The following is a 72,089-nucleotide window of genomic DNA, read 5'->3' as shown; positions in this document are numbered from 1 at the left end:
CCCCTAATTATCTACCTGTCCCATATAAAAGGCATCAGACTAGGCATTTTCCTAAGCCGTTTTCCCCCTGAGCCATCCAGGCCAGTCACATTTTCCAGATTTTATGAATGGAGAAACTGAACCTTAAAGATAACAGTATCTTGTACAAGGTTTCATGCTAATTGGATAAGCCGAGACTTGACCTCAGCTTTCCCACCTCTCCAAGCTCTTAACTTCTTTTTTTTTTTTCCTTTTGTTTTTCTTTCTTTCTTACCCCCACATGCCTTGGGAAGCCAGCCCAGCCAAACAGACCCTGTGACAATGTAGAGAGATCAGAGTATGAAATGTATTTTTTCTGTGTCCCACTTCTCTCAAGCCACTGTTTGCAAATTATTGCACAAGGTGCCCTGATATTCCCCTGTGGCAGCAAAGGCAAAGGCTAGATGGATCCAGTTCCTGTAATAACAGCCGAGAATCAGAGAATGAGGGTCCTGGAGAATAAGTTGTTTGGGAACTGTGTGCTTTGGCAGAGTGCTGTAGCGTGTGCGAGCTGAATAGACTCGAGCGTTCTAAGTAAACATGGCCTCTTGTTGCAAAGGAGGAGGAAATAGATGCAGCCACGTTCCCTTCAGTGCATGACTTTAGAAAAGGAGTCTTTGTGGAATGCATGCTGAGCATTTGTTCTGAGGAGCAGCAGTGATGAGATGCTTCGGAGCCTCGGTCATTTTACATCTGGGGTTTTCTTTAGATAATAGGGATGTTTCATAAGTTATATGTCTCAGGCAAATTCCTCACATATAAAAGAAGTCAGTTGAAGTAGTCTGTGACAGGTCCTCCATCATAGCTGGGTTATGGCATGAGGTTGAATTTTACTGATACCATTCATGGGAGATCTCTGTAGGCTACAAGCTACCAAGGTGAAAATGGCAATTTTCATGCCAAAAGTTCATGAAAAAAAAAAATGAACAGGGGCTGGAAGAACGGCTCAGTGGTTAAGAGCACTTGATGCTCTTGCAGAGGACTGGAATTCCTTTCCCATCACACAGGTCTGGCAGTTCACAGCCACCTGCAACTCCAGATCCAGGGGATCTGACACCTTCTTTTAGCTTCAACAGCACCCATACTCATGTACACACACACACACACACACACACACACACACACACACACACACACACACACACATAGTTAAAACAAGTGTTTTATTGAAAATAGATTTTTTTTTCTCTCATACAATACATCCCAACCACAGTTTCCCCTCCCTTCACTGCTCCCAGTTTCTCCACACGTCCCTTTTACCCTGGATCTACTTCCCCTCCAACTTTCTTCAGAGCAGCTTCCAAGAGACAACAACCAAACATGACACAACAAAATACAGTAAAACAAAGCAAAAGCCCTCATACCAAGGCTGGACAGGCAATCAAAGATGAGGAAAAGAGCCCCAAGAGCAGACAAAAGAGTCAGACACACTCATGTCCACTGTTAGGAGTCCCACAAAACCACCAAGCTAACAGCCGTAATGTATATGCAAAGGACCTGGTGCAGACCCCTACAGGCCTCATGCTTACTGCTGCAGTCTCTGTGAGCCTACTTAGCTGATTCAGTCGCTATGTTCTCCTGGTGTTCTCCATCCTCTCTCACTCCCACAGTCTTTCCACCCCTTCTTCTGGGGGGTTCCCGAAGCTCTGAGGGAAGGGAATCAATGGAGATTTCTAATTTAGACTATCTTTCTGCATGTCTGGCTGTAGGTCTCTGCACCTGCCCCCATCTGCTGCCAGAAGAAGCCTCTCTAACGACAACTGGACAAGGCACTGATCTATGAGTACAGCAGAATATCATTAGGAGTCATTTCACTAATTTATTATTATTATCATCATCATTATCATTATTATTTGGCCAGTCACGTTTGTTTCTACCCTAGGTCTCTGGGCTATCAAGTCTTTGGGTCTGGCCATCTAGGCAGTGTAGGGCATGGGCTTCCTTTTGTGGAGTGGCCCTCAAGTTAGACCAGACATTGGTTGGTCATTCCTACAAGTTCAGTGCCACCACTGATTGCCCCAGCACATCTTGCAGGCAGGACAGAAGGTAGGGTTTGTAGTTGGTTTGGTGTCCACATTTCTCTTCCAGTAGCCTTCCAGTAGCCACACCAACAAGACTAGAACGTAGGGGTGAAGGCTGCACACAGACACCAGCTCAACCTCTCTATGTTCAATGAGCTGTATGGATATTGTCCTCAGGACTGGGGCCTGCTGTCAGTTTTCAGAGGACAATCCTCTGTCATCCTGACATCAGCCTGGGTTGTCTGAGGATCTCCATGGACACCCTCAGCCAACAACCCAATTGAATGCAACCTAGTCCCACCACTGGAAGGCTTGCCTGGCTACCAAAGATGGCCAGTTGAGAGTCCTTATTCTCCATTACTAGGAGTCCTCACTAGGGTCTCCCTCATAGGTTCCAGGAAGTTTCCACTGCTTCCAGACCACCTTGCAAATGCCCCCAATTCCTGTTATCTTTCCCTCCATCCCATCCCCCCCACACCTGACCCCTTCCTGTCTTCTTCCCACCCACCCACAGTCAAAATGCAAAATCTGTTCTACTTTCCCTTCCCCAGGAGATCCATGTGTCCCCTGTAGAACCCTCCTCTTTACCTAACCACTCTGTAACTATGGATTGTAGCTTGAATATCATTTACTTAACAGCTAATATCCACATATAAGTAAATATATACCATATTTGTGTCTCTGGATCTGGATTACCTCACTCATAATTTTTTTCCCTAGTTTCATCTACTTGCCCATAAATTTCGTGTCATTTTTTTAATGACAGTATTACTTCATTGTGTAAACGTACCATATTTTCTTCATTCATTCTTCAGTTGATGGACATCTAGGTTGTTTCTAGTTTCTGGCTATTATGAATAAAGCTGCAATGAACATAGTTGAGCAAATTCCTTGTGGTAGGACTGAGGGTCCTTAGGGTATATGCCCAGGAGTGATACAGCTAGGTCTTGATGTAGATCAATTCACAAATTTTTGAGGAACCACCATATTGATTTTAGTGTCTGTACAAGTTTGCACTCTCACCAGCAATGGAGGCATGTTCCCTTTGCTCCATATCCTCATCAGCATGAGCTATCACTTGTGTTATTAATTTTAGTCATTCTGACAGTTGTAAGATATAATCTCAGAGTCATTTTGTTTTGCATTTCCCTGATGGCTAAACATCTCCTTAAGTGTTTCTCAGCTATTTGAGATTCCTCTATTGAGAATTCCATGTTTAGATCTGTACCCCATTCTTAATTGGGTTATTTGGCTTTTTGATATCTAGTTTCTTGAGTTCTTTATATATTTTGCATATTAGTCCTCTATCAGATGTGGGGTTGGTGAAAATCTTTTCCCATTCTGTAGGCTTCTGTTTTGTCCTATTAATGGTGTCCTTTGCCTTACAGAAGCTTTTCAGTTTCAGGAGATCCCATTTATTAATTGTCAGTGTTAGTGCCTATGGTATCAGTGTTCTGTTCAGGAAGTTGTCTTCTGTGCCAGTGCATTCAAGGCTAGTCCCAACTTCCTCTTCCACCAGATCCAGTGTATCTGGCTTTATATTTAAGGTCTTTGATCCATTTGGAGTTGAGTTTCGTGCAGGGTGATGAATATGGATCTATTTATATTAGTCTACAGTTTGACCAGCAGCATTTGTTGAAGGCTGTCTTTTTTCCAGTGTGTATTTCTGACTTTATCAAAAACCAGGCTTCCATAGGTATGTGAATTTATGTCTGAATCTTCTGTTTGACTCCATTGATCAATGTGCCCGTTTTCCATGTGATTTTTATTATTACAGTTTAGTAGTAAAACTTAAAAACAAGGAAAGTGATACCCCAGCAGTTCTTTTATTGTTTAGAATTGTTTTAGCTATTCTGATTTTTTGTTGTTTGTTTTTCCATATGAAGTTGAGAATTGCCCTTTCAAAGTCTGGAAAGAATTGTGCTGGAATTTTGTTGAGGATTGCATTGAATCTGTAGATTGCTTTTGGTAAAAAGGTACCAAGTTTCACTCTGTTAATCCTACCAATCCATGGACATGGGTGATCTTTCCATCTTCTGATATCTTCTCCAATTTCTTTCTTCAAAGTCTTGAGGTTTTTATTATACAGGTCTTTCATTTGCTTAGGTAGAATTGCCCCCAAGATAATTTTTTATTCTTTGAGGCTATTGTGAAAGGTGTTGTTTCCCTGATTTCTTTCTCTGTCTATTTGCATTTGTAAATAGATAGGATGGTGATTTATTTATTTATTTTAACTTAAGGTTTTATCCAGCCACTTCGCTAAAAGTGTTTATCAGCTCTAGGAGTTCCCTGATCAAATTTTTAGGGTCACTTATATGCACTATATATCATTTGCAAATAAGGATACTTTAACTTCTCCCTTTCCAATTTGTATCCCCTCGATCTCCTTCAGTTGTCTTATTGCTCTAGCTAGAATTTCAAGTACTAGATTGAATAGATATGGAGAGAATGGACAACCTTGTTTTGTTCCTGATTTTAGTAGAATTCTTTTGAGTTTCTCAACATTTAATTTGATGTTGGCTATAGACTTTCTGTAAATTGCCTTTATTATGTTTAGGTATGTTCATCATATCTCTAATCTCTCCAGGACTTTTATCATGAAAGGGTGTTGGATTTTGTCAAGGCCTTTTCTTCATCTAACGAGATGAGCATGTGGGTTTTTTTCTTTCAGTTTGTTTTTATGGTGAATCACATTTAGTGATTTTTATATATTGAACCATCCTTGCATCTCCAGGATGAAGCCTACTTGATAATGGTGGATGATCTTTTTGATGTGTTCTTGGATTCAGTTTGCAAGTATTTTATTGTATTTTTTCCATTTATGTTCATAGGGAAAACTGGTATGTAATCCTCTCTCTTTGTTGAGTCTTTGTGTGGTTTGGGTATCAAGGTAACTGTGGCCTCATAAAATGAACTGGACAAAGTTCCTTCTGTTTCTATTTTGTGGAATAATTTGAGGATTATTGGCATTAGCTCTTCTTTGAAAGTCTGGTAGACTTCTGCCCTAAAATCATCTGGCCCTGGATTTTTTGGTGGAGGATTTTTAATGACTGCTTTTGCTAGGGGTTATAAGTCAATTTAAATTGTAAAACTAAATTTTTTAAAAGAAAAAAGTGAACCAGACAAATAACAGACATCAGAGGATCTCCCACTTTAGTCACTATGAATATCAGGTGTTAAAAATGCCACCTGTGAGGATGTGTTACCAAAAGAGTGAAGACAGAAGAGCAGACACCAGAGCTAAATATGACCAAAGTAAATTCGTAAGATTACAAAAGGATGTAAGAACACAACAAAGAAAACAAAGACTAGAAAGATTCAATCTGCTGATCAGAGTCCGTGAATTGCATTGATGCAAGCGGCACATATGTACGTAACACAGAGTATACTGACCTGCCACGCCCCAGCGTAAAGACGCCATATTCCTTCCCTTCTCCACGCACTGTCTCTCCACACCTGCACTTCTATTCTGTTTAATAAACTTATGATTCTGTCGTTTTGTGACTTCAGTAACACAAGCAGAAAAACATAAGAAAGAAAAACAGCTAGTCCCAAACTCCCTTCCATGCCCCCTGCCCCACCAGCCAACAGATGTAATTTACGTATGAAAAGATATGACATACAATTGTGTGTCTTTAGAAGTTCAAATGTACCTGCTTGAAAGATGTCAATAATAGTAACCTGCAGGGGGTGAGGCTGGGTGTGGTGGTTCATACCTTTAATTCCAGTACTGGGAGGCAGAGGTAAGAGGAGCTCCGTGCATTTGAGACCACTGCTTCCAACATCAACCACCACCACCACCAACAACAACAAACTTGTGGGGTGCAGCAGGTGTGCCCACTGTCTCGAGGAGTTCATAGGTACTTAGGGCTTTCTACTCTTTGATACTGCACCACCATATCACTACAAAGGCCCTATCTTACAGAAAGATAAAGTATACAAATGCACCTGAGTGGCCTGACCTGATGATACAGGTCTGTGATTCCAGCTACTTCAAGATCAAAATCTGCTGGGGCTACAGAGTGAGTTCAAGGCCTAGACCGGGCAACACAGTGAGCCCATGTTTTAAATAACGTTGAAGGACAGGATTGACATCCAATGTTGTGTTCTGACCTGCATAGATGTGCCTGCATTTATACACACAAACATATATACATAAACACATGCTTCACACACACAATGATTTACAAAATAAAACACTTCTTAGTACTGAAAAAAGAATATAGTGGGCTTATATATCCTATATACCCTAAGCTATATACCCTAAGCAATTACATTCATAACAGTACCCTCTAAAATTAATAGGATTTTGTTGTTGGAGGAGGAGTAATAAAGTTAGAGGCAAACTACTAAAACCGCTATAATTCAGCCGTTGGAAAAACAACAATTTCTCTAACGTTGTATTCTCACAGACGAATCTCCACAGACCTTTGCACCTAGGTTCCAAAGTTCAAGGCTGATTCTCGAATGTTTAGCTCCTGTCTATTGGATGTGAATACTGGGAGAAATTTTCTTGACACCCCATTTACTGAAACTAAAAATATTACCTAAAAGATAGATTTATATTTTAGACTGTTTAGTATATTTATTTTTTACAATTTCTACATTTATTTTTACTTCAGTTTGCTTTTAACTGATTCATAAAAAGTGTGCATACTCGTAGAATACAATATGATGTTCTGGTACATATTTAAAGCTTCTTAAACATCTCTATCTCCCTAAATATTTATTTCTTTAGCCAAAATCAGTCAAAATTATTTCTTCTAGCTTTGTGAAACACAGGACATTGACAGTATGGGTGAGCTAAGAGGCAGGTTTCAGGTTTGGTGGATTTTCTCAAGGCTGGAGAACACCTCCACCTCTTCTCTTCTGTGTTGGCTTCCACCAAGGACTTCCTGCCAGGAAATGCAGCTGTCCGGAAGCACTACAGAAGACATGCACTGTTTTCACAGAGAGCAGCCTTGGGAAAAGGCGATCCAGTCCCCACAGGAACTAAAGTACCTATGCTTTGTTTAAATCAACATTACTAGTGTGAGTTTAATACGCAGTGAGATGTTCCCAAGTCAATGAGATTTGCAAATCCACTGGAGGAATCGTCATCTTTCCAGGACTTCTAAAGCCCTCTGCTCAGGCCCTTTGTGCTCCAGCCCTGGGCTTTCTGAGATCACTACTGGTTCCATGTGGAGTCCTGCTGGGTGGTGGCTTCTGGTGTCAAGAGCGCTTCCTTGCCTTCATCCCCTTCTGCTGCATAAGCTCTCGTGATAAGCAGGGGAGATGGAGAGCTCTCCCCATTTGGAAGTCTTCCAACCCAGTTTTGTGTTCAGAAACCAGGGGACACCCAGCAGGTGTCTGTGTGTTGGGGAGGACCTGAACCAAATGTGAATTTCTTTATTCCTGGACACAGTCCTATCATGACAGAAGTGGGCAGCAGCTGGCTAGCAGTGCATAGACCCTGGATCCAACATGTGTGTACTCCAGGAAATGGTTACAGGTACCTTTCTGAAAGGACCAATGTGCCACCCCCATATACATGACACTATTGTGCTTGCTCCACTGCTGAACACATTTGTCATAGTGTCACCAAGAGTCCTTCCTCCTGCAGTGGGGAAGTCTAAGCACTGGCTCAGGCCTGAAGCTAGAGAATGAACTGTGGCTTTCCCACAGATGCAGGTGACCTCAGTACTCACCCACCCAGTCCATTCTATTTTCATTTCTTCAGCAGTGATAAAACACTCTAACCAAAAAGCAGCAGAGGGAAGAAGGCCTTTAGTTGACTTATGATTCCTGGTTGCAGACCATTATCTTGGGGAAGCCACATAGGAGCCCAGGCATCACAACCACAGGGAAGAATCTGGAGAGATTAAACATGTAAACATCTGCTGGCTTGCTTTTGCTTTTTCTACTGTCTAGAGGCCCTACCTAGGCAATGGTGACATCCACATTCAGAGTGTGTCTTCCCACCTGCATTAACCATCAAGAAAAACCCTACTTCCCATAAAACCAATGACTATTATCAGAAACAGGTTGAAAATAGTCATTGGATAATGAATAACATTAAATTCACTGGACATAGTCTGGCATCTTGAAAAGCATGTGCATATATATATATAAATTTTGATGCTGAGTCTCCAGTTCAGCTTCAGTGTACCCCCAGAAACATGTCTACATGATGTATCTTAAACTAGGAGGTTAAGCAAACAGCAAACAGGTTTCAAAAGGAGTGAAATGACTTCATTAGGAAATCGTTCTCTACATTTTAAGGAGGAATTAGAGAAACATATTATGACATCCCTGAACAAAAAGAAGGAAAGCGTGCTTCATTTCCCTAGAAGTGGGAAGGAATTCTCTTCCTAAAATTGAATGTGAGGCTAACGAGTGGGTCCCGCCACCGCCCCTGCTGTGTAGGTTTAAAGCACTGCCAGGTGGCTTTTTAATCAATCTCTGCAAAGCCAAAGCTTTTTGCTTCAATTAAAAGGTGCTTTTCCAAGCCTGTTTGTACATAGGATTTAGTCACCAAATCTCCTAAGTTGCACTAATAGGTGTGACAGGATTTCCATTTGCCAATTAAACATGCACCTTTTCATCTCCTGGGCTCTGGCTTACAGGGTTTGATCTTCCCTTAGTGCAGAGCGACTTTGAAAGGCCGACAAATGCACCGGTCAGTCAGTCTTCACTCACCACCTCCTGTTTGAAGTCCCCATGCCAACTCATGGTCAACCCAGGCCCCTTGAGACAGACATCACACCCCTTTGTGATTACCCAAATTGACCACTAAAGGTCACTCTTACTCCATTTTCTCAGCCCAATTTTGTAACCTGGGCTCAGGTATAAGAAAAATCAGGAAAACCTCCTCATTTACAGAGGCAGCCGAGGCACAAGGCTGTGGTTTGCACAGCAATCCCCACCCACCTGGGGCCTATGAGACCTAAAGTCTACATGACCTCTCTTCGCTAATGCTTTCCCAGCAAAGTTATCAAGATTCATAAAAACTTTATTTCCAAATGAATATAGTACAGATGTGAAAGGCAGCAGTTCTGTTCCGGACCCAGACTTTCAAAAGGAAAATAAGTCATTTTTAGGAAACACACTCAAACCTTTACTGAGTTCATAAATCATAACTGTCCCCATTTGCAGAGAGAGGAAGGAAGTTTGAAAATGGTACTTGCCAAGAATTCAGAGCCTAAATCATCTGTAAAGGACAGCTTGTATACAGGACCCACTTCCTTCCTGCTTAAAGGGAGGGCTCAGATTTGAACATCTTGAATTTTTAAGGAACAGAGCACATGTTTTTCTGCATAATTTGTGAGCAACTGAAGTCAAATGGTTGATGGACATGTTTAATATCACTGGTAATAAAAGTTAAAACACTTCAACAATTATCATTTCTTGTCCAAAAAATGACAAAAAAACTAAAATCAGCAAATGGAAATTCTTAAGAGTGCAGGAAAACAAAGCCATATTTTGCTGTACTGTAATCATGCAGAGACAGGAAGGTTAGCAAATGTCGCTTTGGGAACCTCTTTACCTACGAGGATTTACATTAAGGAAACATCCATTTGTTCCAGAAATACCTACAATGAAATCAAGGAAAATGAACAAACAGATGTGTCACAACCCAGAAGCTTTTATTGACAGGATAGATAAGTACTCTATACCTATTACTGTGGTCATTTATTTTCTAAACATGGCAAATTCAAATTCCATCTGGTAAGTACTCCTCGTCTTTCATACTTCTGCTCTCAAGTGTATTTCTATGCATTCTTCCACCACCAAAACAGGAAAGTCCATTTGAGAGTTAGGACTGGAAAAACAATTAGCCTTGTATCCTCTTTCTTAACTTGTTTCTATTGTTTGTATATTATGTGAATAACAGCATTAAACAGAAGCATCTTATGATTTCCCCTCAAAATGGAACATTTAAAATCCTCATTTGCCTGTGAAGTTCTTAAATTGACAGGGCACACAGCAAAAGACAGAACCCCACATACTCACATGCATGTTAACTATTTCTGCACACAAGCAGTAAGTGTAACGATTCCATCCTAATTTGTTGTGGCAAATTAATGAGGCTGACTAATCCAAACAACCAAGCAAAGCTCACATTCTACAGGACTTCCTAGAGTGAGTATGAGGAAAGTCTCGGGAATCCACCAAGTAGTCTTCCTCATCAAAAGAAATCAGTGGTGCTGGGAACACGGTTCAGTGGCTGAAGTGTGAGCTATGCATGCAAGGAGACCTGAGTGAGTTCAGATCCCTGGCACCCACATAAAAAGCTGCAACCCCAGAGGTTGAGAGGCAGAGAAAGGCAGACCCTGGTTGGGCAGCCTAGCCAACTGGCGAGCTCTAGGTTCTGTGAGAAATTCTATCTCAAAATGTGAGCTAGACCTGATCTCTCACACACACATTCCTCCAAGAACTAGAACTTGAAAGGTCAACAATAGATGGGTGACCATCCTCTGTATCTTAGAGCAGCATCTGTGATTGAGAACTTCCAGTTTCTATTTTTAATCTTTTTGCTATCTTCTTGGTTTTCACTCTGATTCTGCCTTCCTCTGTACATCTATCCATTTCACTGTGTGAATTCCAAAATGTATTGGGGGAAATATTTGGCAGGAGTGAAAGACAGCCTCCTGGATTAGACTGGATTGGATGTCAAAAGTGGACTTGTATGAATCTCTGACAAATTAGGAAGTATGACAACCCACCAATCATGAGGAACTGGAATTGATTCTTCCAGTCAGAACAATCTAGAAAACTCATACTTTCCTAAGTTGCCTATTGGTCAACAGACACACAGAGCTCTCCTACACTTCCTCCCCTTTCCCTCTTTAGTGAGGCTCTAAGTTCCTTCAAAGTCTTGAACACCTTGAATGTTTCTGCAATGAAGGTCTTGGGTTCATCTGCACTGTAATCCAGTTCTTTCCAATGTGCTGTGGTTTTTTGTTTGTTTGTTTGTTTGTTTGTTTGCTGTTTGTTTTTAAGCTTCTAGAATTTTCTTTTTGTCTTTGATATTGATAAATATTTGATATTGGTAAATATCACTATAATGTGTCTAGAAATGTTTGTCCCCATCCTTCCATTATTTGCCCTGGATCCTCTCAACCTGACATGTCTGTCCCTTTGTTAATTTGGGGACCGGAGCCTTTATTATTTATTCAAATTTTCCCTCTTGTCAATATTTACATATTATTCTTCCTGTTAATTAAATTAATGATTTTGTGATTTTCTTCTTCATATATCACTTTACTCTTCCTTCAGATTTCTGCTCATTTAGCCTTTTCTAGTTCTTTTCAGAGTGTTCCTCAGCTAATAGTCTGAGTCTGTATCTATGGGTTGCTTTCCCCACCTACTCTGTACTTGACTGATTGTGTTTCAGACACGATGCTCCTAGTTGGGTTTTTCATGGGTTGCATGCTTTATGCAGCTTATCTCAGCTTTATAAATTATTGTGCTTATTTTATAAAATTATTTGTTTCTTTGTTCTGTTCCCTCTATTTCAGTGAAATAGAAATTACAATTTAAACAGTCATAGTTTTTGACGACCTCTCCTCTGTCCTTGGTGTCTGTGGCCCATGTTCTCCAAAGTTACTGGACAGTGGGTGGAAACATGCTTCAGGGGTCCTGCACTCCCTGTTGGCTCAGGAACTTAATGGAAACTGTGATACAAGCCTCCTGTCTACTGTTTCTGCTTTATTTTTCAGATAGAGACCATATGCCTCAACCACAGAACAATAAATTTAGGATTTAATAATAAACAGATAAGTAAAATTATCTTATACTTGGAAATTAAAAGAAAACCTTTGCCAAATAATTCATGAGTTAGGATGAGACACAAATGGACCCTGGGAAAGAATTAGAAGTGTAAGATAACGCACTACATTTCAAAGCACATGGGGGCATGGAAGCCACCGCTTAAGGGATTTTTTTTCTTTTTGAGACAGGATCTCTGTATAGCCCTGGATGGCCTGGAACTCCCTTTGTAGACAGGGTGGCCTTGAACTCAGAGATCCTCAGGTCTCTGTCTCCCAAGTGCTGGAATTAAAGACATGCACTACTATGCTTGGCTTTTATTCTTTTTGTTTGTTTGTTTGTTTGTTTGTTTGTTTGTTTGTTTTTGTTTTTCGAGACAAGGTTTCTCTGTGTAGCTTTGCGCCTTTCCTGGATCTCGCTCTGTAGACCAGGCTGGCCTCAAACTCACAGAGATCCACCTGGCTCTGCCTCCCGAGTGCTGGGAACTACCACGGCTTTTATTCTTATAAGCACATCTGTCGGAAATTGAGATGAACATGTTTATGTTGTGTGTAATTTTAAAAATTTAGAAAATGTAAAGTAAAATATACCTAAATAAGGCATGAGGGAAGAGAAAACAAAAATGATAGCAGAAGTTATAAAATTTAAAAAGGAAAAAAATAAACAACAGAGTAACAAGAATATAGTAGATCAACAAACTCAAAACTTGGCTTTTTGAAACAGAACATGTAGTACTCAGCATGACTAATAAAGTAAAAGAAAAACATCATAAATAGAAAACATGAGACAACTGAAGGTAGAAAATAAAAAAAGGAAATGATCTCCACAAATATTTCAATCCTGAGAACTATAAATCGGAATCAAGAAGAAATGAAAAGCCTCAATAGTTCTGAAAAGCCCCAGAAGCACTGAGGGCTAGAAATTGTAGCTCAGCATAAACACGAGTAATCTGTTAGCTACATCTCATTGTGACATCTTTAACATCTGAAAGACAAATGACCTGCAACTTCTAAACCTGAAAGTCCACATGCTGAGAATTGATCTTTCACTGCCATTACAAAGAGGAAATGGGGTCATGTGATTAAGCTTACTCAGTAGATCAGTTGCAAGTCACTTCAGTTGACCCAGGTCCAAATGCTAACCAGTGACTTCCCTACACTTGGAGCATCACCACATTGGCAGCTGACTTACCACAAACCATGCCTAAAGATTGAACCACCCTGTGTACTTGTGTGGGAACATCAACAAACACTTTGGAAAGCATTAGAAAATATGCATGAATGACCAGTGGCAACCCATTCCTGCTTCTGTGGCCAATGGAAGGCAGGCATTAAGAAAGACTGAAAAAGCTGCCCCATACCTCCACCTTCATCCAAACCTCACAGCAAATAAGGAGTTGGCACCTTTCAATTAGATCTAGATTGCGAATGAGCCCTCCAGCCCTCCATATGGTCACATTCTGTGGACTCTCTGTCCCATAAATATGTAAGCATGGTAGCTGCCCTATAAATATGAGCTTGGTAGCTTTTGCCCAAATTCCATCTGTCCTTCAAATTCATAGCCTAATGAATGTAATAAACAAATAAGCACTGATTTGATTTGCTGCCATGTTGTTATTTTGCTAACATAATAGTGATAACTGGTAAGGTCTTTATTTTTGGTATACGAACATGTTTGTATGTATACACACATATGTGTGGGTGTTTGTGCATATGTATGCCCATGAGTGTGGAGGTTAGAGGTTGATGTGGAATGTCTTTTTCCAGCATCTTTCTGTTTTGTTTTTTGTTTGTTTGTTTTCTTTTGAGATAATGTCTCTCACTAAACTTGGGGCTTGGTGACTAGCTAGACTGGCTGGCCAGTGAATACTGGTATCCTTCTGTCTCTGCCTTGCTAGCAATGATAATGCAGATACACATCGAAGTACTTCATTCTTACTTGAGTGCTAGAGATCTGAACTCAGTTTCTTGGGCTTGTTCTGCAAGCACTTGACCAACTGCACCATCTTCCTAGCCCCTTAGTAGGTCTTTAGAGACGTTAATTAGGCCAAATTGTGCTACCAGACAGGCATTTTTCTCATTTCCTTTACCATGCAAGACAATTAGATATTGGCCTTTTTTTTTTTTTTTTTTTATAAATCATTAGCTCTTTTGTGTTGCTAACTGTTCTTATATCTTAAATTAACCCATTTTTATAAATCTATACCTTGCCATGTTGCTTGTGGCTTACTGGCGTCTTTACATGTTGCTTATCTTGGTGGTGGCTGCAGTGTCTCTCCCTCCTTCTTCCTGTTTCCCCAATTCTTTTCTTCCCTTGTCCCACCTATACTTCCTGTCTGGTCACTGGCCATCAGTGTTTTATTTATATAGAGCGATATCCACAGCACTTCCCCTTTTCTTCTTTTTTTAAAAAGGAAGGTTTTAACTTTAACATGGTAAAATTACATATAACAACAATTATCAAGCAAGAATTATAGTTACAATATTAAAGAAGATATCCTCTCTATTTTATATTTGTGGGTTTAAGGTTTTAATATCTAACTTATCTTTTATCATAACTGAGGAAATTACAATTATCTAGTCTTTAACCACATCAAAGACCTGAGAAGGAACATAATGGTACCTGAGAAATGGTAGATGGATGCAAGCAACTTTCGGGAATCTTGAAAGAGTAGACCAAGGCAGCTGGCAACCTAGACAGTCACCTAATGTTTCTCAGCATTGTTGGTGCATTTAAATTGGCTACAGGCCTAGAGTATCATACAGACCATTTTTCAGAAGCAGGATTTCTGAAAGACCATCTTACCCTGTCTTGGCAGAGTACAGTGGTTTTTCTTGTGTTCCGCTTGTCCAGAAAGGACAGCATTGCATTCATACTGTCAGCCATCAAGACAAGGGCAGTTCTTTGCCCAGTAGGCCATTTTGTGCCAAGAAGACAAACTTCCAAATGGAAATGTCTTAGAAGCCCAACATTCTCTCCAGATCAAATTGGTGCAGCCAGGAACAATTGTGTCTCACGTCAACAGAATTCTAAGTTATTTAAATGCCATATTCTCTAGGTCTATGAAGTGTTTGAAGATTACCTATCTATCTGAAATATATCTATGTATACCTAGAAGACTTAACTAACATGGCTACAAATATGATTACCATGGATGACTAATTATTAATCTATTTTTTAATTATTCATTACAATTTTAAATGAGTTACATAAACATAATACCTCAAACAAGAATATATATATATATATATATATATATATATATATACAGTATAACAAAATTAACTTTAAGTTTGTATCAATAAACTAAAATTTATACCAATGTAAAACATTTTAAACATAAACTAAAATCTATACCAATATAAAACATTTTAAACAAGTTGTTCTTTAAAAGTAGGTTCATTAATCTACCCTTTTATCTTATCATCTCTATATCCTATATATCTATATCATATCCCCCCCCTTTTTTTTTAGAAAGAGATCACATTTATAATCAACCTGTTTTAAATAAAAATATTAGTTTTTTTCTGTCCCACACCAGAGGGCTCTTCTGATTTGGGACACAAGAATCTCTTAACCATTTTTTTTTAAAGCAATATGTCTGGGTTTAGAGGGGGAGTGAGCCAATTCCACCTCTAAAGCCAGCTTGATATATTTGGGAATTTGGGCGTAGCATCTCTTACTACTTCCTGCTGGAGGGGGTGCGCTGTATCTTATGGGGACGCAAAGAAAATTTTAGGCCTATGGGGTGGTCCTTGAGGCTGTATTGTGGGGGCCAGTTGCCTTGAAACCGTTCTGGATGTTGGATCATCTGGGCCACGGTGTCATCAGAGATCTTTCAGGGGGTCTTGGCTGGTCAAACCTGATGTATCTCAATCTGGAACAAATCCATAGCCTCTGGCTTACTGTAGAAACAAAAGCAGAACCTCTTTTCCAAAGTAACATATCCTTATATCCAAATTTTGAAGTCAAAGAACCTTTAAAATTTACATTTTGGCATAACTGAACAGCTTTTACAATCAAATGTTTTTCTTTAGTTACGAATATCAAAGACAACATAATCCAGATTTTCTGTGTGATAGCCATCTTTACGTGGCTTATTACCTTTACTGTTGGGGCCATTTGTAGCTAGAGTTTTCCTGCCTTGCCCACAGTCAGGACAAATCTCTGTCACCCGCCAGTCCCACAGAAGCTCAGACCCAACCAAGTAAACACAGAGACTTATATTGCTTACAAACTTCATGGCCGTGGCAGGCTTCTTGCTAACTATTCTTATAGCTTAAATTAATCAATTTCCATACTTTTGTGGCAATATCTGATCATGTTTTTACTTAATCTGCATATTCTTTTCTTCCTCTTTTGTTTGACTGTTTGTCTGAATTCTAGTCTCACATGTTTTTGCTTTTCTCTGGATTGTCTTGTGTTGAACATAGAAGGGAGTCAGTTTCCCCAGGAAGGGGAGACATGTTGGTAGATCATTAATCTTCACAGGAAGCAATGATGAAAGTCTCTAAACAAAGGCCCCTGATAGGGTAGAAAAACAAGTCCACCAAGTTTAGGGTTTGCCTTGAAATTCCAAAAGAAGACACTGGGAGCAGTCTAACTGCAAAATGCTTGAGATTACAAGAACCCCAGATAATTTTAAATAGAAATGTGGCAGAGGTCTCCTCTGACAACTGACCACAGTTGGTAGCCATTGACCTCATGAAACAAACCCTAAGGAGAAAGCCTTTCCAAGAACAGAGATGATCCATTCACACCTCGGCTGAGATACCTTTAATTATAGCTATATTCTGAGTGATCTAATTATACCTAATAATGTATAGAATAGAATACTAAATGATCCTGTGTAACTTCTGTCCCATTGAAGATTTGATAATGAGGAAAAGTCTCAAACAAGATAAAATTACCATGAATGAAACTCAACAGAAGCCAGATTTCTGCAACCCAATGAGAATTTCAAGGGAGAAATTAGCAAATGTGACAGAAAGCTGGCGAGTCCCCATGGTCTCCTGAAACTTTGATTAATAAAAGATAGGAGAAACTGCAACTTTTTGAGCATCTAGACTAGTAGAAAACTAGTGACTGTTCTATAGAACATGATTGTGGGCATATACTTACAATAATAATTATACATCATATACTTATACACATATACCTATCTATAGATGTACATAGGCTTTGACTTACTTGGCATGGTACTTCCTGTGAGTCAGTACTTCCATTAAGATTGGTGATCTCCAGAGAAGGGAGGGGAGCCATGGTCAAGGGGAACTGTAGCTAGAGTTTTCCTGCCTTGCCCACAGTCAGGAAAAATCTTTGTCACCCACCAGTCCCACAGCCACTCAGACCCAACCAAGTAAACACAGAGACTTATATTGGTTACAAACTGTATGGCTGTGGCACGCTTCTTGCTAACTGTTCTTATAGCATAAATTAATCCATTTCTATAAATCTATACCTTGCCACATGGCTCGTGGCTTACCAGCATCTTTATATGCTGTTTGTCAGGGTGGAGGCTGGCAGTGACTTTTTCTGCCTTACTGTTCTTTTATTTCTCCTCTCTGTTAGTCCTGCCTATACTTCCTGCCTAGCCACGACCAATCAGATTTTATTGATTGACCAATCAGAGCAACTTGACAAAACAGACCATCCCACAGCACAGCCAAGTGCAGACCATCTCAGACACCTGCACTCAGGCCCATGGTCCTAATCATCCTTTATGCGGACCTGCTGGGTAAAGCCACGAGGAACCCAAGAACGGGCTCCCACAGGACATACAGAACATCCCACAGAAAGGAACTTCAGATGCATTCTGCATAAAGTCTAGACAGACAAGGTACTTAGTACCAGAGCATCCTTCAGCATCCACTCAAACTCCATATATAATGCAGGAAAAGAGCATTAATATTAACTAGAATGAAAAGAGGAAAATTGTGGTGGTATTGTGTTCCCAAAATATTGTGCACCCTAATAAACTTATCTGGGGTCAGAGAACAGAACAGCCACTAGATATAGAGGCCAGAAAATAGTGGCACACACGCCTTTAATCCTAGCATTCCAGAGGCAGAGATCGCCTGGATCTCTGTGAGTTCAAAGCCACACTGGAAACAGCCAGGCATGGTGACTCACATCTTTAATCCCAGGAAGTGAGCCTTTAATCCCAGGAAGTGAGGGCAGGAAGCAGAAAGGTATATAAGGTGTGAAAACCAGGAACTGGCTGGTTAAGCTTCAGGCTTTGGAGCAGCAGCTCAGCTGTGATCCATTTGGATGAGGACTCAGAGGCTTCCAGTCTGAGAAAACAAGATCAGCTGAGGAATTAGCAAGGTGAGGTGGCTGTGGCTTGTTCTGCCTCTCTGATCTTCCAGTGCTCACCCCAATACCTGGCTCAGGTTTGATTGTATTAATAATTCATGCTACATCTGGCACCCAGTCTGAGAAAACAGTATCAGCTGAGGAACTGTCAAGGTGAGGAAGCTGTGGCTTGTTCTGCTTCTCTGATCTTCCAGCTTTCACCCCAATGACTGGCCCTGGGTTTGATTTTATTAACAAGACTCTTTAAGATTCCTGCTATAGAAAATTGAACCTTTTAACTGGCAGGAGTTAAATAAATTACATGTAATTACTAGGACTGATGAGAAAATTTGAAAAAGTGGAGGAACTCAAGATCAATAGATAGGTTGAGGCTGGAGAGATGGCTCAGCAGTTAAGAGCACTGGTTGCTCTTCCAGAGGTCCTGAGTTCAATTCCCAGCAACCACATGGTGGCTCATAACCATCCATAATAGGGTATGATGCCTCCTTCTGACCTGCAGGTAGACATGCAGAGCACTCATGCATAAAATATAAATAAATAAATAATTAAAAATTTGCTGGACGGTAGTGGCTCACGTCTTTAATCCCAGCACTCAGGAGACAGAGGCAGGCAGATCTCTGTGAGTTCAAGGCAAGCCTGGTCTACAGAGTGAGTTCCAGGACAGGCTTCAAAGTTACACAGAGAAATCCTGTCTGGAAAAACAAAACAAACAAAAAGATTAATAGATAAAAGGCATTTGGGGATATTGACACAAAGTCTCCTGCAGAGATGGCAGGGTGACTGGGACTACCTCATTAGACGCAGGACGGTGAGGAGGGTGTCTGGAAGACCGTTCTGGGGAGACAGTGTTTTACTGCAGCTGCAGGAGGAGCCAGAGGAAGGGCTGGCTCCCTGGACAGTTAGGGGGTGGGGTATGTCCTTCATTAGGACACCAAGAAACATAAAGGTCAGAGGAACCATGAGAAGCTATCCATGTAGGTCAAGGAAATAGCGAATCGAGAAAGAAGAGAATCAGTGTCACATGTCAGCTCCCAGATCAAGTGAGATAGGGGGGAAAGGAGGCCTCGGGCCCTTATCAGGCATGAGTGCATGCACATCATGATGTCACATGTCCAAGGGAAGCCTCCTGCCCAAAAGACCAGCAACGCTCAATGGCTCTCATGGTGTGACAGTCCTGGTCTAATACACAAGGCAAAGAACATATTTAGCATTCAGTACAAAGGAGAAATTTGCCAGGTTTTTGAGTAAACCAGCAACACGATCCTCCTTTCCATGCCTCTTATTCCCCCTCCCTGGCTGAGCCTGAAGTTTGGTTCTAGGCTGGCACATTTCCCTGTGTGTGTGCATCCTCTCTTGAGGACCTCTCTTCAGGCTAAGCCTCTGTGCAGAGAGGCAGAGCTTGGGCTGGACCCAAGGGCATCATACAAGAGAAGAGTGACTCTCAGGAGCCTCTGTAGCCCAGGCTGCCCTCACACAGATCTGCCTGGTCACGCTGTGCAGTGACTCTTCAAGGTGGTCACAGTAAGCACTTGCAGACTCTTCCTACTCCTCAAAAGCTGTCAGAGGAGCCACAACTGTCTACACAAGTTTCCCTTGCTCCAGCAGACAACATATAACACAGAGTAAGAATAAAGTGTCGCTCTAGATCTGTTATAGCCCATGTATTAAAGTCAATTGATTTTTAAAATTATTTATTGTGTACTTGTGCTTGTATGTGTGTGAGCATGTACACACCAGTGTTCATGAGGAGGTCAGAGGACAACTTATGGTACTCAGTTTCCTCCTTCCACCATGTGGACCTCAAAGAGGAACTTGGGTCACCAGGATTTGGGGCAATTGTTTTGTTTGCCGCACAGAGCCAGCTCTTCACAGTCTAACTCAATGTGTCTCACATTCTTCTCCAGGTCTGTCTTGCTCCCCAAGTCATCATGTAGCACAGACCTAGAAGGCAGGAGCACTGATTTATAACAACCTGCTTTCTCAGTAACTAACTGGCAAGGGCTACCTAGAGTCTCTGGGGAGCTACACTAGAGAATCCTTTCACTAGATCCTTCTCTCAAAAGCTTCCACAACCTCAGCACCATGGCCTTGAAGACTGTAGTCAAGCATGGTCCTCACAGCTGCATATTCATCATATTGGCTGTGTCTGCTTGTAAGAGTCGGTCACTAGGGCTTATTGACTGTTGACGTTCCCTCATTGAAGAAGAGGGAAGGGAGGGTTAGTTGACGCTCTGCTGAGATTCCAGCTGCTTTTCTTAACCACTTGTGTGCAAGTCTACCATAATTGTACATATGTTTGAGGTCTGAGAATGTACTAGAATATATAACCTGGGGAAGGTTTATTAAACTGAACTTTTCTATTGTTGTGACCTAACACCATGACAAAGACAATTTATTTTTAAAAAGCATTTATTGATTCAGAGGGTTAGAGTCCATGATGGTAGAGAAAAGGCATGGCGGTAGGGATAACTGAGAGCTCACATCTTGATCCAAAAGTAGGAGGCAAACAGAGCACATGTGAAGACCCTCCTATACCGCATTAATAGGCAGCCCTAGCCCTGCCTTGGCACTTCTCCACTACCAGTATAGGTTACTGCCTACTATCACACATCTACAATTGAATTTCTGGTTCCCATCGCCAGGTATCGGAGGTTCATCAAGCACAATACAATAAGATCTCCAGTTAAAAAGTTCGTTCCAAACTATATATATATCATCTCCATGCCTGGTACAAGATGTCCGGACAATCCCTTCAAACATTTCATATCAAACCATATAACTATGGTTCTAGATGACCACAGGCGGGTATACCGACTACATAGACACAGTGGCTTTAGGGAAGAAAAAAAATCTGTGTGCGGAGTGGCAGCTGCGTTATAGAGGCCTCTGAATGCTTCAGAGTGTCTGAGACCCCACATCTCCTCCCCTCCACCTGCTTGTATTACTTCAAGAATGCGCTTATAGTGAATTGGTAACCACGCACGCGATAAAACTTGTGACAGAACCATCACTTGGTCTATTGCCTGGGGACCTTAGGGAACACAATGCGTAAGACGAGTCCTAGCTATCTGCACGCCCAAATGATGAATAAAAAATTTCAGAAGCTAGTGAGACCATGGCTGACTACAGTCTTCAAGGCCCATCTAAGCGCGGCCTGAGCACATGAGCGCGATTAAGTGGGCAAGAGCTCTATTTAGTGAGAGACATAAGGCAATACTATGTGACAGAGGCGAGATTTCACCTGTAAATTAAGAGATCTACCATAAGTGTTAGCCTTAACATTGCTAGCAGTGAATGACATCGCATACTAGAGGCAGGAAAGAGTAGAGCACTTAATAGGAATAGAGGTAGAGGGTGGGTGTCCCAGCACTTGCTTGGTATGTAGTCAAGTCGCAAGAAACGACAGGTGATCATAGTCTATTGTCCAAATTCAGTGCTCCTGGCAATACATATAGTGAAACACAGTCTGTGCTCAGCAGTCTAGCTTAACTGAACTAAGGGGCGGGTACAAGAGACAGATATACCGGTCGCACGACACTAGACTGGCAGTCTAATACACATGAGCTTTGAGGAGGGTACACAGCGCTGTTGTGAAAGTATTCCCTTCGCCTGGTATGACGCGGCAGCGCAGTAACCTAAAAACAATTGCCATATTCCGAACCATAAAAACACTGCCTAACGCTCGATGAGTTCAACTCTACCAAATTCTATGAGGGATCCACAATGTATGCTTGGGTGAGTAGAACGTGTATGGAAAACCTTGACGTATACCCTGCAGCCAGATCAAGTTTCTCTAGTCGCTCTAGCAGACCGGCCCCTCAATGAGACCACTCGGAAAGTGCGACCTGTGATCAACGATTGTCTCACACCACCAGCCCTGTACAGCACCACCACACATATCATGAGCAGTATAATAACAATAACAAATAGACTTATCTAGGCAGAGAAAGTGTACGGTTTCAAGAAAAATCACATTAGTTCTTTGAATATTAAATTTATAGATTTACTCTCAAATATTATTGACAACAAGGATTATATCCTATTCCATCATGACTAGTTGGGCTAGAATAAAGAGAGCGATTCCATAACTTCAATCATCACAGTCGTAGTAGTAGTAGTGGGCCCAAGATATCAAAGTGCATGTCCTAGGTTCCTAAACTTGCTTGATCTGGCTGGTAATGGCACAAGAGATAGACGCAGTAAAGGATTCCTGTAGGAGCACCCCACGACTATGTGTGGGTCGAGGCTCCATAATTCAGAAATGTGAACGAGAGAGGTACCCTAAGAGGTTCTTTCGGAGCTACTGATCTAGTGCGTATTGACGTCTCCGCTTTCCGTGTAACGGCAAGCAAAGAACATTCTATAAGACTGTTATCTATCATCATGCAACATAGCGACTACGAAACCCTGACACGCCAGCTGAATTTCATAAGGAGTGTGCAGGCTGATAATCGATTGCATCGCTTGCAAAGCGGAGAACTAACACAGTAGTCGTCCCATTCTGGAAGGAGGACTCATCGTCGTTTCGTTTAAGTTTATTGTTTTCTTATCTCTTGTCCTCTTTAAGAGAGTTACAGCCAAACACTAATGGGTGTCCTCGACCTGACCATAAGATGAGACCATCAGGTCCCTCGACCCTACGTAGTGAGTCTGTATAGCACCACGATTGACGATGCTATCTCCAAGATCGAGCACATAGGAGTGAACTGGTACTTAGATTGTGCAGCTGAAACATTAATGAAGAGTGAAGGTAGCCTCTGACTGTGGATTTACTTAAGGGGCATTCTAGGAAGGTATAACAGAGTCACGACTGTTTGTTAAACTGATCTTTGAAATTAATCCACATCGTCATGAGACGTCAGTGACAGGTAAAGAGGAGCAAGAAGTTCTCAAGACAACATAAAAGAAGAGTCATAAAAGATAGGGGTAATGTTGGTGTTAAATGCTCGTAGGGGGTATGACGAGCACGACCTGTGTCAACTATAGTTTAGATCCCAAAGGCGGACTTTTTGCAAGTCATCTTAACTGGTAAGAGCAGCTCTAAAAATATACCTAGAAATTGAGCTTTCTCATGACTCTGTGCTGCTATAGGAGGATTTCTGTGCTTAATTAAACGCAGCATCTTTAGGAACTTGTGAACCACTGGCTCACATTTTGGCAATAAAGAGAGTCACCTCTCTACACATGGCAGAAGGGAGTTATATGGCAAAATATAAGATAGGGGAAATGCCCCGTTATCAAAGCTCATGGCTGGCCTCCAGTCGCTCTCCTTCAGTCTTCAGGAAGTAGCCTGTCTCTAAGACATGAGTCATTCAACGTTTCCATGCGATCAACCTAGTGAGCACCTCCATACTAACCTTTAGCCACTAGGCTCGCCACATGCTGACACACTTTCATCTTTCTTTGTAAAATTTTGGTTTGATTGAAAATGAGCCAGGTCCAATCTCTTCCTCTCATAAATTACGTACACTCCTGACCACAGGTTTCCCCGCCCTCTCTCACTTCTCTCAACCTCTATTCAACCTATGCTCTCCTCCACGATCCACCCCCACCAACTTCCCTTCAGAAAAGCAGTCAAGGCTCCCCAAGTATGACAGGCAGTCTAAATCGATGACAACAAAGGATAGCGCAATAGTAGAGCACAACAAGTGCTGAAAAGGCCCATCAAATCATTCGAGAGTGACTTTGCGTACCAAGACTAACCCATTATAGGGAGGACAAATGAGTCGCGCAAGAGAGCCCAGCCGAGAAAAAGAGATATTCCACAGAGTACCAATACTACCTCCCCTATTAACATAAAAACAGTAAGCAAATACAGCTATATTCCGTTGGAAACTAAATCCACATGGATAGAGGACCCTGGCTAGCAGATCATTGTGGCCAGGTCCTCCTTTGATGTATGTCTCGTACCTACTTTCAGTTCTCGTGGAGTGTCCCTATAGTGAGATGAGATTGAGGATCACAATACCTCTCCAACACTCAGCCTAATGGTCGCTGTTCCTACCCTGGGTATGTCGCTCGACGACTCCCCATAGCTGCACGTTCTTTCATACATCTTTGAGTCTTACTTATATATCCCTCCTGTGTGGATTCGCAGCGCAACGTCAAAAACACTGTCAAGCTTCGCACTACAGGGAGATGGGAGACCAGTGATACGAGTGCACCTTTCCAGTTTAGACCCATGCTACACTCCCATTCAATGTCTGCGCTCTGTGACTTCACGCTGATTTTCCATATATTAACATTGAGACTACATGCATCTATGAATCATTAAAAATGAGCGACTTATGATTCTGTTGTGCCATTGAGTACCTCTCTCCTGCGGGTGATAAGTCTGTTTCTGGGATAAGGTAGAGACTTTGCATAGTAGTTTTAATATTGAGAGTTTCGCTTCATGAACATGTTCACTGCTTCATAAGTAGGCAAGTTATATTTAAGGTCTTTGGTAATTTTTTCTGCTTTCTTTGTTGTTGTTCTTTTTTCACATAGGTGGGGTGTCAGTGGGATTTCCACACTGTTAGAGCCTTTGAATGCATCACATATAACTCAGAGAACTCACTCTTGGGTCACAGAACCAGATGCTTTCCGTCTATTTCTGAATTACTTGCTGCAAATGAGACGATTGAGTCTCGCTGAGCAGAATGTTATCTCTTGAAGGTCATGTACTGGTATCTTATATAGAAACTTGCAGCACTAACTACCGTAACTTACGGCAAGCAGTATAAAATCCTAATGATTCTATTGATTTCATTTTTATGAGGCTTTTGCAATCTGTGTGGCAATGGTTGATCGTAATCTACAGGATTTAAACAACTGGTTCCAGTTACTAGGAGAATTCATTATCACTCATTATAGTGAACATATGATCTAAGGTCTGGTTAAAGCGCTATCTCGATGTTTGATGGCTGATGCTTAATGAGGTGTAATTACTGAAAACTCAGAGGAGATAGTAAGGGTGGATACATGAGCCTTACCAGTCACGCATTATCATTAACTGCTGAGCCATCTCTCCCAGCCTCAACCTAATCTATTGATCTGAGCATTCCTTTCTCCTAAGGCGCATGCTCTCGTCTCACTTTCCAATTCAATAAATTTTCTCTATACAGTCTAGTACACTTCTAGCACGTGTCCATGTCATTTTCAACACTTTAAGTCGTCTCCTGCTGTCCCAGTGTATAAAACGTGCTTTCCAATCTCTTCGTTCTCTGTGTAATGTACTGGAATACATTTCTCTCTAACAGAGACGAGCGCGCCTGGCCTAATGGTTCGCTAGCCTTATATGCTAATGAGGCCAATAATCAAACGCCTCAGCATGGCGCACAGTTCTACTTTTTGCCGTCTCGTCTGCATACTGGACGCCCCTAGATGCCGGTCTAGGATATATTTGTACTGCTCCGAGAAATGCGAGAACTCAAACAAAGTCAAACAGACTTCCCTTCTACCAATCACCACTTGTAGGCAGCCCTCATGGTGGGTTTCAGTTTTACAGCTTGATTCTTAGGTTGTCATCTCCATTTTGCGATAGTGGGTCTCACATGAGGTGTAGCGCATGAATTAGGTTATATTACAATCAAAACTGAGCCCAGGTTTGACGAGGGTCAGCTAAAGAGAAGACTTACGTAAAAAAGCTTCATAGAAAGAGTGTAACACCAGTGCACAGTCAAAAGCTCACCTGGAGCCAGAAAACCTATATCATTATCTTGGGGAGCGATCTGAGACAGATAAAAAATTGCAGCACTAGCAAGGACAGCTATCCTTTGTTTAATACGTCCATCAGCAATACTCCTAACCTCGCGCAGGGCGTAAGTCCTCGGATGCTCTGACTACCAGAGTACCTCAACCTCAACCTCGCGAAAACTGCGGAGTAACAGCCATTATTTGCTTTACATCGTAGAAACTGCCCATAAGTCTCAGATGATAAAAGTGAGCTATAATCTCAACGTAACGCAAGCTACCTCTGTCGTATATGAGTCTATGTCCCAATCGCCACACTATTAGTATCAGATTCCGCTTATCCATGCTCTCTCCTGCCTCCCAACTTTTTCCAAGCTGGGTACCTTTAAACAAGGGCTGCAAACGATTCTGGGATTAAAGATGTGAGTCGCCACTTGTGCTTGACACATCATATCCTAGACCATGGCTGTTCCCCCATGTGTTGGTGAACGTTAGGAGAAATCCATACACGAGAATTTTTCTCCACGGCGATCTCCATGCCCTACTGGAAAATGAACAAGAAGCACATCATTACTATAATGAAGTTAGTGACTGATGGCACTAAAACATCATGTTGTTTTCTATGGCCCGCAATCTAAATATATTGCGTAAAGTTTAGCTTGCGAGTTCTCTGCAATTAGCAGTGATTCCTATAGTTAATGGTGACAGTCGTCAACTGAGAGCTAGTTATAATTTCGGCGAGAAAGAAAAATATCCAAAAAACTGACACACTTAATTTTTTTCTTTTCTTCTTATTTTAATATTTAATCTCAGGTTTATCCCTTTGGTTTTTGCCCTCCTCATCTATAAAAATTAATGATGAGAATACACGAAGATGGAGAAGAGAAAGACATGAGTGACATTTGGTTTTTGTTAAATGAGACAATAAACCATATTAACAATGCTATCCTTTTAATATTAGTGACACACCTTTATCAAACCAGCAATGGAGTTCTCCTTACCCTGAAATCTAAGATGTTGGTCTCCAAGTAACATGAAGTCATATTTGAAGTTGTGAGGCACCCTGACACAGCTTTTTTAGAATAGTGTGTTTAAATTTATATCTTCAGCTAAATCAGTTAATCAAGTCAACATAGTAGATGATTTTTAAGAGCCTATTTCTGTTCCCAAGTTCTTGGAATACACACGCTAGGAAGCTGTTGCCCTGTTCTTGAAGAATGAGAAATGCTTCATGGGATGTCATCTCAGGACGTTTGTACTCTAGCTATAGACATCTCCTGAGAAAGGAGATGATGAACACTCAGTGTTGGAGCCCTTGCCTGGCATGCCCCAGGCTCAGTCTGAACAGGGCAACACAAACAAAGTCCCCACAAGAACTCAAGTCTGCCTGTAGACCCCGCAGGAACACTTGTCTTGCTTCTTTCGACTGTGTGCCAATCATCCTAATCTAGAGAACGCAGATTAGTAGCCAGGAGTGGCGACTCTTGCCAGAAGTGATGCCCATACCATGGAACGTGAACAGTGTAGAACGAAGTCTGGCTCACTAGACTTTAAGCACGAAATGCATCTGATGAGTTTCCACCTTCTGTGGGACTGTTCTTGTTAATTCCTGCTCTGTGGTGGAGGAGATCCGGTATCCCTTGAAGGATTCCTTTCTTCGACTCTTGCCTCCTGATGGTCCAACCAGGTCAGCATCAAAAGTGATTGAAGGACTTATTGGCCTAGAATGTCATTGGAGATAAGAATGACGGCAGAGATGGTTGACAGAAGAATATGAGAAAGCCTGCAATAGTAGCGATCTCCGACGGAGGAGTGGGGGAAATATCTGTAGGATGGAAGCTGTGAATTCTACAGGGGCGGTAAGGAACGGAGTTGGATGAGCGAGGCGGTGATCAGAGGTAAATGGAAGTAGGCGCGGGGATGACGTGCAAGAAGCATATACGCACCGAACAGGTTCAGGGTTCTGTTCGCTTAGGACTGACGAATCAAGGTCCACACGAGCAGACACGCGAACTCATATCAGAGAAAAAATCAGCGGGAGTGGAAAAAGGAGAGGTATGCGCACGAGCGTGATGAGCCAATATTAGAATGAAAACAGAAATAGGAGCGCTAGAAGTAATAGTAGCCACTTCCTCCCCACGGCACCCATAGACCTCATCTGTCGAGCCCACACCTGACTAGTTGCAGACATGATAGTTTGCATTCATTAACTCACCACGCTCAGCCACTCACTGGAAGCAAATAACCGAAATCACTTTTGAAGGAGACAAAGACCTACACAAGCATCGTCAAGGCCCCACAGCGACTATGAGAAGTGGAGGTGGGGTACAATGGTAGAGACAGCATCCTCTCCACCACTTGATTGAGAAAATGGATATATATGACCAAGTAGAATCAGTGATTAGCAAGATTGGACGAGTGTCCCAAGGCCCACTACAGTCTTGTAACCAATATATATCGTCTGGTTACTTGGTTGGGTATGATGGCTGTGATGGTGGGTGACAAAGTTTTCTCCTGACTGGCAGAGGGGAGGAGAAAGGACTAGCTGAGCCTACCAAAGGTCTTTCTTATAAGCGCACTTGTTCTCGACTCATCCCGGGCTAAGCACCTACGCTGTCTCTGGTAGGACCAGACCGGATGAACTCCTTAATGGAAGTATGACTCACATGGCCACAAGCATCACCCAGACTTTATGGGCCACGAGCTACAAATTGGACTCGAGAAGAAGAGAGAGCGATGGAGGGGAATCAAGTTTTCTGGGTAAGTGAGTGGGTAGATGAGTATAGTGTGAATATGCATCTGGGAGATAGATGAGTATAGTAGTGAATTGGTAACTAAGTTGTAAGGTGGAGCGAAAATTCAAATAATAATAATGCCACCCACAATACAGCTTTACACATATAAATACATATTCTCCAAAGAGAATTGATATTATATCTAAGCACACAATGTTAAGGACTGTCTCTACAAAAAAGTTGCAGTGTCATTTCGGCTTAGCAAACCTTCTTTCATGAGTTTATATATTCACTATGCGATCTACAGGAGTTCACTCGATATTGGAATGAGTGTTCCCCGAGGGACAGCTGAAGCTTGATCGATTTCATCGCATTTTGTTTTTGCTTAAAGAATAAGAATGTTGCTCTGTGAGAAACTTTTGTGCGACCTTGGGTTGCGAACACCATAAAAGCTTCCCTTGTAATCTAGAATTTCCACATTTCGATGGTATGATTGCCATTGCAATAAAAGCTACAGAGGTCCATGAAGTAAATCGGACCTCATTATGATGCAATCTTTCCCAATATGTGCAAGCCACACTTGATATCTATAAAAAGCAGACAGGATCATTTGTGGCTGTTGGAACATGGCCCTCGTCCAATTTCAGGTTTGATGCTGGCAGAATATTGCAGATCTTACTCGTGAATGAGGGTACCAATAAAAATTACAAGATCCTAACTCAGAAATACTAATGCATAACCACAGCATGAGAGGTATCATGCACGCGCGGAGGTGTGAAATGGGACAAGACTAACTAATAGGACTTACCAGGGGAGAGAGAATGGTACACTTGCAACTTCACACATTTGTAGAAAAACGTAGGGCAGGGTTCAGGCGATGAGGTTGCATCCAAGTGTCAAAACATAGGACTACTCAAATGGACATGTGGTCATGTAAGGTAGAAGGAAATGCGTAGCACGGTGACGGTCTGGAGAGCGAGGTGCTAAGTTAGAAATGTGTGTGATATGCACTTGGGGCCAACATTTGCCTAACTGTTCGATACTATCTCAAGCATTTGGCAGTTAGACTGCTCCACCAGGTGTCGTTCTTTTGAGAAGTTTCAAAGTCCGAATAATCTGAGCGAGAAATACCAATTACACTACTTATAGTCAGTTTCTGTGATACTCTCAGAACATTTGCATGAGTTAGAAATGTTTTCTAAGTCTCTACTCTGCCTTTGAATGTACCCTTCAATAAAGCGAAGTAATCCTTGCCTGTATGCGCTTTAGAGACCTTATAATGAAATTTTATCAATCATGTATGAGAGCAAGTGGTGACTTATTCGCATGTGAAGAGTGTACGATGATCAGAACACTAATTGAGGAGGACGGTCCACAAGCTACCTGTGAGTAGTGATCCAACGTCCTACATCAAATCTACAGAGAGAATGACTCAGAGAAGAACTTCATCCTATGGAAATCAGCACGAGAGAGATAGATGCGAATGAAGTGATAAAGATTTGATATTAGTGCTCATAATAATAAAGATCAGCCTTGGAGTCATAGGAAAAATCAGCTTAAAAGTAACCACACAGCACAAAAAAAAAAATTCATGCAATAGTCAGCAAAGAAACACGCCCATTAAGTACCCATATCGATCGTCGCAGCAACAAAGGGCACAAAGATCGGGATCTAATGGTGAAAGTGAAAGCGCACAACACAGATAATGGAACAAGAGATCCAAGGTGTGGAGGAAAACAAAGAACCTATAAAACTCCAAGAACAACTATTGCATCTAACACATAAGAGGTCATTGGGAGAAAGTTTACAACAGACAGGAAGAACATGAGCCATTGTGGTACAGCGTTGAATGAGGAAATAGATAGTTAGCGCGGACATGAGAGAGAAGGCAAATGCAGCAGTGCGCAGCAGGCCAATACGAGCAAGCATGGGGTAAAGCAGAAAGTATCATGCAATTTGGACTGCGGAGTTGGTGATGTGAGGCTGGCTGTGGCTTTCCCTAGTTAAATAACCTTCCTTGAAGTCAAGTCTCACTTCAGCTTTACCTAGTTCTGCGCGAGGTGGTTTGGTATCTTTTTTATAGTTTAATAGAGGTGGTTTTCAGTAACGTAACACTGTCGCGTTTAGTTGTGGATAAACTAACGCCCGGTACGGTTGACCAACAGAAAGATCATGTAATCGACTGACCTAGTGCATAGATCTCGAGTATATGATATATAAAACGTCATACTGCACTACATTATTGGTCTGACTTTCTATTAATTTTGAGGGAAAACGAGTGCCTCAAGCTAGGCCTACAATGATGAGGAAGAAAGGAGTACCTTCGACAATACCTACTGAGAAATCTGGAAAAGAGAATTCAGAACTTCGGAATAACAAATATAGACAGAGGGTTCTAGGTGGATATATCGATTCAAACTAAGAGCACTAAGCTAAACAATATCAATTGAGTTGATCCTTTTGTGTGAGAGAGGGCTAATGGACAGTCGTTATAGCAATAATTAGGGATATATAATTTGCTGTACTGGAAATGAGGCTCCTTTTATGAGAGAGAACATTAAGCGACCATCTATCAGTTTGTGGAGTAAAATTTTTCATGGAACAATAAGCAAGAATGTAATCTTCATAATGCAAATGATAATTGTGTATATCTGCTTTCATATTCAAGAGGACAGCTATAAGAAGAAATTAAAAAGAAATGCTAGTAGGGTAGGTATGAAGTAAGCAAAGGTAGGAGACGAAAGGAGCATAAGTAGGGAATATTATGAATGTGCACACAGAAGTAAAGAGAGAGGAGAAATAAGAAGTAGAGAGAGTGTAAATATGACACAACAAGCACTATATACCCCCTGCAACAGATCTCTGATGACACAGCGCTGACTTTACCACAACTCCATTGCTGTCGCACGGCGCAGCATTTTGCCATAGCTTGTGAATGCCCCCAAACAAAATAATGCACCATGAAGCTCGGTCTTGTATAAATAAGGCAAGGACGCCTGCTGAGTAACCTGCGTGGCCACACACAAACAATATCAGAGAACCTCAGGGGCAATAAGAAAGGACATCTCTGTCCATCTTATGGAACGAACCAGCTCTTCATAGCTTGTACTTAACTATTAAAATGTAACCTGGACACCCAGGATGCAGATGATTAAAATGTGCTTAAATAAAAAAGGAAACAAAGCGATTGTCCGAGCATTTACCCCCTACAGCAAGGAAAGAATCTCGCAGAATCAAAGGGGTAAGTGAACTAGAGGGGAACCCCGGGTTGTGCTGGCTCGGTCATCTGCTGAATCGAATTGTACCCTCTGCTCAATACTATTATGGCTCAGTCGCCTTGCGAGCGTTTCCTATAGCAAGGTGCCCGCATATCTGCGCGGTGCGCTTCGCAGATCTATGCACAGAGCCATGGTCTCTCTAACGGAGCCACTATCATTGTGCCGTTATCAACACAAAGTTCTGCGCCATATCACGAGAAGTCTTCCGTCTTGAGTCTTCGTCCAATTCATCTCAGACAGAATTCTCACGTAGGCACTTTTGGCTCGATAGCCGATCACTTTTCTATACAAATCGCACAACGATTCCTAAAGTATTTTTTATTTGTCAAAACCCGCGGAATAAGTGGTATCTCAGATTTTAAAACATCTGTTTTCTAGAATAGCCACTTATTTTCCGTTTAAACACTTATTTTGACACTATATATAATTATGCTGCGAAGGGGAGGCCAAAAAAGCCCACATTCGCACTGCCGTATTAAACCTCAATTCTGACGAAAGAATGTGCAATGAGAGGAGAGTCCGAGGATAGCCGAGCAGTGATTAGCCACAAAGGGGTGGAATCCATGGAGAGTTGAGAGAACCTCAGCTTTCTAAACAGATCACTAGACATTCTCGGTTAAAAATGTATTTATATTGTAGTATCCACAAGGAGATATTAAACTTACAGAGAGATACAGCTTGTATTGAGCTATCTCACAAACCGTAGCGATCACACATTCACTACACACTAACATCTTCTGTGTTTTATTTCATATTAATCATTAAGATAAGTTAATCTTCTCTTCTGATTCGCCAATACACACCCATCTTGTGGTTGTTTTCTATAACCATGCATAAACCCTATCAATCATAGTCAATGGTAGGATCAACTCTGTAAATGTTATGAGTATTATGGATGGATAGTCATTATCTATGTATTCCAGTGCTGTTTATTAAGTAACACTGCTTGTGTATTCTGAAGCGTACTAAGGGTAGGTCTTCAGTGCTTGGTTCTGACTGTCTCAAGTCAGAATAATGGGTTGGGGCTGTGAGATGCACCAATACATTGTAACATCCACAACTTAAAATTGAAAACACTGAAAGTTGTGAACTTGGAGTTAAAGACAGAAAGGATAGAAATTAAAGTGTCTCAACTCTGAGCCTAATTTTCTCCCACTATGGATTTTATTAATATTCTTTCCCATTCTTCACTTGAGAAGCCTTTGACCCAAGTGGGATGTTTCTTTGTTGAATTTTTAGCTAAACCGAGAAACTGAGCTAAACCAGTGTCTCTGTCTGAAGAATTCTGTTGGGAATTCCCTATAAAGAATTGTTCTAGATTCCCCAAACCCCTCTTGTGGGTGTTTCTCTGCATAACCACAGCCAAGTCATTGGGGGACATCTCGTATTGTCTAGTTCTGGATGGAAAAGCTCTGTTTTCACAGTGCTGTTTATTAAGACACCTTGGCATTCTCACTCAGGTAGGTCTTTAGTGCTTGTTCTGACTGTCTCAAGTCAGAATAATGGGTTGGGGCTGTGAGATGCCATCAATACATTGTAACATCCACAACTTAAAATTGAAAACACTGAAAGTTGTGAACTTGGAGTTAAAGACAGAAAGGATAGAAATTAAAGTGTCTCAACTCTGAGCCTAATTTCTCCCACTATGGATTTTATTAATATTCTTTCCCATTCTTCACTTGAGAAGCCTTTGACCCAAGTGGGATGTTTCTTTGTTGAATTTTTAGCTAAACCAGAGAAACTGACCCCAGTGTCTCTGCTGAGAATTCTGTGATGTCTATAAAGAATGTTCTAGACATTCTCTAGTCAACAAACCAGCAGCACAAAGTTTCAAGCTTCTCTCCAAGATAGAAATTATAGTCTCTCCTAGGTTCAAGACAGCCTTAGCTACATAGCAAGTTCCAGCCTGGACTACATGAGACCCTGTCTCAAAAAAGGTCAATCAAAAAAAAAAAAAAAAAGATTCATGACTAGCACTTGACCTACAGAATGCATGTCAAGTAAGTTGAATTCATAATATAAAACTACTTGAGAATGTCCTACATGGTTGAGAAAAGTACACAGGTAGAAACTTTCTTCTATCAGGCCAACCTCCACCTTGTGGGTCACAGGCCACAAAGGAAGCCTGTATCTAGAGACTAACAGGCTAGACCCGAAGCCATGCCGTCTTCCTCCCCCACGCCCCTCTGCTGTCTGTTCCCTAAGGCTCCCTATCACAGTCCTGAGGCCTTGGGGTTCCTGAGTTCACCCTGGACTACCCTGGACTGTCTTGAATAAACGTTCTCTCCCCAAGTGGACCCTCTGCTCTACTGCAGAATGGAAGTTGAGGTTGATCACAGGCTTCCTGGATGAGTAAATGCACAATCCTCAATGAGACCAACCTACACGGGATCCGTCAGTAACCAAGTATGTATACATTTCTCCTCACTTGTTTGTGTGACACAAGACTTCCTGGCTCAGAACATTTCAAAATTGTCCCTTGTTCTATCATTTTTAATTTTTACATTTTTTCCCAAGCAGAACTCAACTAGATGAGTGATTGGCTCAGTACACAAGCTAATCAATTCTGATTGTGAACACAGAGAAGAATTTTAACAGCTTATTTGAAGTTGATATTTCACTTTTGTATTTATTTAATGGACTCTCATGTGTGGTACATAGGAGAGATCCCCCTAACTCCCTTCTGATTAAAAAGTAACAACTCGTTGCATGGGAACTTCCTAAACCTGGGGACCAGAATATTGGTACTTTTTAGTTTGGGAGCCATGAACACTATAGCATGTAAAGTAGATTTTGTGTTCACTGAGGTAAAGAATTGTTAACCCTGTAAATAAATAAATAAATAAATAAATAAATAAATAAATAAATTTATAAAATAAATGGCATTGTATTAGTTATTCCTGACCATACCATATGTGACCATTCAAACTGAGGATGACTCTCATATACAGTTCCTATGTGTGTTCATGTATATGGTGTGTACCTGTTCCTGTGGGTGTGTGCATGTGTGCCCATGCACATGGAGGCCATTGGCTGACGTTATCTGTCTTTCTTAATTGATCTTCACCTTACCTTCACCTTTTGAGAAAGGGCCTCTCACAGAACCTGGAGCTCATTATTTAGGCTCAGTTAGCTGGCCAATGAGCTCCATATACCCTCCTGTCTTTGCCTCCCCCAGGATGAGAACACAGGTGCGCACCACTAAACCCAACTTTTTACATGGATGCCAGGGATCCAAACTCAGATCCCCAAACTTACACAGCAAGCACCATCTCCAGCAGGGCTAACACTCCAGCCCTGTGTACCACCCTTCTAAGTCCTCCACTCCTGAAACGCCACTGCTGAATAAAACATGAATTCCTTAAACCCTCAGCTAAATTCAGTAGCCAGTGTGGGCACTTGAAAAAATGAGACACCCCAAAGCACATGGCTGCATCAGAAACCAGCTCACATCTGTAATGTTTCCGCTCATGCTGGTATTTTCCACCAACAGGTAAGAGTGAGGTTTTGACACACTTAATGTAACATGGGGTGTTAATCTTATAATCACCCTGTCAGCACTTTCTGTGGCTGTGTTAATGGCCACCTTTCAGCCACTCAAAATTCTTGCCAATAAAAATAATCCAGAATCCAGCCAAGCAGAAGTCAAGCAGCTACTTTTTTCTCTTCATTTTTTAAAGCAATGAAGTGTTTTTAAGGGCCAGCTTTAGACGTGGGGGTTTGCCTCTGTGCTGTACATCTTGAATTTGCAAGCAAATCCAAGCTTTCTTCTTGGTCTGAATCTTAATTTTTCATAGGAAAAATATATCGTTATGACTGAAAGCTGAACCATCCTTTTCTTCACCCAGACCAAAAGCCATGACTGTTTGCACATATCGAAGGAACACCAATGAATTGATGCATTTAGAAAGAGCACAGCCATTAAGACTGACACTTGGGTTAGCCCATAGTGAACAGGAAGGTGGACTCCAGCTCTCAGAGAGCATGGATCCATCAAAGGAAATTATCACTACATGGTTTATGTTCCTGCAAAGGGCAGGGTGTGAGACCCAGTGAGGAGGCGGTGACTGCCCCCTGACCTTGCTTCTCTGAACTGACCTCACATCCATCACACTTGCGTTTTCTCCCTCCCTCCTTTTTGAGGACATCCCAGAGTGTCTGAAGACCTCCATTACCTGTTAATTTTTCTCTTTCAGCTCAGCCAAGCTCTACACAGCCACTTTCTCTGCTTAGAGCTCAAATTCATTTGTGTTTCATTTCTGTTGCTTATAAAAATACCTTGACAAAAAGCAACTTAAGGAAGAGTTTAATTTGGCTCCCAATTCCAAGTTACAGTTAGTTCACTATTGAAGAGAGGTCACAATCAGCAGAGGATTGAGAGAGCCAGTCACATGGTGTTCACGGTTAAGAGCACAGTATAATGAATAGATGAATGGATGCAGGCATGTTTAGCACTCAACTTGCGTTTTCTACTCTCATATGGTCCAGAGCCCCCGGACCAGAGCTTGGTGCCACCCACTTTTAAGCTAGATCTTCCCACATCAATGAGCAATCAAGACAATCCCCCACAGATATGTCCACAGGCCAACCTGATCTGGACAATCCCTCATTGAGACTCTCTTATCAGGTAGTTTCAGTCAGTGTCAAATTGACAATTAAAATCAACCATTCCTGTGGGGGTTTTCTACTCTGTTTTATTTTGTTTGGCTCTAGCTTACTTATAACACCGTTGTCAAGAAATGTGTCAAAAGACATTACTCCCAGATGAAACACTCCACCTTGGAGGGTAGCTCATTAAGACTCAAGATGTTCTAAAGGGAGGAGAAATGTTCCATCCTTTTTGGGAAGCTGGTTAACATTCCAAAAGTGAACAACTCAAAAGGCCCAGGAAGTCCCTGAACCTGACCAATGAATTGACCTCCCCAGCCCTCCCCCCAAAGTCATATAAGCATTAAGGACTGCTGAGGCACTCTCAGACCAGTGGAGATGCCTGGAAGAGACACTCTTCAATTAGTTGAGGTTGTGCAATAATTCAGGGGTCCAGTTTTCATGAGCTATCATCATGTTAGTGTAGCTTTGGGTAACATAGCTGACTGAGTTACTTCTGCTTTTGTAATTAACACCTCCCCCAAACTTCTGTAACCCCAAATAAATTCACTCTCCACCAAGACAGACTGGGGAGGTATTGTTACTCTGGTCTGTCATTGGTTCCCTGTCTGTGGCGAGTTAAGCTTGTTCACATCTTCCCAGAGATGATGTCACACAACCTGGTCATCTGATACATTATTTCTTGCTGAAATATCAGGGAACTTAAACATCACAAATGCACTTTTCTAAATGGAACACCTGCCCATTGACCCAAAATTACCATTACCACAAACATCAGTGTAGGAATCAAATTCATAGCTGAATTTTTGTTTTTTTACTTCACATTAGTGCACATGCCTTTCCCATCTCTTATGTGCTATTTAATAATAGATGTACCCACAGCAGTCTGTGGGTAGTATTGATCAAAAGCACCAAGATTCTCTAAAGCACCGTGACTGATAAATCAATGTCAAGGATAAATCTGTCACCCTTTTCTTTTTAATCCTAATAGCTTTGGGGTGGTGTTTTATTTTTCTACGTATGGAAAATGTGTTTCCAAGAAATAAAATCCAAAGGTATTCCCAATATCCTCTTCTGATTGAAAATTAACAGAAAAACTTTTTCCCTGGTTTGGGCAGTAAAACTTGAACAATAATGAACTACCAAGAATAAAAACTCGGTCTTCTGGTATACATGCTTTTCTGAGAGAAGGCCTCTTTCTATGTACCCATTAAAAGAGGGTGAGACTCCATTGTGAAACTACACAAGTTCATTTTAGAGAATGAATGTCAGATAATCCAGCCTTCTTTGGATTGTGTCTTGTCTAGACACAGAAGGCAGCAATGGAAGAAGGGGAGTAAAACACTGAATTATATATAAATATATATTTTATAAAAATATCTGAACTTCTCATTTGAAGTAAATATGTTTATTTGAAAATAAACTTTGAAATCTTAGTTGGCTGGAGGACTTGTTCATCTCACACTGTATAATTTTAGTGAGGTTGTGGAATATATAAATAATGCAGCTTTAGTCATTTTCATTTTTTATGTTTTTATTTCATTTATTCACTTATTTGTGTGTATGTGTGGAGGAGTATGCACCACTGAGCACTGATATCGTTCAGAACCAATCCCTCTTTCCACCATACGCGACCTAGGAATCAAACCCAGGCCATCAGGCTTGACAAGTGGCAAGTTGAGACATCTTGCTGGCCCACGTTAGCCATTTTTCAAAGATTAATCATTTTTATGCAAAAGAAGATTGAAATGGCTTCTTCTATGAATCTTTAATGTCAAGGCATGAGGTCAGATCAGTGAGAACTCTGTCCCTTGATCAGGAGCACTCTCCCTTGATCAGTGAGAACTCTGTCCCTTGATCAGGAGCACTCTCCCTTGATCAGGAGCACTCTCCCTTGATCAGGAGCACTCTCCCTTGATCAGGAGCACTCTCCTTTCAGCATCCTGAGGACCTGAGTGTTCCAGAAAGAAAACAATCAAGTTGGGAAAGTGGGACACTGTTTGTGTTGGCACTAATCAACAGTGGCACACCACTGTCTGTCTCTGGGGACAAGGTTTGGGGTTAGATAAGATTAGGCTCAACCAAAACAAGTATAGCACTGGAAATAGTTCGTATGTAGCACAGGTTTCTCCAGCAATCCACTGTATTAAAGTACTCAGGGTCAGGACACAACATTCACAGAACCACTATTAAGGAGTCAGCAAGGCCTCTTCCTGTTACATGCTTTGTTTCAAACAGAACATCCTTAATCTTCAAAGGAATTCTGCAAATCTATCAAGCAGGTGTATGTGAGAAAGGCAGAGAAAAATTTTAGATTTTACCATCTCAATCTCCATTAGATATTTTAATTTGTATTTCTATTTATTACTCCAACTGTGTGATGAATAACTTAATTATATTCTTATCCAATCCAAAAGCATTACAATCAAATTACCGGCAGGCGTGGCCCTTGTGTTCCTAGCCTATTCCATCATTCCCCATCCTCAGAACATGGAGAGACTCTAGCTTACAATCATTTGTCTTGCCCCTGCTCCTGGATGGTCCCTCAGTCCCACCATCTAGCCCTGCAACACCGGAAGTTCGGAATACTAGGACATCAGGTGACACTGGAATCATTACTTTGTCTGTTTAATCATTGTTTTGTTCTTAGTTCAATGTCCACCTCTTATCCACACGGGTCACACGCCAAGACTCCTAGGGCGATGCCTCAAATCCTAGATCATTTCTAACCCCATAAACACTACTTTTCCGCTTTAATTCATTCATTGTCACAGTAAGAGTGTAACAAAAAAATAAAGTAGAAAATTCACAGCTATATAAAGCTGTGGGAATACTGTATCTCAAACTACCACATGATACTGTAGCCACGAGGAACCTCAGCCTGTAATTTTTTCTTTCCTTCTTAGGTTAACAGATTCACTTCTAGGAAGCCTTTTATGGCTTCCTTTGTCACATCAGAATTTGAGGCATCATTTGATATGTTTTGTGGCCATTAGTAAGCAAAACAAGGTACACAGAGGCTCTGACTGTTGACACCAACTGATAACCAAGATGGACACTGAGTAGTAGTACTTACCACAAGAATACACTAGACTGAAGGATAATTCATGTTTCAGGAGAGATGAAGCCAGGTGACGCAGGATTTCATCCTGCCACTTAGAATGATAAACAATTTAAAATGTATGGATTATTTATGTCTGAATTTCCCACATAATTCTTCAGACCTCATTTAGGCCACAGGCAACTCAAAATACAGAAATCAAAATCATGGATAAATGGAAATACTGTAGATGTAAAACACATGGAAAATAATCCTACCGAATGTTAAATCATAAAAATATAAACTATAATTACAGCTTATGCATCTCTGATAGGGAAGTCTGAATTCTGGAATGCTGGGAACACTGAAATTTCTCATGAGCTAACATGACACAAAAAGTAGAAAATCCCACACTGTAAAACTTGGTTTCATGTATTATATTAAATAACTAAAAATATTACATTACCTTCAGCCTGTGTTAATGATATCTACATGAAACATGTAAATGTTGTGCCTAAACATGCTTCCATCCAGGAAGTAACTCATCATGTATATACAAATACTCTGAACTTCTAAGAAATCTCTAAAATCTGAAACACTGTTTCTTAGCGTTTCAGATAAAGGAGACTCCACGTGGGGTATCTGGGGCATTAAGGCCAACGTGCAGCTATATTTCTTAGGAGCAGCTTGGGACACAAGGAAAGAGACTTACAAGGAATGGTGAATTCACTGTGTAAGTTCTTTTATTCACAGGCAAAACTGAAAGACTAGATTCCCTGAGAGAACTGGCGGTGGGAAGGAGGGCTGAGCAAGCCAGAGCTGGAGCAGCCGGAGGTCTCTCAGCAGCAAGGATGTGGTGACGTGACTGTGGGGCGACCGCAGCCCGGCCCACTCACTTGGCCTCACTTCACACCACTAAGACTTCAAAGCTATTGCTTTCACCAGCGCGGTGTGGCACAGAAGGCATGTCTAATGGTCTGCAAGCAGCTAGGGAGGAAGGAGGGCAGGCAGGCCCCTGAGCTTCGGCTTCTGCCCAAATGACTTTCCGCAAGTAATGAGCCACCGAACTGTGGCCAAACTGTGAAGATCTAGTCCTTACTGTGAAAGGACTACAGTTTCCCCGGTGAGAAAGAGACGTGAGCAGGCAGGTGACCACTGGATAAGAGGAAAGGACAGGGGCAAAAAGTGCATGCTTTTACAACGTTCTCAAATCAAGCAAATACTATTTGTGTAAAAACTCGAATTGCTGCAAAGTGCTAGTGACTTAGGAGTTGGAGGTAGACGGCAGTAGCGACTGGTGTTCAGACCCTACCGAGCCTGAAGACAGTGTGCTCAATGAAAACCTTAGTGGAGATCTGTAGAGTTTGGGCCGTGTTCAGCATGCACGGCTCTGCCCCTCACCCCGGTTTAAAAGAGCACCCTTGGTTTCTTTCTATCGTTAAGTAAACTCTGCTTCATTAGCAGTCACCTCTCAGGTTTGCCAAACATTGCTTGGCATTCATTCTAACTAAACATCAGACAGACTCAGGATAAACTTGAACCAAATTACTTTATGGTCTTTTATGGAATGTGCCAGATAGAAACAGGAAGCCAAAACAAATTTTAAAGAGATCAAAATCTCTACAAACATATCAAAAAATAATTTTTTAAAACTTGGGAACACTTGGGAAAGAAATGATAACGAAAACTGAGAAATTTTATGCAAATTGAAATTAAATGGGCAAATGATGTCATTAGCTAGTTTATCATCCTATAAATATAAAATATTAAAATCATCAGCAATGCAACTGGGTTTTAGCCGTGGTCCCAAACAAACCACCCAGAAAATACAACATTTTATTTGTGGGACCTCGAGAGATGGCTCAGTGGTTAAGAGTGTGGCTGCTCTTGCAGAGGACCTAAGTTTGGTTACCAGCACCCACATGGTGGCTCACAACCACCTGTAACTTCAGTTCCACAGGATTGGATGCCCTCTTCTGGCCTCTTTCGGTAACGATGCATATTTGGTATGCATACACACAAGTATACATAAGTAAAAATGAAATCTTTTTTTTTTTGAAAAATGTAATTTTTCATCCTGTTTTGATTCAACTAAACAAAAAAAAATCAACTTCCCAAATATCAGATAAAATATCTCAGGAGGAAATGAAACTGATCCCTGGAAATGCTCACTTCACATAAAAAGACTGGGGAAGCACTGTGCCAGTTGATCTCAGCTGTCATTGACATGTGATTTAGAATCACAGTGGACACTAACCTCTAGGTTTGTAGATTCTCAGTTTTTAGACTACATTAACTGAGCTGGGGAAATCCACACTAGATGCGGTGGTACCGTTCCAGGGTCCGCCCATCTGAACTGAATGGAAAGGGGAAAGCATTTGAGCACCAGCGTTTGCTGTTGCCAGTGTCCTGAATGTGAATGCTATGTGGCCAGCTGCCCCTTGTTCCTGATGCCTCCCCCATCATTCTGGACTGGACGCCCTCAATCCGTGAGGCAGAATAATCCCTCCTTCCTTCGGTTGCTTCTGTCTGGTCTTTGTCACAGTGATGAGAAAAGTAACTAACAAAGACTTTTGCATACAGTCAGATACATACAAGTATATATAAATAAAAATGAAATTTTTTTTTGAAAAATGTAATTTTTCATGCTGTTTTGATTCAACTAAACAAAAAAAAAATTAACTTCCCAAATATCAGATAAAATATCTTGGGAGGAAATGAAGCAACTCAGAACATCTGAGTTGTGAAACATGAAAAGATAAAAAATGGCTTCTGTTCTAAAAAACTTAAAGTCCACTTCAGGGTGGCATGAATGATTGTGGCAGAAATCAATAGCGGAACAAGACAAGCCCAGGCATGCTTAGGTTGTACAATCAGGTTGGGAGCTGAGTGGGAAGCTGAGGGTGACTGGTAAGCAACAGTTTAGCAGCAAGTTGAGCTTCCCAAAGAAGGCAAAGTCAGGGAGACATCATGTCTGGGGCCAGTGGGCCTCCCGGAGTCAGTATTTACCACCATGGGGAGAGGACATTGTCTTTGTTCATTTATTTACTTTTCACTTTGATTTGTAATTATGTACTCATATGTATGTGTGCAGAGACCAAAAATGGGTCATATCCCCTGGAACTGCAGCAGTAGACATTCTTGAGTTGTTCTGGGTGGGTGCTGGGAATAGAACCTGGGTCTTCTGCAAGAACAGTACACCATCTTAACTGCAGACATTTCTCCAGCCCCAAGAATTCTTACTTTAAAAATATCCAGAACATTTACCTGAGTTGACAGAAAATCATATTGATAAGGCCATGATATGCCATAGGAAGCCTTGAAGCTTGGGGTGGGGGGATATAGACATATTTGTACTTCAATAAGGCATAGCAGAATGGTAAGTAGGAAATAACAGAAAACCATGAGAGGGGCTTGTAGAAAACAAATTTGTACCTTTGTTTCTTTGACACAACCAACATCAGTGGGTTTTGAACAGAAACCAACATCGACTAAACCATACAGGCCAGAAAATGTCTTGCCAAGATGTAGAAAGCCTTTGCTTTTATCAACAGTGTAACTAAAACAACAAACATGGAGTTATTTGAATTTAAATTTTTTTATTATCGTTTAGTTATATGGTGTGTGTGTGTGTGTGTGTGTGTGTGTGTGTGTGTGTGTGTGTGTGTTCATACCATGTGTGTGCAGGACCCATAGAAGCCAGAAGAGGGCATTGTATGTCCTGGAACTGCAATGACAGTAAGTTGTGACCTGCCTAATATGAGTGTGGGGAGCTGAATTTAGGTCCTCTGCAAGAGCAGCAAACACTCTTAACCAATGAGCATGAGTTGTCTTTTGCTTGCTTGTTTTGTTTTATATAAAAGGCATTATTTAATGAGGCAACTGAGTGAAACCGTCATTCAACTCAAAACAGCCCAATGGTAATCAATCATCTTTTGACCTCTAGACCCAGGCCCTCTCCTCTGAAGCCAATTCTACATTAGATCAGGTGGTGCTGGCATGCTATACTGTTGTATCTGGTTTAACATCATGGCAGATATTGCCATTTCTCACTTCAGTCTTTTCAAATTCTGCTTTGTTAGGAGTGAGGAGGGGGAGAGACAGGGAAGCAAGAGAGAGGTCCAATAGGCTAACAATTTCACCACCTTTGCTGCTTGGAGTACAAAAGCACAAGGAAGCGTCAAAGGGGAAGTTATGAACACTGAGTCTTCAGGGAAGAACTTCCTCTGCGGAGTTCCTTCCTTGCAGGTTAATAACTTGTCAGAAAATGCAAGAAAAGACATAGACCTGGAAACAAAAACTGCAGAAAAATCTGTGTTCAGAATGATGTCACATGCAGCCATGTCTACATTGCAGAAAACCTGTGTATGGAATAACATCACACGGCTACTCACGTTCACCATGCCTCCTGAAGTGCAGGTAGCTATGATCATCCTCTCTCAACTCAACCCACTCAAGCAGATACCACACACCACCATCATCTCCCCGAGGGTACATCAGGGGATCATGGCACTGCTATTTGGAATTACTGGATCAGATAGTCCTAAACTTGACAACAACAGGGACCAAGAAGAACGGTGGTGGGTGTCATAGAGACAAATGGAAAATCAGCAATGAGTGGCGGGGGATGGGATCTAGCACGCACCAGACCCTTGCTTCAATCACTGTGAAGAATCAAGTGTGGTGGTGTTCATCTATAACCCCAGTCCTCTAGGGGTAAAGGCAGGAGGAAGAATTCAAGGTCATCCTTGGGTATGTTGTGAGCTCCAAGTCAATCTGGGCTGCATGAGACTCAGCCCCAAATGAACAAAGAAATTAAACTGAGGACTCCAACCACTTTCCCAAGCATCTTCTCAGAATTTCAGTAGCTGGAAAAATAACTCAAGATGGCAGTGGGAGGCTCCTTTCCTGTAGAAACATGAAAGTTGTAGGAAATAAAGATTGGTAGATATTGACATTTGGATGTCACCCAGGGAAATGTCAGTTTTCTTTCTAACCACCCTGTGAACAGTCCACCTGGACATGCAGCATCCTGTCCCAGACTTCCCTGTTTAAGCACCAGAAAGAGCCAAGAGTTACCCAACATTTGAGAAAAACTTTCAGTGAGAAAGAGATATGGAACCATGCTCATAAAAGGAAGAAAAGGAGCACAAAAGCATCAGTTTCTTTTTAATCCATATATTACCAGCTACATGTGAGGGTGATTTCACCTTTAGAACAGATGTGTTCAACGGGCAACAGATCCACAGAGAACTCTCGGGGACCATAGGCATGACTTTTGGAAGCAGTACGCTTCACATAACATCTATCATCCCTTCGCAATGAAAATATTCTCAATCTTTGCTTTTGGTTTCTGGGACTGTACAGTGAGTTGCTTATTTCTACTCATCCCGCTGAAACAGCTCACGGGGGGTGGGGGGTGGGGCTGCTCTTGACTGTGTCCTAGTACCCACTGCCTCTCACCGCTCTCTCGCACTGCTCGACAAGACTTGGATAACCAACATCCTACAATTGGGCTTTAGAAAATGGAGGTTGGAGCCGGGCGGTGGTGGCGCACACCTTTAATCCCAGCACTTGGTAGGCAGAGCCAGGCAGATCTCTGTGAGTTCAAGGCCAGCCTGGGCTACCAAGTGAGTTCCAGGAAAGGCGCAAAGCTACACAGAGAAACCCTGTCTCGAAAAACCAAAAAGAAAAAAAAAAGAAAGAAAGAAAATGGAGGTTGGATGTTATTGGGATATTGAAGACCACCTCTTTCTAGCTAGGCTGTATCCCTGCTTACTCTTCTGACAGTGTGATTGTCTCTAGGCAGCCGGAAGATCAGAAACGGTTTCACCAAGTCCCACAGTGGCAGTGGGATTTAGTTCTGGAGCACTTACATTCTTGATGGTTGTATTTTCTAAAGTTTATTGTTAGTGTGGGATGATGTATCTGCACATAAGGAACAATATGACAACTACATTTAGCCAACACAGAATGGTCAGGTCACAGTCATCTCCTCCTCATTTCTGTGGCTTCGGAGTTTCAAGTTCCACATTAATTATAAAACAATATTTTATCATGAGCTGTAGTTGGACTGCTGTACTCTACAACACTAAGAGCTGTTCCTTCCTTAACTTTTAGGGTGTTCATTATCTACCCTTTAAACCATCCCCAAACCTTCCCTTCCCGATCTCCTTGCCATGTGACAGCATGTGACAAAGTGCTGTCGTTCTGGATGTGGCTCATTTCGCTTAAAAAATGCCTTCAGGTTCTACACACTCACTGCTCCATCATCTCGGGCTCTACACCAGGGAATAGCAGACTGGTGGCTCCAGACTTGGATTTTCCCACTCACCTCCAGCTCAGCGCTTCTAAACTCCATGTTCATTCTTGACTGGTGAGGTCTGCTCCTGGCCTCTGGTGGTGGAGGTCACTTTCCTCCCTGACTCCAACCCTCTGCTACCTGCACCCTTTGACTTGTCAGCATCCAGACCTCCTGTTCTCTGTAACTGCCTCCCCAGCTCCTTAACGAGGTTTCTTGACCTGGTCTTGCTCCTCTTCTCAGACCCAAGTCGTTTTTTTTTTTTTTTTTTTTTTTTTTTTTTTTTTAAGCTCTTACCTCCAGAAGGATAATACGATGGTTTTTCTAATGGATGATGTCCCTTCTGCTGGAGGAATCATTCTCTCACCAGAACCTGTAACTGGATTTCAGATGCATGAGAGCTGTGGGCTTGTCCTGACCAAGGGGGAGGAGGGGATGTCCTTCTTTCACCCATATGGCCATTTGGAATAGGCATTTGCTTAACCTCCATGTACCAGGGACCTGGAGCTGTGATCAGCTTCCACTTATTGCCCTGTCCCCCATCTTTCTTTTCCTGTGCTTCCCAGGCATCCTTTTCTTTCCTTTGGAGACTTCTGAAGTGCTTCCTCTCTTTAGACTCATCATTTTTCTTTTTTTTTAATTAATCATTTTTTATTTTGTATGTGAGTGTTTAGCCTACATTTATGTATTTGCACTGCACAAATGTCTGGTACCTAGGGAGTCCAGATCTCCAGGAATTGGAGTTACACCAATGTTGGTTTTAAAAAATGATAAGCGGTGCTCTTACAGGGCAAAAAGGTCATGAGACACAACAAAGCCCAGTATCAGAGCTTTATTGGGGGGGGAGATGAAAGAGAGTAACTAAGACTAGGGGAGACAACATGGACGGGGGGGAGAGCAGAGAAGATGGGGAAGGAGTCTGTGTCTGGCTTTTTAAGGATTCCCCTATACATGCACATGTGGGTTTACTAAGCTACGCCACACATACACTGATTGTGTGACCATGCTAGGCACATTTGCTCAATCTCACAGCACACGGATGATGTAAGACACAAGACCCCTGCTTAGCTACTGAACTGAGCATGCGTAGTCATGCAGCTGGAGTGGCAGAATCCTAACAGCCACCTGGTGTAGGTGCTGAGAAGTGAATCCCACTCCTCTGCTGAGAAAGTAAGTGCTCTTTTTGTTGTTGTTGTTGTTGTTATCCATGGTCCTTTTATTGGTAGTATACCTAGTACAGCTGGTCTCAGAAGTACTGTAGTTAATAGAATGCCTCAATGAAGAAAATATTGAAAGTATAACTCTATATTTATGAATTCTTTTTTTTTAATGCCAAATGCCGTTTATTGAAGGAGGGAGGAGGTCTTAAATACAGGCTTACAGCACAATGGGAGAACCCCGGAGGGCAGAAGTTCGCTAATGAAGTTTACAATCTTGCATCTAAGCTGTTAATGCCCAATATGCAGGATACACAGACAAAGAACTTCCCTTAGGCATTTATTTTTCTTACTCTGAGTTTTTCCCTCTCTGGATCACACAGGGGCAGCCTCTAGCCTGTCATCTTACCCAGAAACACAAATGCTGTCATTCTTCTAACTACTTGGTGTTGGGTGATGGAGAGGCGGTGGCTAGGAGCACATACTACTTTTGCAGAGGACCTGGGCTCAGTTCCCAGCACCCAAATCAGGTGTTTCTAATCATCTGTCACTCCATTCCAGAGGCTTCCCCGGCCTCCTCTGGCACTCAAGCACCAGAGTGGTGCAGGTGGTGCATATTGCCATGCAGGTATTCACACATACACATAAAATAAAAATAAGCAAATCTTTAAAATAAATGGATACACGCTTGTTGAAATGGAGGAAATTACACTTTTTCTTCTAAGGGTGAGTTTAAACTGAATTTTAAGGGGAAAGTGTATATAAACCAGATTAAATGTGGATTAACTTGACATTGAAAGAGGCATCAACTTTCCACTTGTAGTCCACAAGTGCTTCTCCATGAAGGGTCCCACCACCCCCTGACTTCACCAGACTGTGTAGACAGCATTACAGACTACGTCATTGGGTGAGAGCTCTCAGGAATAACTGTGTGGAACAGATGGGCCTGCCACTCAGTGTGATGGGCATCCTCCTCAGGCTCAGTACCCAGAGACATGCCTATCAGCCCGGAACCTGAATCTGCAGTCACTGTGCTCTGAGGCTCCTTCAAAGTTATCCACATTGCTCTAATTCTAAAAGTTGTCTTTTTTGGGGTGAGGGCCTGTCCCTAAACTGGGTGTTGATCATAAACATTCTCCTGCTGCGTTCTATTCTCTCATAAATCCTTCAATGGATAATCCTCTACCAATTAAATACCACTAATATTAAAAACGTGGTGGCGCATGTCTTTAATCCCGCACCCAGGAGGCACAGCCAGGAGCTGTGAGTTTGAGGCCAGCCTGGTCTACAGAGTGAGATCCAGGACAGGCTCCAAAACTACACAGAGAAACCCTGTCTCGAAAAACCAAAGGGGGAAAAAAAAAACAGGGAAAAAAAGAAAGAAAATGTGTAAATGAGGGTTTAAGGAAGAAGTTGGGCCTTCCATTGAGCCTGCTACAACACTAATTAGCTAATTAGAACTTCAACCATTGTGGGGAGGTTGGAATGTTGCAGGTCGAGAACACAATTGCAGTTCATTTTGGGCTGCCCTTAGCCTCCTAAACAGGCATTCCTTGTTCACCTGTGTGACTAACAGGTAAAACATTTCAGAATGTATTCACTTAACAAAACTCTAGTTTCCACTGACCAGAAGGCAGAGACTAAGATAGCATCTTAGGCCTACAGCTGAGAGTTCTCTGCTTTGCGTCAATCCACCTACTTAATGTTTCCACCTAAGTATCTCAGAGTGCCTTGACTTATGATTTTCTTTGTTCTGTACTATAACTACTTCCTTAAACTGTTATCATGTTAGATCACACAATTTAGGGTAACCTAAATCTGTTCCCAGACTGTGGTCACTCATATTCAGATCCAGAATCAATGACATCTTATCTCCTTTGAGGTGAGACCTGTGTTTTTGTGTTTACACCTGTGTGACAGACTCTGAAATTTTACCTCTTACATGAGTACAGGACCTCACTTATATCCAGATGCTATTACTTAACATATTCCAGGCTCCAGGAAGTTCATAAATAGACCCTTTGTATTAGCCAGCTTTTTGTTGCTATAATAAATACCCTAACAGTTAAATTTATCAACTACGAGAGAGAGAGAGAGAGAGAGAGAGAGAGAGAGAGAGAGAGAGAGAGAGAGAGAGAGAGAGATTTAGCTCACAGGTCTGGAGGTGGAAAGTTGTGGTGCCTTTAAGGATTAAGTTTAGGCTGGCATCCTCTTTTCTGTCACATGGTGACAGACTGCAAAGACAAGCATGTGTAAGGTGAAAAAGAGAGAGACTTGTGTCCATCTGGTCTACCAACTTCCACTCAAGCACTGCTAATGGGTCCCATCTAGACTCCTTCAAACTTCCTTGAGGGCAGTAGCTTCCCATACTGAAGGTGCTGCACCATTTCTGAAGACCACAAGGTGTGGCCTCAACACAGGAACCTTTGAGAAACAGGCAATATTCAAGCCAGAGTACTCTGCAGCAGACCTGGTGTTATAAGCACAAAGCCATTTTGAAAATATACAAAAAACAGTCTAAAGAAATGGTTCTGAAATAAATAAATAAATAATTTTTTTATTTACTAGAATACAAACATGGCTTACTATCAAAAAAGTTAAATAGATCCCATTTCAATAGTCCCAAAGATCTAACCTTTAAAATGTTTTCAGTAGATTTCCCCCTATATAGAGCAGTATCCATTTTTATAAAGGAGTCGAAAATTCTAAAACATACTAACAAATATTTTCATAAAGTGCATATATTTTATTTTCATGCAACTTGCAGGTATCTAGATAATCTTAAATAGGAAGCATAGCTGCCTTGTGTTACTTGCATAGAAGGTATTGCTCAGAATATTTTAAAATTTGGACAGGTTTGCTGCAGTTCACATAAAGAACGCTAAGAGATCTATTCAAATAGCAATGACTTGTATTTGAATTTTAGCCTAGATTATTAAAACCTCAAACCACAAAACTCCCCCAGGAAATCTTACTTAAGAATTGTTCTCACTGAGGATTGGATCAGAAAGGAAGCGAGGGGTTCAAGCTGGAGCTGACTTTGAAACATCAAAAGCCAAGAAGCCAAGTCTCCTTCAGATGTGTGTTCATAACCCCTTTTAGAGGCAATGGAAATTATATGTGAGGATTTGAGGAGAACATAACCAGAGTAAGCAAATTAAGAAATGCCAAAAACAACCAAGTTTTATGCTTCAAATATCTGGCTTATACAATAGTCATTTAAACAAATAATTTTATGTAGTATGTCAAGAAAAATCCATTCATCCATGATAGGGTTTCTATGGCCAGTTGGAAGGAAGACTTAAAAAGAATTTGAACCATATTTCCCTTCTGGTTTTGACCAGGAAAAAAAAAGAGTGTGCTCTTGTTTTTGAAGACATTATTGTTTATGTTTCTCTAAAGCAATAGAACTGTTGTAACTCAAAGCACCGTAGCCTGATGGGACAGTTTTCCATTTGTTGATGGCATGGGATACTGAACAGTGTTGGCATGGAAGGAACTTCTGAATCAGCCGTGTTTTGGACATAGGTTCTATCACCACAAGAGGAGGTCATGTTCAAGAATATTCCTCAAGATATATTTAGTAGACCATATATTGCCCTAGCATAGGAGAGGTAGAGAAGGACAGATGCATGCAGAGGTATTATTTTTGAGGAAGTGGGTAGGGAGTCCTGCCAAAAAAGAAAACACTACTCACTAGATCCAAACCACAGAGGCTTACTAAATAGAAATTTAAATGAGAAGGAAAACAGGATGCTGATCTGGGACACATTCTTGGACACATACTTCCAAAACCACATAAAAGTTGTGCCAACCAGATAGAGAAACAATACAACAGAAAGCCTGACAATAAAGTAAGGAGTGGGCTGGACAGCTTTGCATGGTGTGGATCACAGACAGCAGCTTGTGCTGAGCAAGATGTAGGGCAGGTCCTCATGCCTGCAGCTTCTCAAAATGGAAGAAGTTAAAGGCAATCTGGACTTAGGAAAGAGCTTTGGAACACAGCTCTATGAACTCTAGTTATCTATCTTTAGCCAAATGGAAACTTTTCTAGGCCAGTTCTTCATGATCAGATGAGCTGCAGGATGGAAACAGACAAATGTTTGGTACATGTTGTGCCTAAACACTGAGAACCTAGAAATGAGTGACAGTTCCTGGGTTTATACCCCGGACACTCTAACCTAGAGATGAGTAGTAGTTCCTCACACTGTACCTGAATACTGTGAGCATGGAGATGAGTGGTGGTTCCTCATATTGTAATTGAACATCATGAACCTAGAGATGGATGATAGTTCCTCATGTTGTTCTTGAACAACATAACTTAGAGATAAATGATGGCTTCTTATGTTGTATCTGAACTGTGAACCTAGAAATAAATGATGTTCAAAAATAATATTTAGTTTCTACAATGTTCCTTCATTTATAGAAAGTAGAGATGGTTTTGAATGCTTTTCCAAAGTTTGTAGTCTGATGATGAGACACTAATACAGACACAACATGTTATCACCAACAGGAGTACACTGCACGCTATGGGAAGGTGTAGATCTGGGATGAGCTTTCATGGAGAATGGTAGTAAGCCAATAATATCAGATGAAGTTCACAGTCCATGCAGGAGAGAGAATGAGAGAGTAAGCTCATGGACCTGATATGGGGGGAGATTGCAAATAAGTCACTTATAAGAAACACAGCATGTCAACAAAGAGTTGTACAATAATAAAATATCCAGTTGAACAGAGATCATCACACAGGCACTGGCTGAAAAATGCAGACTTGCATTCTGCAAAAAAAATGAGATATACACAAAAGATGTTAAATGAGACATAAAAGGGCGCCCTTTCTGCTTTGGATGTTTATCTGGTAGGAGACAGAAAATAGAGGTAAGAACCCAGCACTTGACCCTGACCAGAGGAGGGAAAGGCTAAACTTCAACTTAACAGATAAGAATACTTCAGTCTCAGGTGTTCTGAAGGGATTTTTGAAAATATAAAAGCTTATATAAAAAAATCACTAAAGCTCCAATTTTCTATCATAACCATTTTTACCATCCTCCTCTTTCTTCCAAGGATGTCTTTTATATGGGAGGAAAGTCATCTTCTTCATGGAGTTGGGAGAAGGTGTCCCTGTAATTGCATGCTAACATCCAACCTGAGCAGGCCTTTGATAGGGAAGGAGCATGGGTGTGTACCTCCTCCCAAGGACACAGACAGAGTGATTTAGACTTGATTCTGCTTTTGAGACTTCTCAGTAACATCCGTCACTCCTGGACCTGGCTCAGGGAAGGGAATTCAGGGTTAGATGTTTCTCATGTATACTTCACCCACGTCTGGCCCTGCAACAGTCCTGAGAAAGTGCTGTGGTAGACTTCCTTCATGGCTTCACTTCATCTGTTGTTATCCCTGGCAAGCAGAAAATTAAATAGAAAATAATGTCTCGTTTCTTTCCTAGTAAGCTGAATACTCAGGTATAGCAGTGGAACTAAGAGTTCTAGAATGTTCTTTCCTCCCAATCAAGCTTGGCTTTGAAAACTTGGTCTTACTGGGTACTCACTCCAGTGTTTCATTCTATAGTCAACAGCTAAAAAGTAACTGCTTCTGGTTCATTGCATCTCAGCCTCAGCAAGTCCAGTTCTCAAAGGCAAGCAGATCATTCAAGAAGGAAGAGAGAGTCCTGCTCAAAAAATGCAAAACATAAAATAACTCTTTTCAAAATATTTATCATTCTTCATGAGAGAAATGTGTCATGTTTTTATGCATAACAATATAAGCAAAGTAGACAGGAGGAAACTGAAGTTATGTAAGAGAGGGCCAGGTAGAAGGTGGATTTGCCTAAGGCATGCCTGAAGTACAAAATCCAAGCACAATTAAAAGGATTTGCCTCAAAGGAAGACCTGGCCCCTAGGCTGAAGTACAAGTAGAAAATTAAAAGCATAAATCACTGCTGGGCTGCCTCCTGACTATCCAAATTTCCAAATGATTTTAAAAAGAACATTGTAATTGTTATATGCTACAAACAATGAGTAAATTTCCATGTTTAAAAAGTGTAACTGTTGTGTCAAAAGATTTTAAAGAAATAAAGACATAACGAGCAGAATCCTGTAATATATAACAGTGTTCCTTTAAATGGGGGTGTCCTTGCCATTAGGAAATTGCCCATCCCATTATCCTCCTTCAAACAAGTCCAAGTCATATTATTAGGAAAACAATAACTCCATCTACTTGCAACACCAACACAGTGTTTTATTGGTTTTGCTCAGATTCGCGCATCAGCCAGACCAAAGTCACACAAGTGGACTGCTTCCCACATGAGCTGGCATGTGTTTTAACCAGAATAGATGCCTTGTCTTGTATTTTCTTTCACTGTTTCCTTTTTTATGTTTCCTTTAATGCTTTTCTTTTGTTTAACTTTAGAGATGAAATATGACATCCAGATTTTCGATCATTAGCTCATCCAACAGGAAATACAAATTCCTGTTTCAAATAGGGCATCTGTCTGTTCTCAGGAATGTTAAATAATAACAATAGCAGCACTCCTGAGCAGCTTAGGGTCGGAAATCAAAACCACCAGGGTTTTGGAACACTTGGGAGGACACTCCAGGCAGAATGTAATTAAGTAGTCGGAATTTGTGGTTTGGGCCACCAGGGTTAAAAATATTGCCTCCTGAGCCAATGCCTTAGATTTTTCAAAGATCAAAAATACTGGCACATTTTTAGGATGATCAGAGCAACCCTCTCCTACTTCTAGGCATATCCATCATCAACATTTATTCTTTGTGTCCTACAATAAGCTTCAATCTTTCTGCAGAAACCGGAAAGGAGAGAATGGTAAGTGTTCCTGGAACCAAGGGAAGGAAATCCCTTTTCACCCATTTCTAGAGTAACCATGTAAGACGAATTGCTAAATGGTCTTATTAATAAAAACCCAAAGCCAGATACTGAGGTGAAAGCTAAGAGATCAGAGGAACAGAACTAGCCACAACCACAAGTTCTTACCCTAGGAAATCCTCAGTCCAAGAGAAGGCTACTTCCTGTATACTGATGTCTACATCTTTTCTGTCCCTGCCATCTCACTTCCTCTTTCTCTGCCCAGCTACATCACTTCCTGTCTGTCTGTGCAGACTTCCAGACCTCCATGGGATTAAAGGCACGTGCCACCATCCCTGGCTCTGTTCCCAGTGTGGCCTTGAACTCACAGAGATCTGGATGGATCTCTGCCTCCCGATTGTTAGGATTAAAGGTGTGTGCTACCACTGCCTGACTTCTATGGTTAATATAGTGGCTGGCTTTTTCCTCTGATCTCCAGATAAGTTTTATTGGGGTGCACAATATATTGGGGGACACAATATATCACCACATAGCCATGTCTCCATATCACAGATATTGTTCATGGCAGGATCAAAAAAGGAACAGCAATGCAGAAAGGAACTTTGTTGGTGAACCACTTTCCTGTCACAGTTGGATTTCCTGCTTCTTCCACACCACACCAGCAAAAATACAGTTAGGAGCTGGAGACAATGTGACAGCACTTGGGTGATATGCACAACACCTTGGACTCCATGCCCAGAAACACACACACACACACACACACACACACACACACACACACATGCACGCACGCACGCAAGCATGCACGCAAGCACACACTCACGCGCACGCATTGTCAAAGAGGGGTCTGCCTAGTGAACACCAAAACAACATAAAGTGAAGTAGAACTCTTTTCTTGCTCTGTGATTGTCACAGAACTAATCCTAATATGTCACAGATTAAATGATGATATGCCAAGTTAGCCAGACCCTACTCTTTGCCAACTGTGATGATGAGTACTTGGCCAATATGCTAGGATGGGGAACTTGAAATGGGGAGGTCTTCCTAGATCATCTGGCTGGACCAAGATTTTGCCACCTAGCTTCCTATAACAGAGATGGAGGAAGATGGGATCATCAGACAGGAAGTCAAGGGAAGCAACCCCACTGGTAGAGTGCTTGCCCTAACTATGTGAGGCTTTGGGTTTGATCCTTAGCACTGCATAGAATGGGTGCTGTGGTACCCACCCACAGGAGATGGACTCGACGGGGCCTAAGGGGGAGTTCTAAGATGGAACCTGCTACATAGAGTTCTCATTTTATAAAATGGACAGGCACATGGATTAGCTCAAATCTTGATGCTATGAGAAAGTCCTAAAGATAACATGATGGAAAGGGACGCCAAAGGAATGACACAGTCATTGTTCTTGACACAGAGTGAGAAGCTGAATCAGAGAGGAAGTCACTATGGGACAGAACTCAATACCTCAACAATGGGCACTGAACAAAACTGATCCAAGCAACTTGTGCAGGTCAGGGTTACCATCTCTGGTTAATGAAAAATTACAGAGATTTCAAAAAGTAGAGAGCCCTGTATAGTCACATGACAAGACTGTTCTTGCCCAGACCTAGGGGGTTCTGGTCATTCCAAAGCACCTGAGAAGCTGAGGAGTTAATTAACCATCTATTACATCCTTAAATTCTTTTTCTTATCTAATAATGAATAGGGAGTAATTTGGATGAAATTACTCATGATTTTTGTTGATCACTGTATATTAGCTTGTACCTGCTTCTTCCTATGTGATTATTAGTTTAACATTATAACAAATCACAAATTCTCCTGAGACTGCTATCTTTAAAATCTCAAGCATCTGGCACCAACATTCCTACATGCCCATTTATCTCAATGAACAGGAGATGGTTGGAGATTTCTTGATGTGAAATTTTGATGCTGACTGTGGTATCATATCTTAATCTCTCAGCAATAACTGATGATGTTTAGAAGCATGCAGGTCATAAGCAGCAAAACTATCAAAAAAGAGAAGCAAATGGAGAAAGCCACTTGCTATTTTCACTGGAAAGAAATAGTGTGGTTTGTGAATTCGTCTCTTAAAATAAATGTAATTTGACAATAGCATGGAGCACTCCCTAAAAGCACAGATTTGATTGGAAGCATTAAAAGCTTTTTAGAATAATTTGTCCTCAGAAGTCATCTGCTATGATATCATCACTGTGCAGAGTGAAAGCACATGTTACATGCAGCAGGTGGAATAACTGAGCTTGACATTCAGCAGGTTGCATGCACTGAGTGGTATGCAGTAGGTAGCATGCAGTGGGTGGCATGCAGTGGGTGGCATGCAGTGGGCAGCATGTAGTGGGTAGCATGTAGTGGGTAGCATGCAGAGGTGGCATTTAGTAAGTAGCATGCAGTGGGTGGCATGCAGTGGGTGGCATGCAGTGGGTGGCATGCAGTGGGTGGCCTCAAGTCACCTCACTGACCAATCTATATCTCATGTTAAAGTTTTGGTTAACATTTGAAACAATTCTCTTTATTTTATTTGTCTTAGTTTATTTGACAACTTAAATACTAGTCACTGAGAACACAGATCCTTCCATGTGTCAAAGCAAGCAAACAAACAAATAAACACATATGGATATGAGGGGCAAAGGGTATGTACTGTTGATACAGGGTTAAGATAAGTAGTCACCTGTGGGTGCTAGAGACACTGAATGACAGGCCAGGAATGACAACAAGACAGATGTCATGGAAATGACAAAGTAGTAGCCAAAAAAAAAAGTCTCTCCCTGTGATGAAACTGTCAGTGTTTTAGTTGTGACTTCAGAGTGAGCCACAGATGGACAGGGAAGCCTGCTCAGCAGCAGTGGGGCTGTCCACAGCTCTCTAGTATTGTCTCATCCTTCCCTTGCTTAACGCCACGGTGGTAACAGACCAAAGTGCTTAATTCCGTGGGACAGCTTGATTGCTAGTCAAATGTGATTTGAGGATGATCTGAGAGAGTGATTTGTCAAAACAAATAGCTTTCAAATCAGTAGACTTAGTTTAAAAAAAAAAATCTCTTGTCTGCACAATAGGCATTATCCAAACTGTTCAGGACCCGGACAGAACAAAAGGCAGAGAAAGGCTTTCTTTTCTTTTCATCCCTACTGTCCAGTGCTGGATCCTTTGGGTTTCAGACTCTGTGACCCATATCTGCCCGAGCATCTCTGCCTTTTCAATTAGTGATGGTGTATTACAAAACTCTTTGGTCACTGTAGTCACATGAACACTTTCCATAATAAATGTGTCCACATTTCTACCCGTCTGTTCGTTCATCCATCTGCTCATCTGTGGTGGTTTAAGTAATAATGGCCCTCCTAGATACATATAATTGAATGCTTAGTCACCAGGAGTGGCATTATTTATAAGGACTGAAAAGATTAGGAGGAGTAGCCTTGTTGGAAGAAGTGTGTCATTGGGGGTAGGCTTTGAGATTTCAAAAGCCCATGCCAAGTCCAGAGTCTGTCTATCTGTCTGTTTCTGATTCTCTCTCTCTCTCTCTCTCTCTCTCTCTCTCTCTCTCTCTCTCTCTCTCTCTCTCTCCCTCTCCCTCCTCTCTCTCTCTCTCTCTGCCTGTGGATGAAGATGTAGTCCCCAGATACTGCTCCAATACCTGCTTGCATTCTGCCATGATCCCCACCCTTCCTGATGATAATGGACTAGATCACTAAAAATGTAAGCAAACCCCTAATTAAATGCTTTCTCCTGTAATAGTTGTCTTGGTAATTCACTTCACAGCAATAGAATGGTAACTAAGACACCATCCATTCATCCATCCATCCACTACCCATCCATCCATCCATCTATTCATCTACCTACCCCCCACATTAATCTGTCCATCCAGCTATCCAGCCAACCCACACATCCAAAAATCTATCTATATCCTATTGGTTCTGTGTTTTAGGGGAATGATAATCACATTTTTAATGAAAATCATAACAAATTTGGCAACACAATGAAAATAAAGTTTCCCAAGTCACCAAGTCAAAGTTTTATATGTGTTTATTCAATCTATTTAACAAATCTCAGAACTAAGAGAGGGGGAATGTGGTAACTCATTGTAACTAATTCCTTGGAAAAAGTAAACACAGTGCTATACATTTCCCTGAATGTTGTAAGTAAGTACATCCCCCCATGGAAATCAGTATTACATTTCTAAAATGAAACAATAAAACCATATCTACCATATAATTTAGCAACCCTGTTTCTGGGTCTACATCCAAAGGAACTGAAGTCAAAATCTTTAATAACTGTCTGCCCATATTAGAGTTCTGTAATGGAACAGAACAGATAGAGTGTGTGTGTATGTGTATGTGTGTGTGTGTGTGTGTGTGTGTGTGAGAGAGAGAGAGAGAGAGAGAGAGAGAGAGAGAGAGAGAGAGAGAGAGAGAGAGAGAGAGATTATTAAAATGGGGGTACAAGCTATGCTCTGACTGGGCCCAATGAAAAGGCCAAGAGTCTGATATTGGTTGAGTTCACAAGACTAGGAGTCTCAGCAGTCCCAATTTGATGCTGGAATCCCAAGGAATGCCCAGAGAGATGCTAGTACTCAGTGTATGCTGGAATCCAAAGAAGTAGGTTCTAACACCAGGGAAGGAATGCCTCAGGAATGGGATAGATGAACTTGCCATTGGGAATGAGTATAAGCCAACAAAAGAGCAAAATTTCCTTCTTCCGTGGCCTTTTGTATGGGCTACCAGCAGAAGGTGTGGATCAAATTTAGAGAGGATCTTCCCAGCTCAAAAATGATCCAATCAAGAAAACCCTTCAGAGGTATGCCCACTACTTAGGTCTTAGTTGAAGCCACATGTAGCCAAGTAGACAACCAAGACTAGCCATCACACTACCTGTCCATTTTTCATTCAGTGTCTTAACTTCACGTTTTCTGTGACTATTTCAGAATACAACAAATGAAATAATTTATAAATAAGAGAACTTCATCAAACTCATGATTCTGAAAGCTGACAAGTCCATCAACATAGAACTGGTATGTGGGAAGGTCTTCATCTGCACTGCAGCATAGCAGAAGGACCCGCGGGACCGCAGCAGGACAGAAGGACCCGCGGGACCGCAGCAGGACAGAAGGTCCTGCAGGTCTGCAGCATGACAAAAGGACCCGCGGGACTGGAGCAGGGCAGAAGGACCCGCGGGACCGCAGCAGGCAGAAGGACCGCGACCAGCAGGACAGAAGGTCCTGCAGGTCTGCAGCATGACAAAAGGACCCGTGGGACCGCAGCATGGCAGAAGGACCCGCAGTCACAAGCAAGAAATGAGGGAATGAGCTGACCTTATGCTTCCAGGAAGCTGCTCCTGCACCACTGCTTGACCGAGGCCTCCTGACCGGCTAGGGCACTGACACTCTTGCAATAATTGCACCCTGGATCTAAAATTCCATCAGGAGAGTTCTGGAGGTGGCACTCAGCCTGTGTCACACTCTAAAGCTGCAATGTTGTGAACTGATGATCCCATTAGCTATTTCACAGAGTGGCAGGTCTTTATAGGAAAGACATGGATTCCAAGGGATGTTTTAAATAGACAACAAAGATTGGCTTTCAGCTGGATCCATCAATAAATAAATAAATTAGAAATTGTCATTTCCTGTAATCTTAACTCTTGGGGGTGGTGATGAGGAAAGAGGATGGAAAGTCTGAGGTCAGCCAGCTTCAAATTGAGACCTTGTCTCAGAAAACAAGTGAAGGGAAGAGAAAGGGAGGGGAGGGGTGAGAGAGGGGGAAGGAAAAGTGGATGAAATGGGAAAGGAGAGGGCTAAGAGGAAAGGGGAGGGGAAGGAAGAGAAAGAGAAAAGGGGAAGAAAGGGAAATGTGACAGGGATGGGGAAGAAGGAGAGGGGGAGGAGAAAGGAGAGAATGGGAAGGAACTGTGATAAGTTGTTTAAAACCACCGAATAGAGTAATCTAATATAAACTTGATATTAAAAGTCCAGGCAGCTGCTGGCCCGTCTTCATCTTGAATGTCACCATAGTGTTCCATCCTCTGTTTTCATTGAGTAAACATCAACGATTAAGGGAGAGCGTTCTGCACTTGTGCGCCCTACTACTGCTGTGCCTGCTGCATGTCTGAGGACCTGTCCACCTGAGTACCTCAGAGCAGCTCTGGACCGTCTCACTGACGGTCTCACAGAGCAGTGCACCAAGAACATGTCCTGTGTCTTCTCTCTGTCTAACAAAAAAAAAAAAAAAAAAAAAAAAAAAAAAAAAAAAATCTATAAACGCGGGGGCTCCGCTCTTCACCTTCTCTCTTGGTGCCCTTCCGGTAAATCAAGAAACTGAAGCATTTAACAGGACACGTTCGCACAGTGTCTGTGCAGTGTGGCTGCTGTTGCAATTTTTTCCAGCCAATTTTCAGAAACAGCCTGGGAATAGGCACAGGCTTAGGAGGGTATTTGTCAGCCACTTTACAGTTTGGCAGCACACGAGCTCGGTGAACAGGGTGTGCTGAATGTTGTTGCTATTTCCTTGGTAGGTTCTTTGCCGGAAATTTCTGCGGTGTTTTTTTTTTTTTTTTTTTTTTTTTTTTTTTGTTTTTTTTTTTTTTTTTTTTGTTTTTTTTTTTTTGGTGAGGCCTGGTCATTCAAATTGACTGTCCAAAATAATGGCTTTGGAAGGTTTTGCCTAATATTTCAGTCTTTTACATTGACTTGATGATTCCACTAACCTTGCTGGCTGCTCCTTTAAAAGTTATTTCTCAGTACAGCGTGTTAGTACAGTGCTATCAGAATTAAACTGGACCACAAGTGGCTATTCCATAGCATTCTTTGACTTTGAATACTCCACCAAGTGAGACAAAGGAACCAGGATTTCAGTTTGCCCTCTCCTGTAATATTGTCCTTGTTTGTTCCTCCCTGAAGACTGGGAGTAACTGACTCATAGTTCTTTTCCTCTGACCAAACGCAACTTGGGGAGGAAGGAGTTCATCTGGCTGGCAGGCTGCAATTCACCAGCTAGGGCGGCCGTGGCATGAACTCAAGGCAGGAGCTCGAAAGAGAAACCATGGAGGAACACTGATTGTTAGCTTGATCTCCCTGGCTTGCTCAGCTACTTTATTATACAGCGAAAAACTGCCTACCTAGGGGAGACCAGCCACAGTGGGCTGCGTCCTTCTGTATCAATCGGCAATCAAGAAGTGCCCTTCAAATAAGCCAACGGGCCAATCTGGTGGGAGCAATTCTTCAACAGAGACTCCCTCTTCCCCAGAAGATTTAAGTTTGTATAAGGTTGACACAAAGTAGTAACTATGACCATAGCCAACCTAAATTCTGTATCTTTTTAGCCACTACATGGCTTGTACATCTTGAAATGTCATCATTCTTTAGATTTTAATACTACGTACTTTAACAGAACAGACAATTCTTCCAAAAGTCCCCTGCAAAGTCAAGAAGTTATGATGTCTGAAGGCACAGGCTTATCAGCTGATCATGTTGGAGTCAGGGCAACTCTGATTGTTCATATCATCACTATTGTACATCTTGTAGGTTGTTTAGAGTAATACAGAATCTAATCTTTTAGATTAGCATCAAGCTGACATCTAAACACTATAGTTAATCACAAGATTCTCTAAAGCCTGCACTCTGTATCTCTCCACACCTCCTTCTCCTCCCTTCAAGTGTCCAGGGCTGCTAGAAAAAGCCAACAACTTAGCCGGGCGGTGGTGGCGCACGCCTTTAATCCCAGCACTTGGGAGGCAGAGGCAGGCGGATCTCTGTGAGTTCGAGGCCAGTCTGGGCTACCAAGTGAGTTCCAGGAAAAGGTGCAAAGCTACACAAGAGAAACCCTGTCTCGAAAAACCAAAAAAAAAAAAAAAAAGCCAACAACTCAAAACATTGATGATCCATGAAACTGAGAATCACAGTACAGTTGTTCAATATACTCTTTCCATTTATGACCCTGATTCTTAATACCAACAAGAGAAGGAACTACTCTGTCTCTTGGTATGCTTGGCAGTTGGTACCAGGACACCTTGTGGGTACAAATGTCACTTGTAGATTCATATGGGACACTTTATGGATGTCAGTATCCTTGGGAATCTATATCAGACACTCCACAGATGTCAGGGTTCTTTAGGGCATACCAGGACATCTTGTGGATGTCAGTATCTTTGGGTGCCAGTCCCAGGATAGCCCATTGATGGTAAAATCTGTGGATGTCAAGTACCTTCCTCAAATGATGTTCCATTCCCGTAAAGCCCACAAACATTCCCCATGTGCTTTCAGGTGGGTCTGGGCACATAGCTCAGTGGTAAAGCCTTTGTGGCTGGCATGAGTGAGGTCCCTCCTGATTGCTGTACGCTGTGTTTTTAGGGAATAATGGGGGTCTGTAAATGTTCAGAACAGATGCAAGGTTTTTCAAATATTTTCTATCCAATTCTGGATAAATTGTTAGATGTAGAACCATCTATAAAGAACGGCAAACCGTAAATTCTTATTCAAAAAAGCATAATAAAGTCTAAAGTGTCCTAAAAACCTAAGATCAAAATGCCAGATCTAAAAACAGATTGGAGAAGGGAAAACCTCACACAAATGTTTTCAGGTGAACCACAAGCTAAAGGTCTTGCTGGGTGTCTTCTGTTCTGAAAGCCGGCTAAGAAGAGAACACTTGTGTTACTTCTTCTCACTGGAGAAGAGCTGCTCCATTTCAGGACCTATCAACAGAAGCAAGGAAACCATGGAGAGCTTTAAACACCACCTGTCTTCGCCGATTAGAAAACGAAATGAGGGACTGGAGAAATGCAGTTAAGAATCCTTACTGCTTTTCCAGAGGACCCAGGTTAGGTCCCCAGCACCCATGTTCAGCTGCCCACAATCCTCTCAAACTCCAGCTCCAATGAATCTGAAGCCCTCTTCTGGCCCTCTATGGGTACACACACACACACACACACACACACACACACACACACACACACATACACACACACAGAGACATACATGCACACAGACATGCACACACACAGACAGACATGCGCGCGCGCGCGCACACACACACACACACACACACACACACAGAGACATACACACACACACCATCCCTCTTCCCAGACACACATATACACATAAATAAAAATTAAAAAAAAATAAAATATGAAGGAATATGCAATTAGGACACTTCATTTAGTTAATAACCAAAGGGAGTCAGACTTAGAACCAAAATGTCTATAAAAAAGCACTGCATCTTGAAATATTTAGAGAATATTTTTTCTATTGCTTTATGGAAAATCACTGGATGATTGTTGTACTGGAAGCAAACAAAACCCACATATTGCTTCTATTAAAAAGTATATGTGTTAGAAATATAATTAAACATGCATTTTATATTGTTTGTGTTAGAGTATTATTAATAGATATGTCTACAAATTTAATTATTGTTGTAATAGAATCATGAATATAACATTCTAGTTAGTTTTATATTATTTTGAATAGTGAATACTTATTAAAAATCATTTTTCTTATTTTACAGAATGACTCAGAAAAAATGCACAAAATCTCAACACAGTGGGCAATCCTCTGCTTATTTAAGGGTACTTGTTTTTTTATATTTCCTTATTATGTGGGGGCACACATGCTATGGCATGCATGTCAGAGGAGCTTGTGGGAGCTGGTTCTCTCCCACCACACTGTGAGCTCTGGGATGTGTGAGCTCTGGGACTCGAACTCTGGTCATCAGGCTTGCTAACACTCCTCCTCACCTCTTCAGCCACTTCAGTGAAATTTGTCTTTATTGGACATAGCCAGAGCCCTCTACCCTCAGCTCAGTTGATTCTGTGAGATATTTGAGGCTTTGGACTTTTTCTTACAGGCAGGAAATCTGCAAAAGCAATTTATGCATTTCTTTTCTTTTAGGCAACTTGGAAGTTAGGAGCCATTTCTATACCTGTTTGAACCCGGTGTGAGAAAAACCAGGCCAGCATAGTACTGAGCCTGTATTAGTGTTAAATGACAGCCCTCCAGTGTCTTTGCCTTGGTTAGACGATGGCTGACCACCAGTAGCTAGAGTGCCGTAACAAAAGCATTGTCTATAAACAAAAAGAAATGTCTTCTTTACCATGTGGTGCTTCTGTTTTCTATAACTGACTTTCTCACTGTTCTAATTTTGTTGTTTCTACCTTAGATCACCTGTAATCACATGCTGAGGTCACAGGTTGTGACTTCACTCAGTATTTACTCCATCCAGCATGGGAGCTAAGGATGCATGGAGGCCTGGCTGAGTGTCCCACAGGAAGGAGGGAAAGCAAAAATTGCAGAAGTGCAAACACAGCCTTTGGAAGTTCTGTGGATATATATTCCCTCTAATCCCTGGATGGAGACAAGTCCCATACTGACTCTGGGCAGGGTCTGCTTGTGACTGGAGTATGGTGTAGATCTGAACCAGGCTCCACCATGGCTAGGCTCACCTAGAAACATGGGGTCTGCCAGCTGCCTATCACCCACAGACTTTTATTAAATTTGAATATTAAACAGACACCTACCTTCTCTTCTTTTATAGTTCTTTTTTCCTCTCTGTCTACTAACTTCATAATTTCCACCAAAAGATCCACCTGGAACAGAGCAAAGAAAAACCAACCACTTTGAATCCTGTTTGCAGACCATGTGAAGATTTGATTAAAGGGGAAAAAATGGTTCTCTTTCTGGAGAATGCATGGCTTAAAAAACATCTACCATTTGAGGTTCTGAAATTACCCTAAAAACTAAAACAGCCGACATTAAATGACAGTTCCCAATATTTACTGCTGGCAAACAAAAGTATAGTCTTCCAAAATAGACTATTTTGAGTATAATCTACAGACATTTTACTTGTATTTTTCCTCAGCTCCACAGAAGAATTTGGCTGCCTTGAGGCTTTATGTATGTGTTACTTTCCAGAAATGTAGCAAAGGTGACATCACAGTAGAGTTTCCATCGCACAGACCTTGTAAGGCACAGTGTGCAGAAGAACAGTATGCTTGAAACACAGACTATTAACCAAGAGTCTTCTTAAAGTGGTCTGTGGAATCTGATTTTCTTTATTGTCGAAGGGCTGTCTGTGAAGACACTGGCTTATGCATACACACATTCTTTTCTAATTAATAAAACCTCTTCTCTCTTCTCACAATGACTCAAGAGGAAACATGAAGAATGCACCTTAGTAAAAAGCTTCTATACAGGCTGGAATTCCAGAGGCTTGTGATTCCATTCCCAGCACCCACATGGCTGCTCACAACCATCTATAACTCCAATTCCAAGGGATCTAGTGCCCTCTTCTGGCCTCTGTAGGCACTGCACTTACGTACACAAATACATACATATATATATATATATATATATATATATATATATATATATATGTAGTCAAAACACCTGTACACATAAAAGTTTAAAAAAAGGGAGAAAATAGGAAAGGAAGGAAGGGAGGGAGGGAGGGAGGGAGGAAGAAAGGAAGAAAGAAGGAAGGAAGGAAGGAAGGAAGGAAGGAAGGAAGGAAGGAAGGAAGGAAGGAAGGAAGGAAGGAAATTTAAGAAAATATTGACCAAAAGCAACTTGGGGGAATGAGAAGTTTATTTGGCTTACAGGTTACATGTAGTCCATCACTGAGGGAAATCAAGGCAGGAACCTGGAGGCAGGAACTGAAGCAGAGACAATGGAGGACTGCTGCTTACTGGCTGGCTTGGTCCCCAAGGATTGCTCCGCTACCCTTCTTGTATAGCCCAGGACCACCTCACATGGGTAACGTTGCCCACAGTAGACTGGGCCTTCCCATGTCAATCATTTGTGAAGAAAATGCCCCCACAGACAGGCCCACATGCCAGTCTGATGGGGCAATTCCTCAGTTGAGGGTCCCTCTTCCCAGGTGACTCTAGTTTGTGTTATGGTGACAAGAGCTCCCCAGCACAACGTGGGAGCACAGAAGTCTGCGCCGATCTCAGTCAAGCATAGCCTTCCTTGGAACTTCAAAGGTACCAAAGATTAGGAAGTAGGGGGAGGGAACACACCAGACAACTTGCAAAGTTCTCAGGCGTGCAACAATATAGAATTATTTGTATCTATTTTTAATAAGTATTTCTTTTATTTTTGAGATTAAAATATAATTATGTCATTTCCCCTTTATATCTTTTTAAGGCATTATTTTCTCTTCCTCTTTCACTCCCTGATTTTTTTCTTTCCTCCCAGTTTCCCCAAGGAAAAACGACATGTAAGATTATACAATTTGAAAACAGAGTCTTCTGACAACAATGTTTAAGTAAGTGCTATATATAACAGTGTAATAAAGTCTCTTTTGTTTTGACCTAACTACAGATAAGAAAAACATCCCACACATTGAAAGTATTTTCATCTGCTCAGAGTTCTAGGAAAGCTATTTATCCCAATGGCTCATCTTCCAAGCCATCACAGAGTTATGGTCTTAGAGCAGAACGCAGAGCATCTGGGAGAGTGACTGCTCACCACACCCCAGGATTCCCCTGGGGAAGGGCAGAGCTTCCGGTGGCTGCCTGCCCTCTGTTACTGCTGGCCCCATGCGCCTCCCCATGGGATTCTGGAACTATTTGGCTTTGCTCTCTAGCCACCTCTCCACTGAGGATGAACTAATACAAACCAAAGATGCCCACAGCTTGAACCTGCATGCTTCACACGTGGGAGCAGAAACTCAGAGGCCAGAGAAGTATTTCTGAAAGCACAGAGAGATGGCATCCCATGGAAAGACAAGTTTCCCGTGGACCATGAACCAAAGGGGACAGTTTCCTGTGGCTTCCATGTCTAGGAGATAAACTCTGTGCACTAAGAAGAAAGGAATAAAAGGCATGTTGAACATGCCTTGCTCAGCTGACCAGACTCTTGATGAAAAGGACAGTACAGGAAAGTTTCTTTTAGACCAGCTTGGGTTTCTGTGATTAATTATTCTTCAAATAATTACTTATAGACCAGGAACTCTTGACAAAACCAAACTGAATTTATAAGACACAGTCGGAGACTAGTTAACTCTGTTTGAACAACTGATATAGAAAATGTCATAGAATCTTATTGAAATTATCTATTCTTTGTTTCTACAGTCCTAGCTGATGAGTCATAGGGTGATGCCCTGGGATCTTCAATTCTTCTGGCAGAGCCTGTAATAAAGAACAAAGATGTTAAAAGTCAAACGCCTAGAGAATTCTAGCACAGGTGCTCCCTGGATGTCCTGCTTCTGAAGGGATGAGGCTGACATGTAGTCTTTGTGTGGTCTGAGTAGTCTGCTGGGATGCCTGTTTGGGGGTATATTCACCCCATGATTTCCAATGTGTAGACTTTACTGGTTAACTAAAATACACGCTGATTTCCCAGTTCATGTAACAGAAATAAAGCGAGCTGCCCCAGGTTAGGAGCTGTCTAGGTTAATGGTTCTGTGCTTTAATATGTAAGCAGGAGAGCTGATCATTAACCTTGAATAAGGAAGCGTGCAGGACACTGAGCACACTTCAGGAAGAAAGAAGCCCCGCTATGCTAGCAGAGTGGGAAGGCTGCCCAGAACATGTCCCCTGCCATAAGATTAGTTTGGGAATTAGGGATTTATGGTGCTTATCCCTCTGGATGAGGCTTGGCTGGGTTCCCTGGGTCTGCAGAAATAAACTGCCGAGAGTGAAAGAAAGCAAAGCCAGGGGTAGCTGGATGGCAGCGCTCCTGTTCCTGAGCCACGTGAATGTCGAGCTCTGGAGTCTACCCAGGTGCTAGCCTGGGCAGAGTTTCTGTATAAGGACAACACAGCTGGCCCGCTGTGCGTCCTGGTGGCCAGCTTCACTGGGAGTGGAAGTGAGACATGGGTGGGATGGAGGTGCCATCCTCTCAGTCTCCTGTAGAGCGCTTCTTGGTCCCTCCCCTCTTAAGGTGCCTGTATCCACCATATTTGAAAGGAAGCCGGAATGGGTTTGATAACAGTCACAGAGATGATGGGCAGATTTAGAACTGATTTAGGATTGCAGATATTCCTCCAAATCAACACCCAGCTGCATGAAGGCAAAGGAGAGGGATCTGAAGTGCTGGCAAGCAACACTTCTTCCAAGGTAAGTCCATCAGAACACACCCGCATCCAAAGCCAAAATGAGCAAGACTCATTGCAGTACAGGGAGATCACTTCTAAGAGCTGCTGTGAAAGGGGGTGCCTGGATTAAGAGGAGGGTTTTCTCTCTCTCTCTCTTTCTTTCTTTCTTTCTTTCTTTCTTTCTTTCTTTCTTTCTTTCTTTCTTTCTTTCTTTCTTTCTTTCATTTATTTAAAAGGTTTTTTTCATTTTACATACCAACCACAGTTCCCCCTCCCTCCCCTCCTCCCACTCACCCCCCACCTTACTCCCACTCCAGCCCTCATTCACTCCTCAGAGAGGGTAAGGCCTCCCATGGGGAGTCAACGAAGTCTGACATATCAAGTTGAAGCAGGACCAAGTCCCTCCTCGCTGTATCGAGAATGAGCAAGGTGTCTCTCCATAGGAAATGGGCTCCAAAAAGCCAGTTCATGTGCCAGCATAGATCCTGGTCCCACTGCCAGGGGCCCCACATACTTCTCAAGCCACACAACTGTCACCCACATTCAGAGGGGCTAGTTCAGTCCCATGCAGGTCAATCCAGAGTCAGTGAGCTCCAGCTAGTTTGGGTCAGCTGTCTCTGTGTCTTTCCCTATCATGATCTTGACCCCTTTGCTCATATAGTCAGGAGGAGGGTTTTCTTGTTATGGAAAATGAAGCAGTTTTTAAAGTTGGCCTAGATATTCTCTTCATCATCCCCAAATACCACGTGGAACATCCAAGCCTGCTCTTTGATGCCCTGTTGTCTTTTACAACAAGAGAAAAATCTATTGCAAACACTCACCAATGACCTCATTTTCTAGCATTTTAACAGAACATATATATAGTTTACTGATGTTGTCCTCCATCTCTTCCTCCCTCCCTTCACTTCTCCCTCCCTCCTTCTCCTCTCCTCCCATCTCTTTCTCCCTCTCTCTTTCCTCCCCTCCTTGTTTTCTTTTCACCATTTTTATTTCTCTTCCCTACTTTCCTCTCTCTTACTTTCCTGTCTTCTTCCTCACACCCCTCTTCCACACTAAAAGAGACCTAGTAGGTCAGAATAGTCTGGATTTCATGGTATTCATTCAAAGGTGTGTGTGTCCTGTGCGCGTGTGTGCATGCAACTGCCCATGCCTGTGAAGGCAAGAGGTCAAGCTAGGCATTTAGCAACCGAGTCTTGCACTAGCCTGGAGCTCTCCAAGTAGGTTAGGAAGGCTGTCTATCAGCTCAGGACCCTTCTCTCTCCACCTCCCAATTGCTGGGATTACAGGTGCAGGCCACTCTGCATGGCTTGGTTTGGGGGTATGGAACTCAGGTCCTCAATAAAGTCCTTACACGGTAAGCACTTTATACTGACTGAGCCAATTACTTTGTCTTCCAGAGTGTATCTTTAGAAACTGGAAGAAAAGTCAAGTTCAGACTCCTGAGTGAGTTGCTGCTGTGACCCCAGCTCTTCTTCCAGCTGCAGAAACATCAGCTGATGGCTACCTTCCTTAGTACGCCTGAGCTATGAAGACAACTTTTACATTGTCAATGGTGAGTAGAGGCTGTCGGTCCCTTCGAAACATCGTGCATGTTACTGAAGGAAACAGCCATTGTGTGTCTCCTGAATGTTTAGTGTAGCGATTTCTATGAAGATCTCTGCTGTCTGGATAGCATCACTTTTATGGGGTGTCATATCAGCTCACAGTGGACTGTTAAAAGCACAGTCTGGTATGTTTAAGTGACATGTTTCTCCAGCTCAAGAATTATAGTAGCCTATCCTGATATGCTAGCAAACACCTGTGATCTTAGCACTTGCGAGACTGGAGTGAGCTACATACCAAGACCTTCTCTCCACAAAAGAGAAAGAGAAGGAGGAAGAAGAGGAGGAGGAGGGAGCTGACTTGAAATTACTGTGCATAGCTTCCATCTGATCTTGAGCATTGGACTCTGGTCCCCTCATAACCATCAACTCAGCATGTGACTCCAGTGTGTTGGGTCCTATAAGCTCAACACTGAATATCATAGAAACTATGGACAGGCCTCAGTGCGTGAGGAAAAGGCCCACAGATATGGTGATGGCAGGACGGTGTAGCTCAAACTACCTCACTTGCAAGCAAGGAGCAATCCCAGTGTGAATGTAAGCCCTTCCTCACACAACGGAGTAATAAGGACAGACAGATCCATGTGGGTGTCTCACCTTAAGCTCTGCACCCATTCAGGCCTGCCAGGCAAAGTCTAAGGCTGCCAGTTCTATTGGATGCTACATAAGCAACAAAACATTTTCAATGTAAGGCCCATGTATGTGTCTTTCTTACATTCATGTGTCTTACCTACATGCATGTGTCTTACTTACATGCATGGGTCATACTTATTCCAAAAATATACCCATTAGTCATTTGAAAATCAGACTTAAATAGTAATCCTGATTTTCTTTTCATTCCTCAACATAGCCACCCCGTGATGTAACATACTCACCCATCATACTCAGTCAGCTGGCAACAATGGTACATTTGTCTTCACTCTTTTGTCCTAATCAGCCTAAATCCTTTTGTTGTTGTTGGTTTTTTGGTTTGTTTTGCTCTTTTGGGGGTCTGACACCCAGCTCCCAAATAAATCATACATGGAGGGTTATTATTACTTATAAATGCCTGGTCTTAGCTTGGCTTGTTTCTTGTCAAGTTTTTCTTGACTTTAAATTACCCGGTCTACCTTTTGCCTCTGGGACTTTCATGTTCTCTTACTTCTGTAAATCTTACTCTTACTCTTTGGAGCTGTGGAGCTGGGTGGCTGGCCCCTGATGCCCTCTTCCTTCCCTGGCTACTTCCCTCTACCTTCCAGAGTTCTCTTTCTATTAATTCTCTCTGTCTTCCAGTCCTGCCTATCCTTTCTCCTGCCTTTCTATTGGTTGTTCAGCTCTTCATTAGACCATCAGGTGTTTTAGACAGACACAGTAACACAGCTTCACAGAGCTAAACAAATGCAACATAAACAAAAGTAACACACCTTAACATAGTATTCTACAACATTCTTTCAAAGATATGAATGAGACTAATTTTTATTGACAACTTATTAGCTGATTCCACCTTCAATTATGTTGCTCCCATACTCAGGAAAGCTGATGAAGTCTGAACATGTTTTAGTCTCAGTTTGGCAAACACAAAATGAAGCCTAGGGTCTGGAAGGATGGTTCAGTACTCACTGATCTAGTAGAGGATCAGAGTTCAGTTCACGACATCCTTATCCAGCAGCTCACAAACACCACTCCAAAGGATCTGGCACCTCCTTCTGTTTTCTCTGGGCATCAGCATCCACACACTGATATACACACAGAGACACTTGTACACACCCAAATAATAAATGTTTTTAAAATGAAGCTCAGAAAACATCATGTACAATCTTATAGAAACCAATTAGTAAGTGTGCCTTGATTAATCAATTAATTGATTGGTTGATTAATTGATTTACTGAGACAAGCTCTCCTATAGCCCAGGCTAACTCAAACAAATTTCCAATCCTCCTGCGGCCACCTCAGGAGTATAGCATTCCAAGAGCACCTCATTACACTTTGTTCATGTGGCCCTGGGGATCAAACTCAGGGTTTCATGTATGCTAGGCAAGCACTATGCCCACTGAACTACATTCCCCACCTCTGAGACCTCATTTGCAGCTGTCCACGTGCTCAAATCTCTTCTCAATGTGTACTTTATATTGTTATTATCTAAAGTTCATAAAACCCTGCAAGATACATGAGCAACATTCTCACTCCTTTTTTTTTTTTTTAACTTTTTATGAAAATGTATCTTTACAGATCCTTGCCTGGAACACTGGCAAAAAGCCAGGGAGAAAATTCACCAGCCACCAACTGACTGGAATGGATTACAGATGAAGTACAATTTAGCATTACATTCTCCAGAGGTGAAACTGTATGGCTTTTTAATTAATTTTATACACATATTACAAATAATTAAATGCGGTAGTAAACAATCCAGTTTCTGAAGCATTTTCACTCTGAGTTACACATGTGCATTCAGAGAAAAGCAGGAGCTTGGGAGGGGAATATTTCTTAGGTTATTCCATCTTCTTCAGGCATCTGGCCAAGGCCTGCCGTAAAAACGTTTCAGCCCCCATCCCAAGTGGCCTCCTACTCCAGATCCGCTAGGCCTTGCCCCGCACAGTGTTTTACTTCCTTCTCTTTCCTTCCGCCCACAGGCACTTCCCGTGTGGAACAGCCTTGGATGGGAGGCTGGGATGGGAACTTTGGCTGGGGAGCCCTGGCTCTTCCCAACAGGGCTCTGGCCTGCATTCAGCACAGACTCCAGCAGAGGCCTCTGCC

This window comes from Peromyscus leucopus, chromosome 6, assembly GCF_004664715.2.
Source record: "Peromyscus leucopus breed LL Stock chromosome 6, UCI_PerLeu_2.1, whole genome shotgun sequence".
Classification (NCBI taxonomy): domain Eukaryota; kingdom Metazoa; phylum Chordata; class Mammalia; order Rodentia; family Cricetidae; genus Peromyscus; species Peromyscus leucopus.
The sequence above is the reverse complement of the archived record's forward strand: the minus strand, read 5'-3'. Positions refer to the sequence as shown.